The sequence below is a fragment of the Lipophrys pholis genome (genome assembly GCF_963383615.2).
Source record: "Lipophrys pholis genome assembly, chromosome: 20".
Taxonomy (NCBI): domain Eukaryota; kingdom Metazoa; phylum Chordata; class Actinopteri; order Blenniiformes; family Blenniidae; genus Lipophrys; species Lipophrys pholis.
Window position 1 is genome coordinate 18909650 of NC_137648.1, and position 52240 is coordinate 18961889.

The 52240-nt window shown below is 44.2% G+C and overlaps 2 protein-coding genes across 3 annotated transcripts; both read left to right on the plus strand.

Moving 5' to 3' along the window:
• Positions 1 to 470: 470 nt before the first annotated feature.
• Positions 471 to 30180, plus strand: itgb1a (integrin, beta 1a). 2 transcript variants are annotated; one of them, XM_080489404.1, is made up of 17 exons: positions 471 to 744; positions 18877 to 18943; positions 19202 to 19287; positions 19853 to 20072; positions 20150 to 20320; positions 20873 to 21111; positions 21705 to 21860; positions 21951 to 22046; positions 23070 to 23159; positions 23874 to 24014; positions 24093 to 24295; positions 24896 to 25134; positions 25243 to 25465; positions 26573 to 26808; positions 28271 to 28437; positions 29589 to 29666; positions 29992 to 30121. In XM_080489404.1, the coding sequence occupies exons 2-16, from the start codon at positions 18877 to 18879 to the stop codon at positions 29664 to 29666; spliced, it is 2412 nt and encodes an 803-aa protein (XP_080345530.1). In that variant the 5' UTR covers positions 471 to 744; the 3' UTR covers positions 29992 to 30121. The 2 variants fall into 2 exon arrangements, with proteins under 2 accessions (XP_080345530.1, XP_080345531.1); XM_080489405.1 differs by lacking the exon at positions 29589 to 29666 and having other exon boundaries at positions 29992 to 30180.
• A 10889-nt stretch (positions 30181 to 41069) lies between these two features.
• On the plus strand, positions 41070 to 48892 carry rab18a (RAB18A, member RAS oncogene family). The gene is made up of 7 exons (XM_080489678.1): positions 41070 to 41256; positions 43294 to 43349; positions 43529 to 43590; positions 43967 to 44039; positions 45092 to 45210; positions 46014 to 46080; positions 46862 to 48892. Exons 1-7 carry the CDS (start codon positions 41189 to 41191, stop codon positions 47029 to 47031), a joined length of 615 nt encoding a protein of 204 aa, XP_080345804.1. The 5' UTR covers positions 41070 to 41188; the 3' UTR covers positions 47032 to 48892.
• Positions 48893 to 52240: the final 3348 nt, after the last annotated feature.

Here is a 52240-nt window from a genome sequence, read left to right on the forward strand (position 1 = left end):
CACCACTGTGTGTCCACGAGCAAGACCCTTGACCCCCCCCCCCCATCCCCCCATCAGCTCCCGGAGTGCCTCAATGTGGCTCCCCAATGCATGCGAGAACTAGAATGGGTCAATCTGAAATAACTAATTTCCCAAACGGGATAAATGAAGTATGATTGACGATATAAGATATGACGAGCAAAAAAAAAAAGAAACAAAGAAAGAAAGAAAGAAAGAAAGACAATTTGTAGTTTGAGTTACTGTGGTTTTGATTTTAATTACTCATTAATTGTAAACATTGATTTAAAAAGTTTGCATTTTTTTCTGCTCATGTGTTTCAAATCAAAAATATAAAAAAAAAAGTCGCACTCTCTACGAGGAAGCATTTTTATTTTGAAGAGTTTGACCGGAACCGCCGTGCGTCGCCGTGCCCGCGGACGCGCCCCCGCGGCTCGTGCACGAGCCTCGGTCCTCCGCGGGTGTGCGCTCGCAGTCAGTGCGAGGAGAAGAGTCCGCTCGGCCGCTGCAGGAGCACCGCGGTCCCCCTGACCTCCAGCCCCGGTTCTGTTCGCTCTCCGTCACCAGCCGCGGGTTGTTTTCTCCGAGGACGGCGGTTCGAGGGGGGATGAGCAGCGGGACGAAGCTCCGGTGACTCTCTCTGGAGGTGGAAAGTGGCTCCCGGTGTGCCAACGGGGCAGATAGCGAGTGTCCGTCCGCGGGTCGTCGCAGGGAGCCGGGCGAGGAGGACCGCTTCACAACGCCAAGGTAAACGAGAGGAAAAACAAGGTTCCGGGGTTTTATGGTCACTGTTTTATTAATTCACTGTCATGTCGTGTATCTTAAAGTATATTTTAATTGTCTGGGGAAACTGAAAACTGTGATTTTTGTGTGACATTTGTGCGTTTTTGTGTGATTGATTGTTCGTCTCCACTGCGGATGGTGGCGGATGTCATCTCATCACAAAGCAGAGCAACAGGCTGCTGATGGGCTTCTGATTCACTCACATGGAAGAGCGTCAGTCAGTGAGCTCACATGATCTGGTCTAATCACTTCACCCAGATGTGGAGGGAGCTGGGATCAGGTCTGCAGAGAGCCTGGATCACTGGTGTCCTATAGAGTCTGGATGACTGGTGTCCTATAGAGTCTGGATCACTGGTGTCCTATAGAGTCTGGATGACTGGTGTCCTATAGAGCCTGGATCGCTGGTGTCCTATAGAGTCTGGATGACTGGTGTCCTATAGAGCCTGGATCGCTGGTGTCCTATAGAGTCTCGATGACTGGTGTCCTATAGAGCCTGGATCGCTGGTGTCCTATAGAGTCTGGATGACTGGTGTCCTATAGAGTCTGGATCACTGGTGTCCTATAGAGCCTGGATCGCTGGTGTCCTATAGAGTCTGGATGACTGGTGTCCTATAGAGTCTGGATCACTGGTGTCCTATAGAGTCTGGATGACTGGTGTTCTATAGAGTCTGGATGACTGGTGTCCTATAGAGCCTGGATCACTGGTGTCCTATAGAGTCTGGATGACTGGTGTCCTATAGAGCCTGGATCGCTGGTGTCCTATAGAGTCTGGATCACTGGTGTCCTATAGAACCTGGATCACTGGTGTCCTATAGAACCTGGATCACTGGTGTCCTATAGAACCTGGATCACTGGTGTCCTGGACCAATGGATTTCTGCCAGGATGGAATGGGATGGGTTTCCGTGCGTCCCCACTGAAGAAGTTGTAGCTGGTACCAAAGAAAACCCTAACCACCTGTCAGTCGTCTGCTGATTGGTCACTAAGCGATATTTAAGTATTTCATTGGCTGTAAAAACCGTCCCGTTGTTGTTGAGTGATGACGTCACACACCTGCGTCGTCCACAACCCGCCGACATTTCAACCGCCGTCTCTGTGGTGGGGCCAGGCAGGAGATCTGGGTCGAGGTGCGCTAAAGCAGTACCATACCGTCCCGGATTGTCCCATAGACATAAACCGGAATCTGTGCACAGTCCAGTGTCGACGGACAGTTTTCATGTCCCTGAAACACACTGACGGTCGGTATTGATTGGCTTTAGAAGCATAACCTCTTCCAGGGGCACGGAGGCCATTTATATAAATCCAGCTGAGCCCAGGTTTAATCAGGGTAATGGAGGCAGGAAGGAAAGCCGGGACAAAGGGGATAGATGAGATGTCAGATGGAGATATGGAGACGGAGGAAGGAAAGTAAGGAGAGGAGGAAGAGGAGTGGGGGCTAATTGAGGAGGAGGGGAAGCCAGGAGCCACCAGCTGAATGGAAGTGACCCCGAGCCCGCCCCCCCGGGGAGCAGCTGCTGTTTGAAAGGAGCCCGGCTCCCACCTGATTTATGAGCGCCACACCCTCCTCCTCCTCCTCCTCCTCCTGTTTCTCCTGGACAAGTGACGTCTGTCGGGAATGTGTGTGTGTCCGTTTCCTGTCCTGAAAGTGACGTCCACCTTCTGTGTGAGCTCGTCGCCTTGAGACGGAAGTGATGAATGTGCAACTCTTCGATCGTGTGTCCGTGTGTGTGTGTGTGCGTGTGTGTCCCTCCGGGTCTGAAGTGATGAATGTGCGCGTTAGCAGCGTGCGACACATGCTCTGTGCCGGTGGGGAAGAGCTTCGGGTCTCGGAGGTGCAAAGTGGGACAAATAATCGTCTGTTAGAGTCGTTTACCTCCAGCACATGCACGTGAGAGCTACTGTTTGTTACGGTGGCCCACATGGCTCGCTGACCGTCACTAACTGAAGCAGCCTCTCTTTTATTGTGAAGGTTTCCCCCACTGTATACAGCTGTTTTTTACTCTTATCAAGCTGCGTTTGTTCCGCTACTTCCTGATCTCATATTTTGCACACTTTATTTGTTCTGAAAGGTCACAAAAGGTTCAATTATGTTTCCATGCATTTGGGACTTCCTTCCTGCAGTGCAAAGTTCACAATGACTGAAGTTTAAATGTGGAAGAATAATTGCAGCAAAGTTTTAATGAGCCCATAGAACAAGTGGTGTTATGAGAATAACACAGCTTGAAATATTGCGGGTATATATAGTTTTACTGCAGAAATATAACTTGATCATGGGTTCCTTTTATGGCAGTTCATAATTACAATTAAGAACAGTGAACTTTTTAAAAAAGATATATTTTTTTAGCTTTTATGTTTTACCATTTCAGATCTTTTGACCTTTTTGTTTTTCAATCTTAGTGGATTTTCTTTTTTCAATTTCATTTTTTTTTTCAAATTTTAGTGGTTATTTTTCAATTTATATATTTTTTTATTTTAGTAATTTTATTTTTCCATGTTTTTTTAGTTTTTTTCAAATTATTGTGATTTTTTTTTTTTTCAATTTTATTGAGTTTTTTTTTCAATCTTAGATATTAATTTTCAATTTATATTTTGGTGATTTTTTATTTTTTTTATTTTGTGCATTTAACCTCCAAATTAATAATTTTTTAAAATTTTCTTCAATTACAGTGATTTTTTAAATTTAATAAAAATTATCAGTTTTATCAATTTTGGACATTTTCTGCTGTTTTAACTTTTAAAGCTGTTTTAGCTACATGACTTTTTATTTGAGCTGCTTTGAACTAGTTTTAGACCTTTTAGCATATGTTTATTTGTTGTTTCTGTCCACAGATAAAACATATACTTTAATCCGGCTTTATTGGCAGAGACTTTCACTGTTTTGAGACCTCTTTTTTTTTTTCCCCCTAATTATTCATATGTAATCATGGATAGCTTTCTGAGAAATACATTTTAATTATCTGGTGTGCAAAAAAAACAACCCAAAAACATTATTTTGCATCTAGTTGTGTCAAAGCTGCAGGGAGCCACTCCAGACGGGTTAAACGGCCACATTTGTGCAGGTCGCAGACTCATGTTCAGTCTGCTCGTTTCCTCTTCCACGTTGAACTTAAAAACTCTTCTGGGCCTTTTTTGGAGGCGCTCCCTGCTTCTAAAAACAGCCTCCTCTCCACAGGAGAGGAATGGCGTGGTTAAAGCTGACCCCTGCTCGCCGAGGTCCGCCGTGAACCCCCCCCCCCCCCCCCAGAGCTGAACACGTTGTGTCGGTTGTAAATAGTAGCAGCGCTCTCTTGCAGGCTGTAAACTCTGTCAGACTGTGTTTATTATTGTCGCGGTGTCAATGTTTAACTCGGAGCCTCGGGCAGCAGGGAAAGAAATGCGTCTTTATTCAACAACATGAACACTGGCTTGGCTTTCACCAGCGGCGCTGGAATCACAGAAACACATATTATAGTAGAGTGGAAAGCTGGGGCGTGGTGTCAGATCTGAATACTCAGCTGGTACAAGCCGACTGTGTGTGTGTGTATGTGTGTGTGTGTGTGCGTCCGTGCGTGCTTGTGTGTGTGTGGAGGTTGACAGGAAATGAGCAGAGACGACAGGAACGGCATAAAACAAACAGTCTTATAGCTGTAGTGGTTTGATATCTAGGTGAAAAGAAATACCTGGGACAATCCCACTGGGAAAGTATTTGTAGTAAAGTAATCAACTGTATCGGAGGTGAAGTGAAAATGGACAAACGTCCTTCAGCTAAAACTCTAGAAATTGCAAGCAACACAAGATGTACATATTCAGAAAAGTGTACAGTTGAAATTTGTACAAGCGTCATTTCATTTTGTAGGTATTTCTTAGTTATTGGCCTTGTAAGTGGGAATTTCCCACTTCATAAAGTTCCCAGTTCTTAGCTGTGTATATTAATTACCATTTAATCAACCCCAGCAGCCATTAAGGTCCCGTTTGCACGGCAAAGTTTCAAGTGATTACGCATCGTTTTTGCAAATTTCACATTTACCGCACAAAGTTTGACAACGATCTCTGTGTACACGGCAACGGCAGAATTGATGAAAAACAATGCAGTTAGCATGTTGGGCAATGAGTTGACACGGTTGGTCATTTCTGGAATGAAAATAAACACTCTGAGCTATAAACATGGGCATTGGCGAGTACAAAGACATTAGTACGGACAGACGATGAAGTTGGATTGCTAATAAGGGTGACCCTCGGCTTCTACAACTTCCTGTTGTTTTGTACACAAAGTTGAAGCAATTTCAAAAAATTGCATTTTCCCCTTCTCCAAAGAGTCTGCGCATTTTCAAAAAGTTGCGTTTTCAGTGACTCCAAGCACCGTTGTCATGTAAACCGACGCCGAAAAGCCAAAGTTTTCCATTTTAACTAGAAAACGTTATCATGTTGTCAAACGAAACTATTTCTGGGATCATCTGTTGTCAGTCGCACTTGTTTTGGTTTTTCTATGAGAATTTGTGCCAAAGCTATTATAAAACCTAAAAGTAATAACTTCTACAGAAGTGTTGAACTTTGTTCACCCCACCTTTAACTATTTACTGTACAGAAATATGATATAAAGCACAAACGGCGTACAAGTTTCTGTTTTGTCGTGTTCTGCCTCGAATCAGGTTAGTTGTTAGCTGATTACAAAAGCAGGTTTGATTCCTTAAGTCGGTCATCCGGTCTGTAGAGTGTCAGACATTTCGTCCAAACGGTCAGAAACCCAAACATACAGTATCGGAATCAACATTGCAATAGTCTATTTGGTACTAATATATCGGTATGATTCTGTAAAATAGCCTGTTTTTTACTCGAGTGGTTCAGGAACTTTTTGAAGTTTGATTCTTTGGATCATTCATGACTGTCGACCGATAAGCCTGCGTCCAAGCCCCATAAAGGCGGTACAATGTGAACTCTGTTCTCCGACTGCGGCCTGCTAGTCGCTGATGTCTCAGGGGTGTTAAGTGAGTCACCAGCGAGCCTTCAGTTCAGACACAGAAGCGCAGTATAATGCCGCAGCTTCATACATTGAGGCCGTCTTTTTAAAGCAGCTCATTAGCGATGGGGGAATTCCTGATTTGTTATCAGACGTGCTGCTTCTCATTAACGGACGCCTACAAACGTAAAAGGACGACCGGACTAGGAACTCGACGTACAGGATAATTCACTCATTTGTATTCGACAGCAGCTGTGCGGTTCAGAGACATGAAGCTGAACGGCGTAACAAGGCTCCAACTGAAGGTCGGAGCCTGAACGCCGTTTCAGAACACAGTGTTCAGTCAGCGGCTCCAGACGAAACCTGGAGAACGAAACATGGCACATGTTGCTTTGCTGCTCCCGTGAGGGAGAACATGTATCTGCGCAGTGCGCAGCGTTTTAGCGCCACGCTGCTTTTAGCCTCTCATGGCGGCGGAGACGGAGGCCCTCCGGTTCAAGTGTGAAGTCTGGGGCCTAATGGAAGACATCTGAGTGTCATTAACATGCCCCTTTCTCAGCGTTATGACCTCAGCTCAAAGACAACGGAGGCGTCCACGGCCTATCACAGGACCAAAACCCCCCCCCCGACGTATAGCAGAACAGATGAGGGGAGCTCACGCGGCACTTTCAACACCAGTGTTCAACACACGTTCTGCTACCGTTCTTGCAAGAACGTGTTAAGTGTCTGGCTTCTGTCTGACGTCACCTTCTCGTGCCTCGGTGGGTAGCTTCCAGTGAAGTGTTTCAACAGCTACTGGATAGATTCCTCTGAAATTCTTGTCAGACAATTTCCACATCAGGATGTACCGCAACTAATCTGTGACCCCCAGCTAGCGCCATCATCAGGCCACAGGGATGTTACTGGTGACGCTTTCGTAGTGAGCAAATACTTTCAATCAAAACTCCAACAAACTTCACTGGAAGCAGATCGAATAAAATTCATCATCCTGATGTTCTCTGAGCGTGATCACAATGCCTCCGGGTAAATGATGTCAAGTTAGAACCCTGTTTACGCGACAACGTTTCAAGTGAAAACACATTGTTTTTGCATTTTGGTTTCGGAAAAGTTTTGAGGTTTACACAGCAATGTTTTGAAAGCGATGTCCGTTTACATGGGAAAGGCAGAAACCCTGAAAATGTTGTTTTCTTGCCGGGCCACTAGTGGGTGCTTTTGTGCAAAACGCTCTCAAAATTAAATTAACTAGAGCTACACTGGGTAGAGTGCAGACCTTCGCCAACGCCACATTTGTTTGCAGAACCGAGTTCGCATCACTAGCATGATAGCCGTTCGCTCATACCGATTGTAACTAGATAGGTCAGGTAGCTACATCACTGCATGAAGCACTGAGTAGGGAGTGTCTCCATGGCAACAGACGCTAATTGCCTTTTAGCTCCTCCATGAGGTGCCTCTCTCATCCGCTTTGTATGGGACATTTTTATTGGGAAACGGTTAGCCGTTAACGTCCCAAGATGTAATCTGTTGGTCCTTGGATGATGACAAATCATCTCTGAAGAGTTCATGCAGTTGGGGTGAGTCGTTTTTGCGAAAAGCTGGTAAAAAACATAGAAACAGACCAATAAATTCCCGTGACTGTCAACTATAAAACTACCAAGTCCCAAGGAGCATCTGGACTGGGAGTCATGACACTCTGGAGGCAAACATGGTTCTTATTATCCATCTAGTCGTCCATCTTTCCATGCAGGTTATTATTTAAAGTGCTTGAGTTTATTGTGATTGTGCCACTATTTGATTTAACCATGTTTGTGGCGTTGGCCAGTGAGGGGACGAGCTGTGTTTTCTATAAATACATGTAAACTTTGCAGAAACTCTGGCAGCAGTAGCAGCTCTCCATCCTGCAGACAGACTGCTGGAACTATCAGCTCTGGAGAAGCAGTGTTTATTCTCATCTCCTTCCCAACAGACTATTCATTAATCACTTCACAGCTGCAGATATTCGTCAGAGGTTGCGAGCGGCTGCCATGTCGCTCAGTGGCTCCTCCCACCGTTTCAGCAGCACAGGTGTTGTCCTGATTTTTGCAGCCCGTCCCAGACAGTTCATGTGTGTGTCAGACATTTGTCAACGTCCACTCTACGCTGTTGGCTGGGCTGCCGGAGTTGCTTGAAACACTCTCCGTCCTCGTTTAGCTTCTCCCCTGTGCTTATGTTACTGTGAAGGCCTGCTTTGAGTTTAGATCAGACACGCTCGATTCACAAAGACAATATGCTGCCGTTTTGGCAGCTCACGCCGCTTTCAGCTCTTTGTGAGGAGGTGGCGCAGTCTCATCTCCCTTTCTCCTCCATTTATCCACGCTATACTCCAGGCATGTGATCGTGATGGCCTCAGGACAGAGATTTGGCTGGCTGCCAGACATCTTGATACAGACTTCCTGTGTGATCAAGCTGAGCTTCCTGTGTTCCAGCAAAGGAAGGGCAGACTCAGCAAATGCAGGGGAGTTTGGAGAGCTTACAGCATAGCACGTCCCTGCTCCAAAAACTGAGCTCTGGGATCTCGCTGTCGCAGGCGGGCCGCCTCGCGAGATTCAGGAATTAGTTTAACTTGAAGGCCCGTGGTTAGAACGAGATGCTGCTGCCTTCTCCCTTTCAACTTTATAGGATGCCCATGAACGGTGGAGCAGATGGCTCCGTAGAGGTTTACAGATTCCCCTTGCAAAACAAAGAGATACTATCCTAAACCAGTGGCGTCGAACATCACCAGAGAGTAAAAATGTGGCTCTTGTTTGACTCTTTTAATAAAAGTAATGCTGTTTTTAAATAGAGCGTTGGGACAGTGTGAGCCCGAACTGCGTGAACGTCTTGGGTAGCAACAAGCTTTTGCCAACATTAACGTGTTTAGAAATACTGTCGCATCGACAATTTCAGATCTTTCTGCAGATTTGGACAGCCAACAAAGGAGAAATTTATCACACAAATAGAGGACATGGTTCATGGACATTGTGCTGTATCCGTTAAAAAATGGATCATGTTGAAGTTCTTGGAGAAAGATCGGTTTTCTAGCACTTTCTCGCACTTTGCATTACAACAAAGAAGACACATTTGGACCTCTGGTTTATACACTATTCTTACTGATCTGGCCATTTCTGAATCAAATCAGGTTTATTTCCTGCCATAAACATGCATGATTTGATTCTATGTCTCCTGTGACTTCATTTTTTTTTTTGTGATTGCTGAGGGCAGGTGTTGAGGACAAGTCAGAAATAACTTGTTAGTGCCATACTGCTATTTTCAACACAGAGCTGGCAACTCGGGACACAGACTTGGGCGCCTCCCAGAGGTTGCGGTGTTCCGCCTCGATTGTTTCTACTCATCTGCTGTGCGACGTCAAAATGCGAGTTGATGCGAACTCAGTTCAGCTCAAATGAAATCCGGCTGCAGAAAAAAGAAACCAGCTGCCTAAGTGTTATAGATTTTCTGCCTTGGACAGCCAGACAGTCTCTCTCAGGCTGAACCCCCCCCTCCTGCCCCTACAGAAGTGTATCTTTAGCCTCTGTCACACACAAGGGGAATGCTGGCAGGCCTCAGGACAACATATGTGGCTGAGTGTTTTGTGTGAAAAGCAGAGCAGAGATCTCAAGAACAGCAAGCTCTCTGCAGGATTGTGGATAAAGATGGAATGTAGGCCGCCGCTACTGCCGCTGCTACTCCAATAAACTGCATGATTGTGGGTCTCCAGGGAATCGTGCCTGAAACTGCTTCACCATGTCTGAAACAATTTCTATTCTAATGTTTACAATATTAAGTTTAAATGCTCGGTCTGTTTAACGTTCAGGTGATACCGAAGACATTTTTTTTTCTTTCTTTCTTTTAACGTACAATCATGGTGTTTTTTTTTTTTTTTTTCCAAACGGAAACTTTCCATCCACCGAGCCAAGCATGCGCTGATCTGTTTCGTGCCGCTCATCCATTAGCTGCTACTCTTCTCAGCTGGTTTCCACGTGAGGATTCTCTGTCTGGTTCGTCGCCATGATCAGTGTGAGCAAAGCTGAGAGGACCTTCCTCAGGTGCACTGAGGAATGGCATCGGATTATCATGATAAATCAAGGATAAATGCAATATATATATTTTTTTTATTAATTTGTCAAAATGAACACGTTAAAATCCCCAGCCTTAGCTTATATATTTTACAAGCAATCCTTAATACATTTATATTTCCAGTCAGTATACACAGCATATTTGTGGATGTGATTCAAATTCAAAGTTGCATCATTAAAGTGTCCATTAATCGTTTTGATGAAAAAATAAAACCCAACACAGCATCATAATGGTATGCTCAGTCAAATACCTCTTACGGACTTTGTAGTTTCATTTGTCCTATTAGCTTATTACATGCTACACTGTGCAACATGGATCTCATCCACTTGGGAACATGTGGATACTGAACATTGTGGACCTCTGCAGCATACGTCAATACAAGAGAACAACAGTATCATCCATGTACGACGCGAGCCATGAATCTAGTATTTGTCTTGTGGCATCTCTAGGCATGGAAACTCAGAAAAAAGGAAGCAAGGGTAACGGTTGCACCTCAGTGGCAATCTGCAGAGCTATAGCTCCCGTATTGCTGGGTTTCGCTTCTCTGTTGGTTGCCGATTAGCCACAGGTGCTAATGGAAGCTGATGTGGTGTCACAGTGAGTCTAAATTTCTGACAATCAAGAGGATTATCTCAGAAAGTGTTCGGTAACAGCCAGCTGTGAGCCTGTCTCACTGTACGACATCAGACCACAACAAACAATCGGCTTCTTTTTTTTTTTTTTTTTGTCTGGGAAAGCCCTAAATCACAGTTTGTACCTGAAGCTGTGACTTTTGGAAGGTTGTTCTATGACAATGTGAACCATAATAGTATATATAACTGATCATCTCAGCAGGTTAACTTCCCGTATTCTGCCGGGATCCTCACTGTATCAGTACCAGAACATTATTTTGCTCGCTGCGAATTGGAAATTGAAGCCCACGTCGCTGATGCATACCTGTAAATCCTTTGCGACTTAGAAAAAAATGTGGAGCGCAGACTGGATCAAATGTGATGGAAAACTCACTGGCACTACTCACCCTGGCTCACTCCTTCCACTCCCACTCACTTTTCATAGTTTTTCCCATTTCTGTGGACGTCTGGAAGGCCGGTTCGCTCTTGTAATGTGGAAACTATGTTGACATTTCTACTCGTTGGTGTCTTTATCTCAATCCTTCGGAGTACTTCAGCCTCTTGTGTGGAAAATTAGGAGAGTAAGTGGATCGTGTGCTGGTATCGCCGTCCTCAAAGCAAAGTCACACTGAAAGATCAAACGCATGAGCGTCCATCTCATTAGTATTATTGATCACACAGAAGCTCTTTTGGCGATGAGGGGGCGGCGAGTGGGAACACTTTAAGGATCAGACCCGCTGTCAGGCTCTCAGAGGGCAGCCTGATTCATTTCTTTTGTCTGCTACAAGGGTCCTCTGGATGGGTGGTGGGAAGCAGTGGGGGGACGGGGACGTACGGAGACACAGACAGACTCTGTTTGGTATTCTCCTTCAGTTCTGTAGGACGGCTCGAGCTCCAGTGTTCAGACGTGTTGCCCTGCTTCTCGCCGTGAGGAGGGTATGAGGAGTCAGAGGGGCAACTGGTTTGGCTCCACTCATCGGCGTGTGGGGGGGGGGGGTGCTGAAGAGAGTGAATGTGTGGGCGATATGAGGGGGAGGGAAAGAAACAAGGGATAAAAAGAAGGGAGGATGGGAATTTGAAGAAGGAAGGATGGGAATTTGAAGCAACTGCATATTTAGCAAAATCCTCCTTTACTGTATAGAAACTATACAATGCCTAATCCTTGCAGAGCTGTGTGTATTCACTTAACTACCTTTGTGAAATGAATGTTTTGTTTAGAGCAAAAATACTATCCAGATAAAGTCTAGAGGATTAGCGGAGACTAAACGGCGAACTCAGCAGAAGCAACAAGACTCTTTGAGATCCCTTCCCTTGGGCGCGAGGCTGCTGCACCTTTTCCCTCCGAGCTGCGCGCCACCCTTTCCTGTTTTTCCTACTTTTCCATTCCTCCTTTTCATGGACGGGGGAAGAACAACCGTTCTGAGTGAGGGGAGCACGGGCCGACTGCCACAAAAAAAGAAAAGCACCTTGACTCTTAAGCTTCCACCAGCTCTTTTACCACTCGTAGCATACAGACTGTTTACCCCCACCGTCCTTCGTCATTCATGGCAGCCCTTGTGGCGTAAGTGCTTCTCGGCGCTTGCCGCTCTTAAAGGAGTGTAAATCCGGCCCTTCACAAGCTTCGGTTTGTGTGGCTCAATTAAGCTACGCCACATGTTTGCCCGCCGGGGTTCGGAAACCTCAGCAGAGCCACTGAAGGGAGACGGCGCGAGTTTACAAACAAAACTGTTGGTTTGATATCCCATCTCACCCTCTCCAAGTGTCCTTGAGCAAAACCCTGATCTCCAAGTTCGATTTTTTTCAAAACAATTGATGATATTATTATTAGGTAAGTTACAGTTACTACTACTCACATTACATTGGAAGTACTTGAGCTTCATGTGAAAGCATCTCTTGCTCCCCATCCACCTGGTATGGCTCTTGGTGGAAAAAGCATCCAAGCCTATTGTTTCCAGTGAAGAGCCGTCCTGTTACTATTTCATTAAAGTCCTGTTTACCGGAGGAGTGGCGAACCAATCAATCGCCAATCAAATTTAGCTTCCCCGTATAAGATTCAGGCCCCGTTGACATGGCAAAGTTTTCAAGTGAATATGGAAAACCTTTGGAAAACGCAAAACAGTGCACTTACAGTTCAGATCGGTAGATATCGGATCGGGACATCCCTACCCATATATATAAAAGGGGTGTAAATCCTTGTTTTCCCAGAACTGAAGATATTCCATATTTTCTTCCACCTGCTGAAATTTCTTTTAGCCTGCAGCCATCTTCACATATGAGACTCGTGTCAATCAACCAGAAACAGCTTCCGCAAATGAATTGGTGGGCTGACGGATCGGTTTGGTCTCCTTCTAGATTCACCCCAGTGAAGAATACTGAGTCGATCGTAGTTGTTGAAATATTCCGCGTCCCTCCCTCATGGGTGTCACGGCTCACGTTGCCCTCAAAGTGCAGCAGCAGTGTTCCAGGTTACTATCCCGGTCAGGCAGTGTTCAGCCTTTATGGAATGCCGAAGAAGCTCCGCCCGTTTTAGTCATGCACCACAGTGTCTGCCATGCTTCACCTTCTCCTGCCAACCAATAGAGCTCTCTGCAAAGTCCGCGAAGCAGTGCGCCGCCTTTAGTCACAGCTCAGGTGCGCATGCCAAGTGACCGCACTGGTGACTAGCGGAATGCATGTGTGTCGGCGTGAGTGAGAGAAACCGGAAGGACGCTTTATTTTAGAAATATCACCTCAGCCGATCCATCATAGTCATTTTTACCCTGAGCCAGCCTCGGTGGGTGCAACGTTTGTGAGAACGTGGAACTTTTCAAAAATGCTCTGATTGGCGGAACACACGAGTTTTCTGAAACGCTGCTACAGCGCAGGTGGGTCACGGTTGTAGTGTACGGTTCTTCTGCATGTGCACGAGTAAATAACATGACATGGCATGAGACTGAGTCGATCTTCTCCTGGGACTTGTTAGTTTTATTTTGACAGTCGCTGTAATTACAATCCAACTTGGTTGTCTGTCCACTAGACTGTCCGTGTTCTCCCAAGCAACAGCGCCCACTAGTGGCCCTGCGTGGAAACTCCTATCATTTTCAGCATTTACGTCGATTCCACGTAGATGTTCATTGTTATGAAAATGTTACTGCGTAAACGCAAAACCTTTCTAAAACAAAAATGTGAAAATGATGCATTTTCTCTTGAAACGTTGTCATTTAAATGACACCTCAATGATGGTACGACTAACCAGCTAAATGGTTGTTGGCATTCTTTGGCACCAGGAATATTGTGAATAGAACTGTACAAGGTGACGCCTGACTGTCGTGCGACATATTTAAAACTATAATCCTTCCTGCCCAGTCTAAGACAGTAATGCCACTCAGTCTGCTGCTATCATGTATTCGTGGGACAATGTACTAAATTTATACTGCTGTACCAGTCCCAATTAAATTTGTTGCTTCTTTGACAGAAAAAGTCAGTTATAATGATACATGATACACATGATTGGCTGCATAAACAGCAGGCATGGTAAATATTGACCCAGCTCAATGCATCGCATTGAAGCGTGAAACACTGTCGGTAGAAAGACGACCACTGCCCAGACGCAAGGAGATTGTCCTCGACACGCAAACTCTTTGCTCAGCAGGTGGCCTTGTGATTTTAAACAGGGAATAATTGGAAATGAGTCCGATACTTTTCTCCCCCTTGTTTAAAAAAACCCAAACAAAATCAGCTAAAGAGGTCAATTTATGTGTCAGAATTGAAGATCGTCTTCACTCTTCTGCTCTCCTTCCCAAACTCAATTGAGCTTTGTAGTTATTCTGTAAACTTCTCAGTAATAATAGTCGAGCTGCTTTTGCACTTTTTGCCTCGATCTCTGTCCCAACAAGAGTCAAACTGTATCAGAATAGAGTCGTTACTCGACGAGGAGTTAATGTGTTTGTTCAGGAATGGTATGTGGGTACGGTTTCAGACCATTGATGTTGTTGTTGGAACTCGGTTCTCCCAAAGAGGAGGGCAGTTTCAGAGAAGAAGAAGAGTTAGAAATAGGATTTTCTTTTTTCCTCCTCAGTGTAGCAACAATAAGGAAACAAAGTCAGAATGCCGAGCCTGGATTTAGTCTTTCTTCTATTATCGGTCGTATCTGTGCAACTGCATGGTTCCTTTTACTTCTTTCCAAGGTTGATTAAAGTACCTCGGTAACTACTTATATCAGTGAATTTATGCTCTGTCTGGTGTCATAGTGTCAAAATTAGATTCCCATGTCAAAGAAAAACACAATAGGACATTAGATCCGACAGCAGACCTTGAAACGTCCTTGTTATTTTTGTTTTATTTTCAATGTTCTTGCTGTTATGTGATGTCTCCCAGCGTGGCTTTAAATGAGATGTTTTTTCAAATCAGTGAGTGGAAAGACAATCTGCAGTTTTTCTTCAAGGTAAACTTGGGGTGGACAGACCGGATCAGGATCAAATGATCCGTGTTTTTTATTAGTGGCTCCACAAACACATTCTTTGGCTTTTGTGTGACGATGAAACGGTCCGTCAGCATGTTGGATTCCTGGAAGACTAAGCATCTTGTACTCTGCTACCCAGTTCCACAGACTTAAACCATAAGTCACTGTCACTTCTGTCATAGCATTAGGTCTGAGCTAAGAGCTGCAGCAGTGTGTCGGCGGTAAAGGTTAAAATTGTGCAAAAAGAGGTTTTGGCACGGCCCTGGTGTCTGTGTCTAAATTCTGTCTTGTCCTGTGTCTGTGTTTCCCGACGGTTGGATTCAAAGTTCCTGGCGTGCAGCAACGTCTTGTCTGATTGTGTTGTGGTTGTTGGTTCCAGTCATTTCAGGGTAGAGTTTCAACACTTTAACTCTTCAGAGTCAGGGGGTCAATAAGCTTCTTCTTTTCTTTTTTTTTCCAAACTACTTTTACTATTTCAGCAATAACAACTGTTTAACTTGAATGCTTAGTGTCTTTTTTTTTCTTTCTTTTTCAGCACAACCTCACCTGTGTGATTCTTCAATTATTTACTCATTTTGACAGACTGGATGAACTCACTGGACCTAAAACTGCAAAACAAAATACTAAATCCAAGTAGAGAAAAAGTTAACTTTATTATATTGAGAGCCACAAACATGTGTAATGAAACGTTTTTACAACTTTGAAAGCATATCCAATTAGTCTATGTACAAACCAATGCACAAATATATTAAAAAAAGCCACATTTATATGCAACTGTTTACATAAAAATACAATAATTTCCCGGGCGTTTTTGTACAAAATCAAGATGGCACAATACTGTTTTATTTCATATCTATATCTGTATCTCTATATAAGGTATTGAAACGATACCAAACCCATTTCACTGCTTACTAGACTGCAGGGGGCCGGGGACACAGTACCATTGCAGTCTGCCCATTCCCACATAGCAACAGTGACATAATTTCCTGATTGGCTGGTTGGGGTTGACTTTAGACCAAGAGGAAAGGAGAGTTAGGTTTCTATTTTTTTCTCTCTGCCACACATTTATATGCATAGACTCAGCTGTTTTACCGTCAATTCCTCCACAAATCACCACAAAACTCGCACCAACACATCACGTTTGTATTATTATCATAACTCGGGTTAAAAAATGGGTTAAAAGCATAAAATCCAGAGTCTGAGTGTGGCTGCTGCTTCCTGCTATGTCGGTACAAATTGGTCATGTCAATTGACTTTCAGTGGGTTTTGGCTGTCAGTTTACACAACGTTGCCCGGAGCTCCTGAAAACGCAAATGCGCAGTAGCAGCATTAATTAATTAATGATAAATTGTCAAAGAATAAAAAAAGTTGTTTTTTAAAATTCTATTTACATGTCACACCTAATCCCTGTTCCATCGGAGCATAACATCCAGCTCCTTTCTCTGACCTCAGCTCTGTATTTTATCGTTGTTATTTTTAACAAGCATTCCACCGTGGAGCTACTAAACCTCGTAGGACGGAACACAACACGGTTATTTTTCTAACTTGACACCTCGCTGGACTTTTATAGCTGTACTTTGCATGTGAATGATTCGCTGGAACAGTAAAGCAGAACTGACTACCAGATCCCCGGCGAGAATGAAAAGAAAATATGCAAGAGTGTGGTTTTGTTATAAGAGGAATGTGCGGCCGGATTCCTCCACGAAAAGGCAGATTTTCACTGGATACGATTGTTTATGGAGCGCATCAAGTAGACTTAAACAGTTATACCGCGCCACACGCTCACACGATCCAAACCGGTTGTACAGATCTGGAGTGTAACACACATTTCGTGAGACGTGAGAAAGAGGTGATGGTGTGATTTGAGCCAGGTTGGATGGGGTCTTTATCTCTTATGGAAATGCAACACACACACATTAGCACACACTGCCCATGTACAGCAGTGGAGTTTCTGGCCCGCTGATCTAATCTGGGGGGGCTGCAGACAGGCCGTCTGCCTCTCTGTGTCTATATAAATGAACACACGTACACACACACACACACACACACCCACTCTGGAATGCATCAGTCAACACCAACACACACTGAGCATCAGAGCTTACTTTACCATCCAGCAAAGAATCGCAGGCTTTTAATGCAGGCAGCAGCAGCCACTGGCTTGAAACTATTGAAGCATTAAAAAAAAAAAAAACACTTTATAAACGTCTGACTATGATTTGAAACTCCACCGTGGCGGACTAGAGTTTCACGGGAGAATCGCTCAGAAATGACTCCCCACCGCTTTGTGATTTACTCTCTGACAGGATATTGGCTTCAGCATTCCACATGTTAATTAGATTCGACACATGCTGATCCCTCGCTGGCCGGCGTACCTCAACACAACATCAGGCTGCAGATTCAGTGTGTGTGTGTGTGTGGGGGGGGACGTCCCAGCTGTCGCTTATATCGACCCGCCAATGCGAGAACACGGGAATCCCAAAAGCATGTCTCGTAGGACAGTGGCATAAATATAGAGTTTGATGAGGCGTGGCCGACAATCCGCTCCCCTGACATTACAGAGCAGAAATACAGTCTGAGCTTTGTTCTCATGACCATTTAACCTCGGTGAGGTTGTGACCTCGTAGTGGAGGAAGTTCTCCACTCGCATTTCTTTCAAGCCACTTAAACGGTTTGACTCGAGGCCTGACAGTGCTGGTCGCGTGAGAATAGCCTGAAACCGAGGCCCCGTTTACATGACAGAGGTTTGCAAAGAGTAAATGGAAAACTCTCGTTCCATGTGTTCACGTTCACAGCGGCGCTCGGAGTCCCTGGAAAAGCAGCTTTTTTTTTTGGAAACGGCTTCCAAGGTGGAACTGTTCGTAAGCGCTCGGAGTCCGTCTCCCTGGGAACGGGCAAATCACAACTTTTTGAAAACATTCTCACCCTGTCGCCGTGGAAATGAGCGACGGACAACTCGTCCAACAACAACTCGTCCATGGACGGGATTTCAGAATTCTTTTGAGAAAATAAATCCTGTACAATGTACTTTTCCATCTGATTTCTGATTGATATATTATATATTTTTCATATATCTAGTATATGTCATGTATATTTAGTATAGTATCATATAGCTTTGTTTCTCGTGAAGAATGGTCTTCTTTGTGCACATGATACCCCCACCCAACTGCTGTATGCTGCGCATGCACGTTCCAGCTCGCTAATGACTATCAGTCATGTTTTAATCATGTTTATTCAGTAACGTCGCTACTGTATGAGCCCCGCAGCTCGTTAACATGTCGGAAGGCGCTCTTACGTGATGCACCTGAACGCATCACTCAAAACTGTCAGCTTCGAAGCGGCGTTTTCTGACCGTATCTAAGCCGGTGCACAGTGCTCCCCTCTTGAGTTTGCGCTCTGGGCAGCTGCCCACTTCGCCCAGAGCAAAATCAGCCACTGCTTCTGTTTTTGCTTCAAATACGAGTGTTCTTCTTTAGTTTCATGCAGACATGAGTTGTGTCACGGATCAGCCTTTTACTACGGACTGACTCTTCCCTCAAGGCGCCTCACCGTTAGGGAATCATGAGCCCAGTATTGATATCTCGGAGCGAAGGGCCTGCAGCCGGGCAGCAGATCAATGTACACAACGAGAGAAAGGGATGACTCCGGGGAGACGGAGCTATTTACAGTAAAAGGGTGGAGGGGCGTGCGTGCGTGCGTGCGTGCGTGCGTGCGTGCGTGCGTGCGTGCGTGCGTGCGTGCGTGCGTGCGTGCGTGTGAGAGAAAGAAAGTGGTTTGAATTGAATTAGCTGCCTGCTACCCTGTGACCGGCTGAGAATAGCCGTTCCCCCCCGTCACCCACATAATTTATTATCTCCACTTATAGCCGGGCTTTTTACAGATGTCATCTCCCAGAGCCTCGCTCCTATGTAACCCTTTTTGTCCTTGAGTTGAGTTGTCAATTCAGGTTACCTTATATATTTTTTTTCTCATCTTGTGAGCACGATCCCTAAAACAAACTCTCTTCTTTTCTGTGTTTCAGATGGACCTGAAGCTGATCTTAATATCAACCTTGTTGGGAGTCTTTTGTTACTGTGATGCTCAGAGTGGTAAGATTTACTCTTTCGTCTCATTATTCTTTTTTAAGCTGCACAGTGTCATTTCATGTTGGATTTTAGACCACCGAAATGATTTAAAAACTCCCCCTCCTTCCCCGATCACCATGGAGCCGTTCACCGTTCCACATGAACTAATGCTGTAACACACTGGGGGCTTCGGCGGGCCGCCGGCTTTGCAGGGATTCTTTTTTTTTCTTTTTTTTTTGCAGCGCTCTGACTCTGCTCTCGTCTTTTCATTTTTCCATCCAGAGGGGAATGAGTGCATCGTCGCCAACGCCAGATACTGCGGGCAGTGCATCCAGGCCGGAGCCAAATGTGGCTGGTGTAAAGACCCGGTACGTGAGCGGGAGCTGGCGGCCATATTAGCCGCAGAGAAACTGCAAGCTTGTAGTTTTATACGTCACGTAGGATTATTGATTAATCCTTTAGTGGTTTTTAGGGTAATTAATAATTTACATGGCTGAAGAGCTTGACTCTAAACAATGCCATGCCTTCAGAGTCTGTGTAAACCAGCAATAAATCTGTTTTGAGTCGTTCAAACCACAGAGAATTATGTAATCATCTGAAATTACACTATTAAACTGCACTTATAGCAACTATGATGATCTGACAGGCACAGAGAGAGTTAAGTGAATAGTTTGGATGTGCTGAAGATTGTAGGTTTCGTCGGCGTAAAGTGATCAGATGGAGCTGCCAGTCCACAGCAATCTTTTTAGTTTAACATTTTTAAAGAAACTTCAATAAAGATCTCTTCATATCAGATTCCTTTTTAAAAAAAAAAAAGAAGAAGAAAAAATTCAAAGCAGCACAGTCATGCATGTTCTGATAACTACATCGACGTTCCTCCATGAAACTCTCATCCGTGCGGTCAAAACTGACTTTCCCTCTTGCCCGTCTCAGGACTTCCTGAAACAGGGCGAGACCGTGACGACCCGCTGCGACGAGCTGCAGTCGCTGATAAAGAGGGGCTGCGACGAGTCGATGATCGAGAACCCGCACGGAAGCCAGGTCGTCCACCTGAACAAGGCAGTGACCAATCGAAGGAAGGGAGCGGAGAAACTGAAGCCGGAGGACATCACGCAGATCCAGCCCCAGAAGCTCACCCTCACGCTTCGATCCGGTGCGCATCTGTTTTTTTTTTTTCGGGTTCTGTGGATGACGCACGCTTCGCGTCCTAATATAAGCCTCTCTGTGCAGGCGAGCCTCAGTCCTTCAACTTGAAGTTCAAGCGCGCTGAAGATTACCCCATCGACCTCTACTACCTGATGGACCTGTCCTACTCCATGAAGGACGACCTGGAGAACGTCAAGAACCTGGGAACCAGTCTGATGTTGGAGATGTCAAAGATCACGTCTGACTTCCAGATAGGTGAGGAATATTAATAGCACACGCTCACTGGAGATTCCAGTTTTCAGCAGCCCACATTGTGATTCCACATCTAATTTGCCAAAGCCTCAAAGTGAAGCCGAATGCTGGCAACCGACAAACAAGAGCCTTCGAAATAGAAGTGATTTTCTAGATAATCTAATTTCGCCAGCCTCGGGCAAAGCGGACAAACCAACAGTTATTGAAGAATAAATAACATTTTGCACGCGAATCAATGGAGGCATTTATTTGTAAGTTTAACTGAAAGTAATCAGTGTTCATGCTCACTGGGAATCACGATGGCCTGCAGCTCGCGGCAACAATCACTTAGAGGCTGGAAGGTTTACTTCTAGTGAGAAAAAAACCACAACTGAGTGGATGGCGGTCATCAAATATGCAGATGGTGTAGTCACTGCCTCTGGAGACTTTCAGAGTCTGATATCGGCATTTTATGAGCAGCAAGAAGAAACCAATGAAACTTCTGTTTCATTTGTCCTCAACAACACTCCGCAAAGTCGTTTAAACTGACGTTCTGCGTCCCTCTGCTGTCCGAAGGCTTCGGCTCCTTCGTGGAGAAGACCGTCATGCCGTACATCAGCACCACGCCGGCCAAGCTGCTCAACCCGTGCACGGGCGACCAGAACTGCACCAGCCCGTTCAGCTACAAGAACGTGCTGAAGCTCACCGACAACGGCAAGAGGTTCAACACGCTGGTGGGCCAGCAGCACATCTCCGGCAACCTGGACTCCCCCGAGGGCGGCTTCGACGCCATCATGCAAGTGGCCGTGTGCGGGGTGAGTGGGAGAAAACGAAGCGCCGCTGCTCCACCGTGAGACGTACACAATGTGATGCAGGGTTTTGTTTTGGGTTTTCTTTTCCCCCTCAACAATACTCTCTGGAACGAGATGTTGAGCCAGTAAAAGATTTTACGAGGTGATGCGTGAAAACCTGCTTTTACGAGTGTTTTAGCGTTTACAAGAAGATTTTTTTTTTCTTTTTTTGATGCAGCGATAATGAAAAGGTCATGCACTACTTTTTTTTTGTTTTTTTTACATCACATTTATTATTTTTAACAAACGAGGAGCAATGAACATGAAGTCTTGTGTACATATATATATACAGATAGAGGAAAAAACACATATATATTTATATGAAAAATAAGTAAATCAATAAATTACTAAATAAATATAAATAAATAAATAAAATAAAACTACAAAGCAGTTCCCCCACCAGTCAAATCAACCTCTATACAAGTTGTTCTTATCAAATGACCTTATTACGAGTCCTCGTTCCATATATCAGGTTGGATAACATGCGCTACTTTAGCTTCATTTGAACATCTCTGATGGCGGCTTCTAGTTGTGTAATTGCTCCATCTGTCCACCAGGACCTCATCGGCTGGAGGAACGTGACCCGCCTGCTGGTTTTCTCCACCGACGCCGGGTTCCACTTCGCCGGAGACGGCAAACTGGGCGGCATCGTTCTGCCAAACGACGGGAAGTGTCACCTGGAGAACGGCGTCTACACGATGAGCCACTACTACGTAAGATCGTCTTCCTCCTCCTCCTCCTCGCCGTTTGGCGCTCGTATCGCCCATATTGAAACCCGACTCCTCCTCCTCCCCCTCTTTCAGGACTATCCCTCCATCGCTCACCTGGTGCAGAAGCTGAGCGACAACAACATTCAGACCATCTTCGCAGTCACCGAGGAGTTTCAGCCTGTTTACCAAGTCAGTTGTCTCTTTTATTTTAATGATAGTTTATTTGTTTTTGGTTAGTTTTTCTTTTTTTCTTTTTTTCAAACATGCACAAACTCAAATAATCAGTTCACACCAATCAACCAAAAGATCTTTCACCAGACAGTGAATAAATAACAAATATAACTAAGTATAATTAGAAGTATCCCCCCTCCCATAAATGACAAAACAGGATTTCTAATCATACATACACGCTTTAAAACATGTACAAGCAACATGTGTCGGAGAAAGATCAAAATCATTTTTCAGCCGATTGTATGATGCAAATTGTCCATCTCAAATAAAAACAAATATGAATTGTCTGGAGCTGCAAAACATTTGAATTATCTGAAATTAAGAAAATATAAATGCATTTGCTATACGTACAAAAAGTGACATTGCATACATGCAATGTCACTTTAGATATGTTTTATTACATTTTTGTCCACATTTTATTGATTTTTCCCTTTTTGTTTTTATGGATTTTCCCACTTTAGCCATTTATCTGTGGTCTTCCAATTGCTACAGCAGTTTGAGCTGTACTAGCAATTTGTTTTGCCTTTTTTTCTTTCTTGGGAATAAAAGCTGCACTATTAATTTTAATAATTTCAGTTTGACGGTTCTTCCTGATTTTCTTTTCTTTTTTTTGTAAATCTGCCTTTTTTTTTTTTTTTTTGAGTTTTTTTTTAGCAAATCTATCTCGTCTGGCTGTTTTGCCTTATTTACCCTGCAGATGAGACCAGCTTTGAAAGTCAGTGTTGAATGCGAATAAAACAAAAATGGAAACAACGTTCGGTGCATAAAAAAAAAACACCCAGCCGAGTTCAGGACCCCTGGAAAGTTCTGATTATTTCCTTCTGTCGAGCTGTTGTTTTGCCTCTGCAGTGGAACAGTCCGACTAGTCTGGTTTTATGAGGCTTCTGTGTATTTCACCTGAGACAACAGCCTATAAAAAGTCACTGAGATGTATTTTGGAACACAGATTTCTCTGAAACGTTGCTCTGCATCTCTCCTCAGGAGCTGAAGAATCTGATTCCAAAGTCGGCCGTGGGCACTCTGTCTGCCAACTCCAGCAACGTAATCAACCTCATTATAGACGCTTACAATGTAAGTACACTGCTGCCTTTGGCAGGCTCTTCTCACTCATCATTTATTTACACTGAGCCACATCAAAGCTCCCAGCAGCCAAAACACCGAAAGCTTCGCTCAGACATGCGTCCTAACTTCGAGGTCTCGGTGAAAAAGGACCCCAACCCAGGTTGAATCCAGGAAGGCAGGTTCCATCCTGAACTGATCACAAAGTCCAACACAAAGAAAGGGACCCAAACCTGCTGCAAGGAAAGAGTGCTAACCAAACAACTACTATCAAAAATGGCTTCACTCCCCGCATAGAGTGCCTGGAAAACGTCACGCAGTTACAACAGCTGCTGGTTTGGGGGCGCTCTAGCCTGAAACAAACACTGACCGGAGAGGACGGGAAGAAGAAACACGACTCATTGATTGGTCCAGACCGAAAGTGGAAGTCCCGCCGCTTTAGCCCGTGGTAGCTAGGCTAATTAGCTCGTGGCTAATGGGTAGACACAAACAACCACGATATAAAGTCTTCAGATCAGATATCAATGAGAGTCTTCCTCACTACTTTTTCCTCACGACTCCTTCCTCACTACCTATTTTAGATATTGGATCTAATGAAATAAACCAGTTACATGTTTTGTTTGGCACAAATCAAAAGACAAGTATCGCATATATAGGGTATTGTTTTAATTCTATAGCCTTTAGTTGGGTTAACACGGAGGGGTGTTGCACGTCTTGTTTCGTCAGTCTCTCTCCTCGGAGGTGATCTTGGAGAACAGTAAGCTTCCAGAAGTGGTGACCATAGCGTACTCCGCCCGCTGTAAGAACGGGATCGTCGGCGAGGGCGAAAATGGACGGAAGTGCTCCAATATCTCCATCGGAGACGAGGTGAGAATGCTTTAACCCGTGTTTTGTTTCGAAGCGGGTTGGTCGGTTGCGGTCAGAGTAAGATCCGTTCGTCCTCAGGTCACGTTCACCATCAGCGTGACATCCAAGGGGTGTCCCAAGAAAGTCGAGCCCGAGATCATCAAGATCAAACCCCTGGGCTTCACTGAAGAGGTGGAGATCACCCTCAACTTCATCTGCGAGTGCGACTGCCACAAAGACGGGATCAAGAACAGTGACCTCTGCCACTTCGGCAACGGGACGTACGAATGTGGAGCCTGCAAGTGAGTCTTTCTTCTCTCAGGCCCTCTTTAACGCAACGTTTCTAGAGAAAGTGCATCGGGTTTTTTTGCAATATGTAGGTGGTGGATATGGCAGAAATGCTGAAAACAATGTAGTTTCCGTGTAGGGCCACCTGTGGGCGCTGTTTTTAATGCGATAAAACCACCTTTGTGTGCACAAAGACGAATAGTACGGCGTAAACATCAAAGCTCCTTTAAACTGTTTTACTTTGTTGTTTCACAGCGTGTTCATTGTTTTGAGTACAATTATTTACCATGACCGTGTTGGGCATGTGTCGTAGGAAACCTGTCCATCAAAGAATTCGAAGAGTTTCCACAGAAAGAAAGTCAGCGTTTTCTCGTTTTCTAAGGAAATCATGTCGGAGCATTTTCCGAAAAGTTGCATTTTCAAGCGGACTTCGAGCGTTTTCGAAAAGTTGAGTTGCTTTTTAAGTGGCTGCGAGCGCCGTTGTCGTGCGAACGGGACGCGCGAAACGCACCACAATTATTCCCGTTACTTGTAAACATTGCCGCGTAAACGTTGCCTCAGATCTCTGCCGACGTCACACTTCAGTACGTGACGGGCGAATCCGTGCGCCTCAGGTGCAACGATGGCCGCGTGGGCCGAAGGTGCGAGTGCAGCAGCAACGACGTGGCGACGGAGGACATGGACCGGAATTGCCGCAAGGACAACGGCACCGACATCTGCAGCAACAACGGCGACTGCGTGTGCGGCAACTGCGAGTGCAAGAAGAGGGACAACCCCGAGGAGCGGTACAGCGGCCAGTACTGCGAGTGCGACAACTTCAACTGCGACCGCTCCGGGAACAAACTGTGTGGAGGTGAGGAGGCCGGGCGCTCTGGAAGCTTAACGCGGAATACGTCCGCACGAAGTCTCATTGTCGTCGGTGTCTTCTTGTTTCTGTGTGCCCCGCCCCCTCCCCCGCCAGGCCACGGCTACTGCAAATGCAGAGCGTGCGTCTGCGACCCCATGTGGACCGGAAGCGCCTGCGACTGCTCTCAGGACAACAGCACGTGCATGGCCAGCAACAAGCAGCTGTGTAACGGCCGCGGGACGTGCGACTGCGGCGTCTGCAAGTGCACCGACCTCAAATTCCAGGGGCCCACGTGTGAAACCTGCCCCACCTGCCCCGGGGTCTGCGCTCAACACAAGTAAGCGGCTTATTTTTGGTGCTAAATGGCCGAGAAGATTATGTTTTTGTCTGCATTGTCATCTGTTTATTTATTGGTTTGTATGTTTGGATATATTTTGTCAACGTTTCGCAAAAACTCCCAAAATCTGTCGCCGTAACGTCTTAAATCGAATATCAAAGAGTCTGAATTGGCCCGTTTGAGTACAAACTCACAGCACGAAACTCCCCCTGTTGTTTTCCTGGATGGAGTTTCCTTCCCGTGTCCTCCTATCAGAGGGGCGTTTCCTGCTCAGACGCAACACGAGGCGGGTCAAGAGTGTCAAACACATTTTAGTTGAGGGGCCAAAAGCAGACCAACTTCATCTCCAGCGGGTCGGACCGGTAAAATAGTTCCATAATAACCTTTAAATGTGACATTTCTTTCTTTTTATTCATCGTATAATCAATGTCACATTTAACTGAAATATTATGGCTCCTATGATCTCATTCTTGCCCATTTGAATTGTCTTTAAAACTGCTTTTTGTGAAGTGATAATTTCTTGTTGAGCAAAACTCAAGTCAATTTTTGTCAATAGTCGTGCTGATTTTTGAGAAAGTGAGGCGCCCGCCCCTGCTGTAGACATTGTGCCAACACTACATGAGGTGGAGGAAGACAGTTTTTTCAAACAAATCTCCACACAATTCAAACTTTGACCTAACATGTTTATTTTTATATATTTTTTTATTTAACCAAGAAGAAACTATTGCAATTGAAAAAACATTATTATCGATATTTATCGAAGCAAGTTAAAGTTAAAGGAAGCAAAGTTAATTAGAAAATACTTTCTAAAAGTTTATTACAAAATGTGGCTAATTATTACGAAATGTGGCGTTTATTACATAATGACTTGAATATTTCTTCCATTATTCATACATATTGCACCATCATTACATAATGCGGCGCTACAAGCCAGTACTACATTAAGAAAAACAAAACAGGCACATAAAATATGAAAGAAAAATAATCAAGGAAAGACATTGTTCGATATGCAAATTTGCTTTAAAAAAAAAAAAAAAAAGCCCATAATTGAAATGGAATGACATTTGAAGTGGCTCACCTCGCTGCCCCCCCCCCCCCCCCCTGCAGGGACTGCGTGCAGTGCCGGGCATTCGGCACCGGCGAGAAGAAGGACACGTGCGAGCGAGACTGCAGCGACTTCAACCTGATCAAGGTGAAGGCGAGGGACAAGCTGCCGCAGCCCAACGACGCCTCCTTCCCCGTCATGCACTGCAAGGAGCGCGACGCCAACGACTGCTGGTTCTACTACACCTACGCCGTCAACAACAACACGGAGGCGGAGGTGCACGTGGTCGACGTTCTGGGTAAGCCGGTGGGGCGTGGACGGAGCAGATTACAGAGGGGGGAGTTACAGAAATAGAGCTTTTGTTTATTCATATACGGCCGTGTAATGGTACGGTTCTACCACACTTTTTCACCGAGCTGCCGGAGCGTCGGGGTCAAATTCCGGACTAGGAAAATACACTCAGAATAAGTTTTAAAGTTAAGTTGTTTTTTTTTTGTAACTCAGAGTATAAGTCATGAAAATGTCCAAAACCAAATAATTACCACTGAAAGTGTCGACAATCTCAACATGATGCCAATTTTAATGAAACCTTCGGTTGCAAAATACAGTGAAATATCAAAAAAAAAAAAAATTTAAATTTATACTTATATATTATAATTTATAAAAATTGTTCACTATAATGTCACTATTCCATATTTTTGTAGGTATTTATATTTATTTATTAAATGTTTTTAAGAGGACCACAGTGGAAATAAGTCTAAATTATGACTTATATTTGTGCCATGCTCGTGTTTTTATTCCATGTCATCAAAATGATTAATAGATATATTTGTATGTTTTATTTTGTATGTAGAAAATCCAAATACATAAAAAAAAATAAAAAATGTAGCCTTTTATGTAATAATGGTGCAATATGTCATCTAATACATTTTCAACTCGTCATATAAAAATGTCACATTTTGTAATAACTTGTTACATATTGCAACAGTTATAACAAAATGTAAATATTCCACTGTTTTTATTTTTTTAAGAAAATGGAACAATCTGGTGCATTATGAAATAAATGTTACCCTTTACCCGTAGACATGTTTCGATGTTTAATAATGAGAAAAAAATGAAGATTCAGTTGGACTAGAATTCTTTGTCACTCTGTTTTTGCCAACAGAGCAATGGTAGAATGAAGGGCTCTCAATCAGGTTGAACTTTTTAGATCAGCTGCCGTTGTGGCTGGTAGATTTTTAAACTTACGATCCGATCAGTATTTCCACCGGCCATTTTTATTTTTTGAAGAAATAAAAGCAGATTGTCAGCGCGACTGAGTGCATTTATTCATTTGACCTGCATTTTGTAATAACTGCTGCGATATGTAATGAGTTATTACACAATGCGTCCAAGGATTTTATTACAAAGTGCGGCATTATTCCATAAGGAATTGAACATGTATTACATTATTACATAATGCGGCGCTACAGGCCCAGTTTACACAACCTTTTATGTGAACATGCATCATTTTCTCAGGTCTGGTTTCAGAAACGTTGAGCGTTTTTTGGGGGAAAACGATGTCCTTTTTACACAGAAACGGCAGAAACACTGAAAATGATGGAGTTTTCATGGAGGGCAACATGTGAAAACTACATAATTTTCAGTGTTTCTGCTGTTTGTACGGCGATGGAGTTCCGCCCTGGGAGCCGTTTTTCACAAAGTGACGTCGTGTGAACGGACACCCAAATCGAAAACGAAAGTTTTGTGCGCTCTTTCAGATTGCCCCTCCGGTCCTGACATCATCCCCATCGTGGCGGGCGTGGTCGCCGGCATTGTGCTGATCGGACTGGCCCTCCTGCTCATCTGGAAGCTGCTGATGATCATCCACGACAGGCGGGAGTTCGCCAAGTTCGAGAAGGAGAAGATGAACGCCAAGTGGGACACGGTGAGTTTCCAGGAGCGGCGGCGAGCGCTGAGCGTCTTGATGTGGAAAACAGGTGTGACGGGGCGGCTCGGATCACGCCGGCCAGCCGGGGAGCAACAAGCTCTGTGTTGTTTTTCAGGAGCAAATGAGATTTTCAGACTCGCTGATGTCACAGCGAGGCGATTCTTCCTCTGCAGACAGACGGAATCCGTGAGGGAACAATGTGGGAGGCTGCGTGGACTTTTTTGGGAATGTTATGCAAAGCTGGGTTTCTTTTTTTGAAAAGGAATCGGCCACAGATCCTCCCCTCGCCACTTCCTCGCCAGCCAACATCAATAGGGCAGAATAACAGCGTTCATGTGCTGTCGCCTTCTGCCACCTAGTGGTGGGAGTTGCAAACAACCACAGGATCCAGATCTCTTCGAGTGTCTGAGTAAATGGCTCAAGTTGTCAGAACATAAGCAGTTTTCATGATTTAAAATGAGATTTCCATGACAATGTTTAGTTTTTATCAGATAATGTGCAGTTTTCTTTGGAAATAATCGAAAAATAGATGTATTCATCACACACCACATTTATACATAGTATAATGTGCAGTGAAATGCTTTAATGTTCTGCACCAAAACAACAGTTTTAGTAGGATATAGAACACACAATAATGAAAATAGCACACTATATGACAGTATTAATAATAAAGAAAATTGAGACACACAAAGATAAATATATACATTTTTATATCTATTTTATTTTTTAAGTAAAAAGCTGTTTTCATGACACAGAAAAGTGTACATTACATAAAACACATTTTCATGGCACAAAACACAGTTTCATGATATAAAAAACAGTTTTACATCATGACTCAGTTTCAACTTTCACCAAACTCGACAGATGCGTGGATTCGAACTCGCGGTCCCTCCCAATCTGAAGGGCAAGAATTAACCTGATGTGGTGATATTTTATTGTTTTAAAACTGACTCAATTTAGTTACTGTTAAGTATAGAGAACTCATATTAAACTGTATTCCCACATTTATTTTTTTAATCATGATCCAACATGAAGATTCATGCTTTTCACCTCTTTCCGCTGCCTTATTTATTTATTTATTTATTTTCTCCACCTCTTCTCTCGTTTGTGTCCCTGCTGAACTTCCTGTCCTCCGTCTCCACCCGTAGCAAGAAAACCCCATTTACAAGAGTCCAATCAATCAGTTCCAGAACCCAAACTATGGACGCAAAGCCACTTCTCTTTAAGTTTGTATTCCCTCTCCTTTCCACTTTGCTTTTGTTCCCTGCACGCGTGTGTCCCGACTCCACTTTATTTTCCTCTTGACTTCGCCTGTGGAACAGACTGCATGACACAGGGGGAATAAACCTGGAAGCCGCTCTGAGGTTTGACGTGTTGTCGCGAGGCATGGCCGCTTGCAGTGATCCAGAGAACGTCCAGATAGCCGCCATGCTGGATTTTGACTGTAACCTGTTTTGGGTTTTGGTTTTTTTCTCGTGTGTGCGACTCGCTAACAAAGAGTGTTTTATGAAAACTTCCAGAGCTTCACTTTTGATCTCCGTTGCCTTCCAGGGCGAAAATCCCATCTACAAGAGTGCCGTCACAACCGTGGTCAACCCCAAGTACGAGGGCAAATGACGGGGGCCACGTCCCATGAACTCTCCACCGTATGAAGTCACTGTAGGAGCACGCCACTCGCTTTCTCATCGCAACGCCCGGCCACTGCGTCACTTGTTTTTACTAACACTTTTCAATTTATACGCATTTCTTGTATTTTAGATGTACAGCGTACGGTATGTGTATATACTATGATGAAATGATGGCGTGCGTTTCTTTTTCTTATTTTTTTTTCCCCCCTGCCACTGGACTGACATGCGCAGAGGAATTACTTTTTTTTTTTTTAAGCTACACTATGTGGACACTATGGATATACTATATATATACACACACACACACACTCTTTGGCTTCTGTCCTCATCTCTCTCTGTGCACTGACTCCATGAGGTGGTGAACTGTCGACACGTTATTTCTGCGTGGCTCCGGAAAGTGTTCAGGGCCCCTTATGATTTCCACTTTTTGTTATATTGCAATCATTTTCTAATATTTATGTTTTGGGTTTTTTCCTCATTGACGTACATGCAGCACCATATATTGACAGAAAAACAAATTTTTTGGAATGATTTTCACCAATGGCTGCACTTTAACGAGAGTCACAAATTTAAGGGGGTCTGAATACTTTCCGTACCCACTGTGTGGGTGTCTGTCTGTGTATGCGCATGTATTCATACAAAACATAACTGCTCTAAGAGGAATATTGAAGGATTTAATGGTGCATTCATGTAGCTGGTAACTCGGAAAGCTCTTTTATATGAAAGTGTACTTAATTTACATTAATAATTAAGCCTGATGAAACGAAGGTTTAATGATTTTTGCACACTGTTTGAGAAAAACAATTGTTTTCATCACACAAAAGTTAGTTTTCATGACATAAAAAGCAGTTTTCATTATGTATAAACCAGTTTTCAGGACATAAATTTATATATATATATATATATATATATATATTTTAAATTTAAGCAATTTTCTGGACTCAAAAGTCAGTTTTCATGACATAAAAAGCAATTTTTAGGATGTAAAATTCAGTTTCCATGACATAAAAGTAGTTTTCATGACACACAATGCAGTTTTCAGGACATAATTTAGTTTGATGACATAAAAATCTGTTTCCTGTAGTAAAAAGTCACAAGACAATCAACTTCTCAATGACATCTACATTATTGACACGCTCCTGTACCAAATATCAGAGTGAAAGAGGAATAAACCATTGTTTAAAAAGTAGCTTTCCCACTTTCCAGTTACTGATGAAAGCTGTATTTGATCAAGCAGTGGTTGTAAATGTAGTTTTGAACTGTACTCGTACCGAGTGCCGTTCATCTTTCTTGAAGGAAACTATTGCGAGTTTGATACGCCATCATTGAAATGGATCGTATGCCACGGGTTAAAACTGAATAGATGGGAATGTGTTGATCTGATGCAAAGTTACGACGGACTTTAAAAGCCTTTTTGCTCGTTCTCAGGTTCTCTCCTGTGTTAAATACACCCCAAAAAAAAAGAGTAATCTTTCTGTCAGCCTCTCATGAACTGTTTGAGGCCGCTGTGCTGCTTTTAATGTTTCTCTAGCCCTAAAATAAGTGCGCTTGTTGAGACGCCACGCCGACGTCTGGACGGTTTGATTTGTCCTCACCTGAATGCCTGTCAAGTTCCACGCTGCAGCTTTTTACGGTATTGTTTGCAAAGTGCCTTTCAGTTCAATACTGTGTTCTCTCCCAATGCTGTGTCAAGAGTTATTTATTTTATAAAGAACAAAAACTTTCCTCTGTGCTACTGACATATCACTCACTGTGGTCTGAGTAAATTTCAAGTGGAAACTTTTGTTGTGTCCTCTGAAAACGCAACTTTTTTGGGGGGGGGGGAATGGCTCCTAAGGTAGAACTTTAGGAAAATGGGGGCAAAACACTACACTTGGAGAATGCTCCGACTCCGTCTTCATGTAGACTGCACAAACACTGCTGCGGCACATGCGGCCATAAGACATTGTTCTTCTGCACATGCTCAGTAGGGCCAATCAGAACAATATTTTCCTCCGTGGTGTCATGACTCCCAGTCCATATTCTCCTGGGACTTGGTACTTTAATTTTGATAGTCACAGTAATAACAATCCAACTTCTGTCCATACAAAAGTCTGTGTACTCCCATTGTTATTGTTTATATCGTTTTGTTTTCTGCTGCATGTGTGTGTGGTTTCATTACAAAAACAACCAACAGCACCAACGAGTGGCCCAACATGAAAATATATTATGCTTTCTATTCACGAGCTGTTTAAAAGTACAATAACTTTCATCACTGGGGGGCCTCTCTCAATCTAAAAAAATGCAAGATTGTTGTAATGTGGTTTATAAACACACTTTATTTAAATAAAGTTAACTTTGGCTCAAACTAAGAAATTTACTACCAGCCGCCACTGGTAATTAATAAAATGAAAGGGTAATCTTCGCGCCTTGCCACTAGACACAAGAATAAAAGACGTTCACTCAAAAATTTGATCACGGGTTGTCATGGCAACATCAAAGCTAATTGAAAATTCTAGTGACTCGTGAAAATATGATGAAAGCTGTGATGTCATCATTAAAGCATGATGTCATCACTCACTTGAAAGTATGATGAAAGCTGGGTTGTCATCAAAGTGATGAAACCTTTGATGTTGTTATTAAAGCATGGGAAAACTGAGTGAGCCCAAAGTCTGCTTGTAGTTTTCAGTTGTTGATACTCGAGTCAACACACTATACGGACGCACCTGACCTAAAACCTTGATCTTTATTTTTTACACAAACCTCTGTGACTAAGTCTCCCTGGACAGTTATTTAGGTTTTTGGGAGTTTTTTGCTCTGTAGAACACATTATGGAAAAAAAGCCAGAGACAATGTCTGCCGATGCTCCTCCATCGGCCCCCGATGTTGCAGTGCTCCAGAGGCAGCTCAAAAGAGCCCAGTGTAATGAGAGGAGGATATTGCATGAATACAATGAACTGAAACAAGTGGTTGAAGCCTCGAGGAAATGGGAGCAGGCCGCAAAAACAGAGAAGGCTGAGGCTGCCCGCATTGCGACGCAGCTCAAAAACACAGAGAGGGACATCTTGAAAGTCAAGGATGAGAATAATTCCTTAAGGATTAGAGTCGAAGAGCTAGATAGACAGCTGGGTGAATCCAAAAACAAGTTGGATACGGAAACGGCAACTCTGACATTAAAATTGATGAAAATGACCCAACAAAGTGAAACGCTGAAGACCATCAACCATCAGAGAGAAAACAACTTGAAACATATCAATTTGGAGTATAGCAAGTTAAAAAAAGTGATGTTGGAGATGGAACAATCAGCACATCAACTGGGTGGAATTGATGGGCAACAAATGAAATATCTTGAGGAGCTGGAGAAGAAACTGTGTGAGGAAAGCTCCTCCCATGAGAATACCAAAGCAGAGCTGGACAGCACCAAAGCAAAGCTGAGCACGCAGTTGGAGTGCATTTCAGAACTCAGGACAAAACTGCTAGAGGAGCAGAAGGTCGAGCTTCAGTTGAACACTGTTATGTTGCAATATCGGATGGTTAAGGATCAACTGGCAAAATGCCAGAAACAAGCTGAGACACTGACGACGACCAACAACACAGTGACGGCAGATAGAAATGAGCAGTATGAGAAGGTCATCAAGATGGAGTTGGAGTGTGAAGAGCTGACCAACAAACTGGAAGTCGCAACAAAGGAACTGGAAGTGCATGAACGCAGAGCTGGAGGGCCCAGTAGCTCCTTTAGTGCGGAGGACGTGGTCTGCCTGCGGGCCCAGATCAAGGACATAGAGATCAAGGAAAGGGGCCTCACTCTGGAGAAGGCCTCTATGGAACGGCACCAAAAACACACTGAGGAAGACTTGCGTAAAGCTCAGGTTGCTATTGATGAGCTGACGCTACGAAACAACAGTCTGCTCGATGATATCAAGGGAATGGAATTATCGCTAGGCAAGGTCACGGCAAATTACCAGTCGGTCAAGATCGAGGCGAAGGAGTACAGTGATCTGCTAAAACGGGGTGAGCTGGAGAAGACCTGTATGTATGACCATTTGACGAACTATAAGGCCAAGGCGGTGCAGCGTGAGGAGGAACTGAAGGCAGATCTCACGGAATGCAACGATCAAGTGGCGGACCTTAAGGAGTCGCTCAAACACCAGGAGTCCCTGACGGTGGTGGTTGAGAACGCTCTCATGGAAAAAGAAGAGCAGATCAAGTCTCACGTCACACTGGTACAATGTGCACAAGAGGAACTTAACTGGTTCAAAAAGAAATGCAATCGCCTGACCACACCCGGCGGTGCGAAGAATCATCTCACCATCGGGAAGAAGCGCACTCTCCACAAGAGGTTGCTGCAGAAATGCGCCACGTTGGCCAAGGTGACGGACCAGCTCCAGAAGCAAAATGACCTCATTGCAAATCTGCAGCAGAAGCTCGGCCATGAGCCAGAGGACCTCATGATGGAACTGCAGATGTCTAAGTGGACCATAAGAGCTCTCAGGAAGAAGTTACAAGGCAAAGAGGCGCTCAACCAAGCTTTCTTCGAGAAGCTCAAGAAAATGGAGGAAGAGAACACAGTCCTGACAAATGAGGCCAGGAAGCTCAGGCTGGAGTCAAAATCCAGCCACTTCCGGCAGAACAGGCTCCCTCTGCTGAAGCGAGAAAAAGAAAAACCCAACTGTCTTTTTACTCCCCCTGTTCAGGGGAAGAGCGTCACCTTATTTCCTCCCATATATTAATGGATCTCACTCCACAGGGCTTCTCCAGAGAGGACGGCTCACATTCCACACACTCACCCTGATGCTTGAATGACAAGAAATCAAACCCTAGCAGGGGTGCTCAAATACAAATATTAAAGTACCCCTATATAGCAGGGGTGCTCAAATACAAATATTAAAGTACCCCTATATAGCAGGGGTGCTCAAATACAAATATTAAAGTACCCCTATATAGCAGGGGCGCTCAAATACAAATATTTAAGTACCCCCACATAGCAGGGGTACTAAAATACAAATATTAAAGTACCCCTATATAGCAGGGGTGCTCAAATACAAATATTAAAGTACCCCTACATAGCAGGAGTACTAAAATACAAACCTTAAAGGGCCACAAAGATTTTTTTTTCAATGACTCCAAGGTCCATTTATTGAGGTTGGTCAGTCTACACATAATAATACCATAATATTCAAAACTACAAACTAAGTAAGAAAGGCAATTTATAATTTAAGGGGGGTGTTAATGTTTGAAACCTGTAATGTAAAAACAAATGTTAAACATAGATGTGTGTCAGTTTTGGGAGTGAGGTTATGGAATGGACTTAATGATGAGCTGAAAAGGTGTAATTCTCTGTGTTCAAAAAGAGTTTACGACGTAAAATAGTTCACAGTTCAATTCAATTCAATTTTATTTGTAAAGCGCTAAATCACATCAACAAAACATCTCAAAGCGCTCTTACAATGATAGAGTACAACAGGACCCAACTAAACCCTTCCAAAGTAAGCAGGTGTAACAAGCAACAGTGGCCAGGAAAAACTCCCTCGCATGGAGAGAAGTTCAGAAGAACTCCCTCTTCAGGAAGAAACCGTGGGGCGGACCCTAGACTCTGGAAGGACGGCCATCCGCCTTGACCGGTTGGGGGGGAGAAGTACATGGGATAGGACAGGGAGACAGAGGAAAAGAAGAGGGAGAGAGAGAGTGGCAGACAGGCCAGATAAGTACAAATACTAAGAAAAGTCTATGATGAGCGTTGGTCTGATGATGAACCAATCTCAGTCTGGAGTTTAAGGGCCGTGCCGTTGGGGTGGGGTCCCGGTGCTGTGGTGGGGTCGGGTAGTAGGACCGTCGTAACTCCACTCTGTGAGTCTTGGGTCTGATCCCCTGGATCCTGCTCTCCTCCTGTCAGGGAGAAAAAAGATGGCGGCAGTATCTGGTGGCTACAGTAATGTTGTTACACAGAGAGAAAGAAAGAAAGAAAGACAAGAAACAGAACCTCCAAATGTAGAGTTACTCCCTTTAACGGGAGAGAGAAAATCCCCTCAGCAGTCTAGGCCTATAGCAGCTCAACTTAGTGGTCCTATTTTATTCCTATTTTATTCCTAAGGATAAGCTTTATCAAAGAGAAAGGTTTTTAGTCTACTCTTAAATAAACTAATGGTGTCGGCCTTTCGGACCGAGGCTGGTAGTTGATTCCAGAGTAAAGGAGCCATATGGCTGAAGCTCCTGCCTCCTGTTTTACTTTTATGGACTTTAGGGATTACCAACAGTCCTGCATCCTCAGAGCGAAGGGCTCGTGGAGGGTGATAAACTTCGAGAAGTTTCTCGATATAGGACGGAGCCTTCTGATGAAGAGTTTTATATGTGATCAGAAGGATCTTGAATTCTATTCTAGATTTAATTGGAAGCCAGTGTAAGGATGCTAAGACTGGGGAGATGTGCTCTCTTCTTCCAGTTCTGGTTAGTAAACGTGCAGCAGCGTTCTGCACTAGCTGTAAGGTCCTAACAGAGGAGTTTGGACATCCTGACATTAGGGAGTTACAATAATCTAATCTTGAAGTCACAAAGGCATGAATAATTTTTTCTGCATCTTTGAAGGACAAGAAGTTTCTAATTTTTGCAATATTCCTTAGATGGAAGAAGGCTGTCCTGGAGACATGTTTAACATGGGAAATAAAGGACAGATCCTGATCAAAAATAACACCCAGGTTCCTAATATCACTGTTAGAGGTTAAGGTAATCTAGAGGTTAAGGTAATATTATCTAACCTAATCAGACTGTCTGAAAAGTAATCCCTGAGCTTTTTAGGACCTAGGATTAGAACCTCAGTCTTGGATGTGTTGAGCATTAAGAAGTTGATAGACATCCAGGACTTAACGTCCCTGAGGCAGGACTCTAGTTTAACAAGTTGGTCGGCCTGATTGGCTTTAATTGATAAATATAGCTGAGTATCATCTGCATAACAATGAAAGTTAATGTTGTGTTTCCTAATAATATTTCCGAGTGGTAACATATAGAGATTAAACAATATCGGTCCGAGGACGGAGCCTTGTGGTACTCCACACCGGACCCGTTCATGCATTGAAGATTTGTTATTTACATGAACAAATTGAAACCGGTCAGATAAATATGATTTAAACCAGTTTAAGGCTAAGTTTTTAATGCCGACGGCATCTTCTAATCTCCTTAAAAGTATGTTATGATCGACAGTATCAAATGCGGCACTAAGGTCCAGAAGAACTAAAACAGATAGAAGACCTCTATCTGAGGCCATTAGAAGGTCATTAGTAACTTTTAGCAGTGCATTTACAGTTATGCTGTGAATTTTTGATTTGATATTTAGTTATTATTCGACAAGTGATTCCCAACTGAAACTGTCATTTTGTTCTGTATTTGATTGATTTTTCTTTGTAATCCTTTTGTTAGCGTTAGAGATAGGGTTATGTTCTTATCATCAGGTTCCTCCCCTCGTTCATCGTGGAGATTGCAGATCCACAACGGTAGGTTGAACCAAACATCGTCGGAATGTGAAGCGCCTCATCTTCTTCGGCGGAGGGGAAATTAGCTGCAGTAACTGTCTTGGTCCAGGAGGTGATGGCGTCACACTGACTCAGTGTGACGACATTCAGTCCAATGTTTTCTTGCAGGTCAATTAGCTCACCGTTGCAGTCGTAGCTGTGGCCCATGGGAAGATTTGTTGTGCTTCTGAAGTGAACACACTGACATTTCTGACCAGGAATGGATTGCCGATGCACAGAAGGACTTGTTTTCCCAACATGAAGTCATTAAAGCGTGTTTTGAAAGTTTTCATATTTGCTGCCTGTGGTGTTTTCTAACTAAACCATGTGAATTACAGACATGTAAAACTCATCTTGGCCCAAAAAGAGAAGATATAATTCTCTGCAACTCCGAATCATGTCTCCCCTCTCTACGATAAATGAATGAGCTTGGAGCATATTCTTCAAATTTCCAGTGTTACATAGTGAATTTCTGCTCCTTTCACTTTATTACTGGATGTGTCTGAATCAAATGTTTCAACATCAGGAGGAATGGAGGTGTAGAATGACAGAACACAGCTCTACAGGCGTTTCCAATAGCAACCTATGTAAACACATGCTGATTGACAATGAAAGTTCTCTTTCGCATGAAGCGTCATTAAAAGGCTAATTTTATTACAGTAGTATGTAGTTTGTTTAGTAGTTACTGATGAACCAAAAGTCTGGCTTCATTATAAAGAAGTTCTGTGGGTAGAAAATAGTGGGGCGCCTCAGAGCGGAGCGCCCCCTGCAGCCTGTGGTCATAACGCGATAAAAGACCTGGAAGTGAAGTGAGTTACAATGATATTAGGATGAAAAGCGTGAAATAAACCACCACAGATGCAGCTGACCTTATGTAACCGTTTTCTTCTGTCTGTTCCAACTCTTTGTGGAAATGGAGCAATTGCTCCTACGGTTAAAAATGAAAAAGGAATTAGTGGCCTCCGTTTTTTTTTTTTTAAGGGCATGAAGTTTTGAAAATATAAATAAAGAGCTCCACTTTCCTCTGGAAGGCCTGCACTGCCCACATCAGTTTACACACTGTGTCGTTCTCCCCTTCAAGCTTCACATTGACGTCATTTAGATGAGACGTTATGTCAGTCAGAAAGGCCACAGCTTCCAGCTTTTTACTGGATTTTGCAGGAAATCCATGAACAGTTTGGCTTTTGCGCCCTTTAGCTCGGATAGATTCACTTATAGTTCATTCCTAATGGCCCCAAAAAAATCGCCCATTATCGCTGGCGCTCCATCAATTGACACAACTTTCTTCACATCTATTCCTTTTCCGTTGAGCAGCTCCAGTATTGCGTTGTAAATGTCTTCACCCCCTTGTCTGTCCACAGAGGTTTGCCATGCCCAACACATCTCTAACAAACTCCCTTGTCGACTCGTTATAACTTCTCTGATAACATTCCATCGCACAGCTGCTTCACCAGATCACCAGCCAGGACTTCAGTGCGTCTGGCTGCTGTGGAATCTGAGAAGGGGAATTTTGTTTAATTTTAGCTGTCATTACCTCTTTTTGTTTGCCTTTAAACAATGTGTCCATCCCTTCAGTCATGCATTTATTTTATTTTTTTTAATTACTTCTGCATCTGTGAATGGCTTCTTGTGCAAACCCATAATCCACGCCACTCTCAGTGAGCCCTCTGCTGCTTTCTGTTGTGTCATAGATGTCACAAAAATCCTGCTTGCAGCTTGATGTGACGATTTCAGTGCATTTATTTTTGTTGATCTTAACTCTGAATTTTGAGGAAATGTCTTCAAAATGTCCATGCGTCGTCTCATAATGGAAATCACAGCTATGCTCTCCAGGCACATTAAGCACATGGCTCTTGTGCTGGTTGCAGGGAGAATGTCTATTCTTCTTTGAAATTTCATGTTCCACTTCTCTTTTCTCATTGTGGTTTTAGGCAGGGGGCCGTCCAGCCGTCATTTGGACGGTCAAGTTTCGGAAAAGACGAATGAAAAAATAGCGGACGTGTTGCTCAAAGCCTCTAAAATATGTGTATGATGACCATCACTACTTGTCACCGTATAATTTTGCCTGAATTCCTATTTTTTTGCCAAAATATAGAGAATAATCGGCTCGTGGAAACAACTTGCAACTGTCCAGTAATGAGCAACGTGATTGGTCAATTTGATACCATGTGGTATACATATATATATATTTTGAAAGGCGGCCTCTGATTGGTTCGTAATTCTCTGACTCATTCTGATGCGTTCAAATGCTGGGACAAAAGGGAGGAATTTGGAAGAATTTTCTTTCAAAATGCTGAAGAATTATTTATCTGCAGAATCCACACAGGTGGTATTAATTACATGGACCTCTGATGATCTGATTTTCCATTTCAAAATGTTGACACAAGTTTGGATAACTGCACATCATTCATGCTTTTCATTGAAGAATAAAATATTCTTTGCTGTGAAAATGCTGATTTTGTATTTAAGTATTGACGATCATGCTTATTCCATCACCAATTTATGTGTGACTGTGACATCCTAAGGCATTGAGACCGAGCTATTGGAGGCCTGCAGAGAACAAATGACATTGAATATTCAAAAACTAATAAGAGGAGAATATAAACTATTTCACAGTTCAGAGTCTACAGGTGCTCAGTTTAGGGTGCAGATAGAAGCAATGTGCCAAATACAAGGGACATAAACAAGTACATGTAGTGAAGTTTGGAGTGAGGTGAGTCAGGTACAAGTGAAAACCATCATCAATGAAAAGAAGCTATTATCTTAAAGGGAAAAAGACAAGCTTATAACAAAGCAAGAAAGTATACTGGATGCATCAGCAAAAATATCCAGGAGAAAAGGAAATATATCACTGTTAAGGAGCAAAATCTACAAGTCACAATGTTGTATTTAGTAGTCCAGGATGCATTAGAATGCACCATTTATGGTCTGTCTCTATCAATTGTTTTCTCTCTCTCTCTTATCAGCAGCTTTTTCATCCCTCATTACTGTTTCCCTTCTTTTTCTTCACATCAATTCATGGCAGTTGCCATCTGTGAAGTCACACTACCGCCATCTGCTGGTTCCAGCTAGTCCATACCATTCTCACCACTCAAAAAAAGAGAAAGAAATAAAGAAAGAAACATCATCCCATGTACCTCTCCCATCTGCTTTGTATGAAACATTTTACCACAGTTTTTTGGGGGGATTCCTTTGGAAAAGATCCGAATCGTTAACAAAAATTGAAGCAACCCAATCCAGACATTTCTGCAGGTTTTCATGTGCTTTCTGTGTCCGTGCTCCCAACGGGACGGGACTAATTGAAAAACGGCAGAATAATAATAATAATAATAATAATAATAATAATAATAATAATAATAATAATAATAATAATAATGAAATTAAACTAGGATAGTAATCTTTGCGCCTGGCCACTAAAAGGCAGTCACAAGAATAATCTTCCAATATGTTGGCGGAGTGGGACGTCATCACGCAGGCGCCGACGTGAGGTCACAGGAGACGTGATCGGAGTGAGACGTCCACTGTCAACAATCTGTGCCGTCGCTGTAAACAGGAGCGCCTTTCGGCGCCCCTTTTCGCTTCGGACGGTCAGTTTTCAGCCTCTTATCAACACTAACAGCGCTCATCGAAAAGGGAAACATGGACGACGACACACTCACGACGCTGAAGATACTAATAATAGGAGAAAGTGGCGTTGGGAAGTCCAGGTGAGCCCCAGCTGCACGAATGCTAACGGCAGTTAGCTGATGTGTTAGCCTCGATCCGGGACAAAATAACGGGATCAGAAACGTGATGCGGCTTTTTAAAGACACTATCATATCGCTTTTAGTTGTAAAATCCCGCATCACAACGTATGAGAGCAATTGTGAGTCAAATAAACAACGTATAGCCTGAAGCTTGCCAGTTGTCTCAGCGAGCTTCGTGTGACATCGTTTGAAGAAATCTGATTCTCTCTGAAAAAGACAGAATATTCTCACGATCTGACATTAAAAACACATTTTAAACTTAACGAGTGGCACGGGTCACTGTTTAGCTTTAATGTCCCTTTCTGCAGTTTCCATCCCCGAATCTCCCCCATCATTAGTACCTAATAAACATCCACTGGTAACAGGCTGATTTATTTAACCTTCAAATGCCTTTAATTTGTAGTAAACTATACAGTTGCTCCAGTCGGCAAGTGGCAATTAGAGGCAATTGTTGATTGCCTCCAATTAGAGTAATAATAGTCATTGAGTATAATGTTTTTCTCTTGACTTGTAAGGTTGGCAGCTTGCCGTGTAACTGAGGTCCAGACTGCATGAAAAGAGTCCGTAGAAGAACAAAGTATGGTCAGAGCGCAGGGCAAGGCAAGGCTTCCACATAGACATGCAATGAGAAGACATCTTTTCTCGAAAGCCTGCTGACCGGATCTTCCACCCAATCGATCCCCGATAACGATGGCCGAGGGATCAACCCCACATGTATGTCTTTGGACTCGTGAGGGAAACCGGAGGAAAGACACACACACACACACACACACACACACACACACACACACACACACACACACACACACACACACACACACGCGCGCGGTTTACACGGAATAACGACAGTATTTGCCTCTGTGGTGTCATGACTCCCACTCCATATTCTCCCGGGAATTGGGAGTTTTATTTTGACAGTCACCAAAAATAACCATCCAACTTGGTCTTCCTTCCACTAGAATATCCTCGTTCTCTTATTGTTAATGTTTATAGCTTGTTGTTCTCCGTGGGTATGTGCGTGAGGTTTCATTACAAAAAAAACCCAAACAAACAACAGCACCGATTTGTGGCCTGGCATGCAAACTACATCGTTTTCCACTCGAAAACATTGTCGTGGAAACGACACCTCGGCCTGTCTCCTCTGTTGAAAAAGTGTCATATTTGTCCCAGCTTGTAATTTCCAGCTTTATTTTTTTCAGAACTTTCCTCCATAACAAAAGTGGAAAACTTGTGTTTCTAGGTAACTGGAACTCGCTCGTCACCCAGAGCAATGACTGGCTGGTGAAATATGACACCGACAAGAGATCTTTTTTATTTTTTATTATTATTATTTTGTGAAGTTGTCTTTTCCAGGTCAGGGAAACAAAATTATATTGTAGGATCAAGGTTTAAAATCTCTCCTTTTCCCTCTGGTGGTGCGTTTAGCCTGCTTTATATGAATGCAGGTCGTCCCAGGCGCCTCCCCGACTTGATGCCACAACACACTCGTGTGTTTGCTTATGTTTCCAGACAAACAGAGGAGTGCGAGGCCAGCCGCTTTGTTTCCACCGAGCAATTCCCGATTATTGTTATACAGGCTTTTTGCCTGATCCAATAAACCAGACTGTGATTAGGTTCCAAATGGCTTTCCGGTCCAGAGGCAGCTTCAGCAGCATGCAGCCGGTGCAGTGGGGAGTTTTAAGCAGCATCTCCTCAAATCATCAGGGAACAAAGAACCTGATCGCAAGACGTTCTTAACCTGGACGGAAAAAAAATAAGAGATTATGCCTGGGTCAAAGGAAAGGAAGGAGCTTGTGATTGTGCTTGATTAGTCACAGTTCCAGCCGATCCAGGGGTGATATCATCTGCCGCTTGGTATTTTTAGTGCCAGCAAGAGACGGAGCGGGGGCGACGGTGAGGTAGAAATCCTGAATTAGACGAGTTCGCTGCGGCAGGAATAAGCATGAGAGCCGTCACGGTGAGGCCTCATCTTCTTCTCTCCCCTCTTCTTATCAACAGCCTCCTCTTGAGATTCACAGATGACACATTCGACCCGGAACAAACGGCCACGATAGGTGAGTACCAGGAGCGGGAGGATTGAAGTGGTTCCAGCTGCAGGATCAGAACCCAGATTAATGAGGGGAGGGGGGGGGGGGGGGGGGGGTGAGCAGGTTGTAAGACTTCATCAGCGGTAGTGACAGGCTGAGGGGGGAACACAGGAAGTGACTGACCCCGCCCTCTTCTCTCTGTCGAGGCGTCGACTTCAAGGTGAAAACCATCTCTGTGGATGGAAACAAGGCAAAACTGGCGATATGGGTAAGTCCACACACACACACACACACACACACACACACACACACACACACACACACACACACACACACACACACACCATTTTTCTGTCTTTTAAAGTCAACATGTTCTAATCTGCAGTCCTAACAAGTGGCCACAAGATGGCACACTATGTTCATATATGTGCTCTAGTTTTGTGAGTCCAATGTGTGTGTGTGTGTGTGTGTGTGTGTGTGTGTGTGTGTGTGTGTGTGTGTGTGTGTGTGTGTGTGTGTGTGTGTGTGTGTGTGTGTGTGTGTGTGTGTGTGTGTGTGTGTGTGTGTGTGTGTGTGTGTGTGTGTGTGTGTGTGTGTGTGTGTGTGTGTGTGTGTGTGTGTGTGTGTGTGTGTGTGTGTTTTAGGACACTGCAGGACAGGAGCGCTTTCGAACCCTGACGCCCAGTTACTACCGTGGTGCACAGGGAGTCATCCTCGGTAAGCAAAGCTGGTGGGGTGTGCGTCTGTGCGTGCGTGTGTGTTTGTGTGTGCGTGTGCGTGTGTAAGGTCACAGGATGAAAAGCCATCAGTCCCTTTACAACAGGGGCCTGACTGTAAAGAGAGCACACACAGTCTTGCCTCTCTGGAAGTCAGTTTATACTTTTAAGTTGAACTCCTCGTACAGACAGGCATGCTTGTCCAGCATGTGTGTACACACACACACACACACACGGAGGAAGTGAGTTAAACCAGAATAGCAGACTTCCTCTGCACCTCATGGTTTTTGACCGCACTAATGATGCAGAAGCAGAAGGCGCCTCCTTGCTGCATCTGTGGGATTTTGAATCTCAGTTCAATCTGATATCAGACATGTGTTTTAGTCGATAGTATATCAGTCAATAATCTAATCTCCATTTGGTCTGTTTTTTTTCTTTCTTTTTTTCCTTTGATATTATGTAGCATATTGAGTTTACTGTGGGGAAAAATGATATTTTTAATAACTAATGCAGCTAATTACTTGTTGACTCACCTAAAACTAGTACGTAGTATTTTACACTTCCGTCTTTCCTAGTGGGAATTTCCCAAGTGGACAGAGAACAGGTGTGTTTTCTGTCTTTGCAGCTCGTATGTGCTTTAACTGAACATATAAATGGTGGGAATCAATAACAATAAATATAAACTAAGCACCAGAAGTGAAGAGAGTTTTGTTGGAGTTCCTTAGTGAAGGTGTGTGTGTGTGTGTGTGTGTGTGTGTGTGTGTGTGTGTGTGTGTGTGTGTGTGTGTGTGTGTGTGTGTGTGTGTGTGTGTGTGTGTGTGTGTGTGTGTGTGTGTGTGTGTGTGTGTGTGTGTGTGTGTGTGTGTGTGTGTGTGTGTGTGTGTGTGTGTGTGTGTGTGTGTGCGTGCGTGCGTGCGTGCGTGCGTGCGTGCGTGCGTGCGTGCGTGCGTGCGTGCGTGCGTGCGTGCGTGCGTGCGTGCGTGCGTGCGTGCGTGCGTGCGTGCGTGCGTGCGTGCGTGTGTTGATCCTGAGGGTGTGTGTGTGTGTCCTCAGTGTACGACGTGACTCGTAGGGAGACCTTCACCAAGCTGGACAACTGGCTGCAGGAGTTGGAGACGTTCTGTACGAGGACCGACCTGGTCAAGATGCTGGTGGGGAACAAGATGGACCGGGTGAGCAGCTCGGGGACAAAGTGTCTCCTGTCAGCTCCACGAGGACGTTTGACCTTTTGATGTTTAAATGAAAAAGTGGCGAGAAGGTGGAGGAACGTCTGAAATGACGAGGAGCTCGTTAACATAAAGCAGCCGCGGCTTTTCTTCGTCGAGTGACGCTGCTGAGGACCTGAGACGTTTATTACGTCCTGGTCTTCGTCTGCTGAAGTCACTTTCACCCTCGTCTTCCTCATCCTCTTCCTTTTCTTCATCCACCCTTCTCGTCATCTTCTTTTTCCTCCTGTTCCTCCTCTTCATCCACCCTCCTCCTCGTCCTAACCTCTTCTTCCTCTTGCTTCTTCTCCTCTTCTTATCTTCTTCTTCCCTCAACCTCTTCATCCTCTTCCTCCTCCTTTTGTACTTCCTCTTTGTCCTTCTCTTTGTCTTCTTCCTCCTCTTCTCTTCTACCTTCCTCCTTCTCCCTCTTCCTCCTTTTCTACTTCCTCATCATCCCCTTCGGCCTCCTCTTTCTTTTCTTTCTCCTGTTTCTTCTCTTCCGCCCTCCTCTTCTTCATCCTCCTCCTTTTCTACGTGCTCCCTCTTTGTCTTCCTCCTCCTCTTCTTCTCTTCTACCTTCCTCCTTCTCCCTCTTCCTCCTTTTCTACTTCTTCATCGTCTCCTTCGTCCTCCTCTTTCTTCTCTTCCTCCCTCCTCGTCTTCATCCTCCTCCTCCTCCTCTTCTACTTTCTCCCTCTTCGTCCTCCTCCTCGTCCTCCACAGTAGCAGGCTGCTCAAACTCACCATCACCCCTCCTCATGTTTCAGGAGAACCACGAGCTCGACCGGGCCGAAGGGCTGAAGTTTGCCAGAAAACATTCCATGCTTTTTATAGGTAAGTACAGAGGAACCCCCCCACCACCCCCACCCCCACCACCACCACCACCACCTCTCCACCCTCCCACCCCTCCTACAGCTTTTCAAGCGTAGATCTCTTTATAACCAGCTCCCTTTATCGTTTCCTCCTGACTCGTTTCCCCATCTATGTTTTCTTCCTCCCGTTTAATGAGAAATAAAGCAGGATGTCACAATACGACAGGGTAGTTACGTGTTTAGTAGGTTTAATATGGGTGGTTATTTACTGTTATTGTTTATTCTAGTTGTTATTTATATAAAGAAGTATGTAAAATGTTTTTTTTCTTTTTTACATTTTTACACATTAGTTTAAAGCAATTATGTGAAAAAAATGCTTTAAAATATTTGAAAAATACTGTGTATTTTTGTTTTGCAGGACTTAGGAGTTAAAACGATGAAAAAATTATCAAACTTATTACAGTTTGAAAAATTCTAAAGGAAGGGGAGGAAATAACCATCACTGTTTTTGTTATTTGGGTGTAGGATAGAGCAACATTGACGTACATTAAGGAAAACTTTTAAAAATCTTTTGTGTGATTTGCGACGATAAAGATGTAAAGGGGGAGGATTAAAAAGGTTACACGACTTCCTCCTTCCCTTTTCGAACATGTGACGCATAAATTATAAAATTGGAATTCTGTTTGTTTCTCTTGTTTAGTTTTTTACATATTCGTAAATCAATAAACAACAAATGCATAAATACTATTTAAGTAGGCTTCCATGCGATTCCCACGTCTCCTCCTCTCCCTCCGCCCTCTCAGAGGCGAGCGCCAAGACGAAGGACGGCGTGCAGTGCGCCTTCGAGGAGCTGGTGGAGAAGATCATCCAGACGCCCGGCCTGTGGCAGAGCGAGAACCACGGGCGGGCGGTGCAGCTCACCGACGAGGACGCTGGCGCCGCGTCCTGCGGCGGCTACTGCTCCCTGGTTTAGATGACACACACACACACACACACACACACACACACACACACACACACACACACACACACACACACTCTTTTTGCACACTTTCTAATAACGACGCTGCGCTATGAAAATGCAAAATCCAGGCCGGCCTTCCTCGTACTGGAATCAGAGGAGCGACTCCTCCTCTTTTCTTACCTTGTCTGCAGTTTGTTTGGTTTTTTTTGTTTGTTTTTTTGATTTTAGATTTTTCGAGACCTCGATCAAAAATATCAGCCGCTCAATGCTCGCATGATTCAGCCATGACGGAGTCCAGAAGAGAAAGCCAAAGTTAGTCAGACACATGGCCGGGTCTCTGAAGTATGATGATGAGAATGGAAAAACCTGTGTTTGACCAAGGTTTCTGTTTGTCTCCAGCATGCTTTTTCTTTTTTTCTTTTTTTTCGGGTCCACGGAGCACTTTTGCCTTAGGAAGCACATCTGTATCAATGCAGGGCCGACGTTTTTCTCCAGTGTTTGTCTTTCCTCTGTCCTGTGCTTCGTCCCCCTCCGCTCCTCTTCCTCTCCCCAACACAGACTGTGGATATTGCTGCACTACTGGAGAAGCTTCCAACGGTCTTGGCTCACGCGTCCCGTCTCTGTCTAAAAGCAGTATTTAATCCCCTCCCCGCTGCAGATCTTTGCGAGAGACTGGCATCACAAAGGGTTCGTCCTGACATTGCACGCCTTTTTTTTTTTTTTTATTCTTTTTTTTTTTATTATTATTTAAATATGAGGTGCTTTAATGGAGTGCGACATACTGGCACTCACCCACTCCGACAGATAATACCAGAAATATCACTACTGCAGTATTTTCACACAGATCTCCTCTTTTGACAAAGGAAAAGTGTTCAGTATGAAACGGGGGTTGGTGAGTCATCAGGGTGGGGGTCAAAAGACGGAGCCGTGCTTCCTGCTAATGGATTCCACAGCGTGCTCCCGTCCTCGTGTAAATTTCTGAGTAACGGTTTGAAGTTACCCCCCCACATACTGTTTGTAAGTATCCTAGTGCTGGTGTGTGTTCCTAGAGATGTAGCGCTGAGCCGAGGCTCCCATCCTGACTTGACATGGACTGCGAGCGCGTGACGTTAAAGCCCCGGTTACACAACTACGTTTTCAACGCACAGCGTTTTGAGTGTCTGTTTACGCGACAACGGAGCTTGGTCTCCATGGAAACGGGGGGGGGGTGACACTTTTGTGAAATGCTGCTACTGCACATGCGCACCATGGTCACAGTAAGTAGTTTTTCTGCACATGCTCAGTAGATGGGTTTTGAGTTTCCATGTGGGCGTACTCGCCTCTGTTGATGTTTATGGCGAATTCTTCTCCGCTGTGGTTTCATGACAAAAACCACCAACTCGTGGCCCAATGTGTGCTAACGTCGTCGTTTTCACTGCACTTTTTGAAAACGTTGCCGTGTAAACCTGAAACGCTAAAACGTTGTCGTGTTTCCCGGGCCTTCCAATTTTTCTTTTCTCAGTTTTTTTTGTTTTTTTTAAACTGCATGGGAAATGTGCGTGCCAATTTTTGTTTGTTTGTTTGTCGGGTGAATGACCTTCAGAGGCTATTTACCATAAATACTTTAACTTATATTTAGCTGAAACACAAGCGAACCATTTTGGGAAAAATGGATCTTAATACAAAACGGAAGTAGGCTTTTTAAAACGTATAGCTGTTTTTTATTATTTTTTTTATTATTTTGTTCTGAGGAATATGATGAAAACCTTGTACATTGTGTGTATTTGAGGGATTTGATGGGATAATTCCTGTACGAATTGTAAAGCTGAATGTATACATATTTCACGATGAACCGCCCGATGTGTTGAACTAAAATAAAACTTTTTATTTTAAGTGATTGGTGTTTGATGAGACCGGAGCCTGTGGCTGTGATGTCCGTGTGTTCAGCGTTTGACCAATGGCTGCGCCGTCATCGCCGCCGTGTTAGAAATGTCACCGTCGGGCGAGTTTTTTTTTTTTTTTTTTTTTTTTTTTTCTTCCACATTCCTCTGCCCGCAGAATAAAAGGCTGGTGTTTAAACAGTGTCCGAGGAACCCTCGGACCCCTAGACGTGTGAGCCGTCTAAATCATCTCCCTGGCCAACCTCTCGGGAAACGCCACCGCGGGCCATAACTCACTCGGATCAGCGCTTCAGTCGGGATGTGCACAATTCCTGGGCGATTATGAAAAAGAAAGAAAAAGGTGGGGGGGGGCGGTGATTCGCTTGGAGCTCTGTGGAAATATGTCTCAGTCAAACAACAACGGAGGCAAACGTGGAAACGATGCCTTCATGTGGTCCGACCATGTGCCGCGCTGCAGCGCCGCCGTTTCCTCCGCCAGCCTACGCTGGAAAAACATCAAGCGGAGCCTCTCAAAGGCGCTCGAGCTCCTCGTGTCTGTGAGAGCGGCAGAGTCGGATCCACTCTTTTCTTTATTGCCTTGTTTGTGAAAGCGTAGTTTTAGTGGGGAAATGGCTTTACTCAAATCCCCCCGTTCGCCATGAAACAATGCCCCTGATTTCCAAGGGTCAGAATTTTAATTCAAATTTAATTAAAAATTCTGCGCCGTTGTCGGTATTACTTCTTTTAGGCTTTGAAGACGAGAGCGGGGAGGAAAGATAAAAAGGTCGGATTGTCGTCTGGTGTGCATTTTTACATCAAACCAAAAGTTGTGGACGGGATATTGAATCCCTTCCTTTGTTGTTAAATATGCCCCGAAACTTTCCTCACTTCCACAACAATGTTGTTTGCTGCGCTAAATGTACTCATGAGATGATTGTTGGCCTATTTTTACCAGCTGAAGGATCACCAAGCGCCTCTGAAATGTAGGGGAAGGTTTCTAACGGCTTCATGCACCAATGGCGACTTGCTGGATTCAGACAGGTTTACCTTCTATACCCAATTTATTTATACTAGGGTTAATCAATTAACGTAACAAGGATTTCTTTGGATGCTGGGATCAACTTACCTTCCCATTCTGTGGCCATCTTGCATTCGGCTTTAGCATAAAGAGCATCTCGGTAAGACGTTGTATACTTTCGTTATGCCACCAATACTAGTCCTGAATCGGTACCAATTTGTGGAATTTACCACGAATCCCAATTAGCAACCTTTAATCCCATCGCTTTAGACAAGAAATAAATACTTTCACGCATCATCCCAATGGGAATTCTTTAAGCAAACCATCCAGGTCAAAGTTCATCAGAGCAGACTTCATTTTAGCTTACGTAACCGTGTGATCGTACTAAAGTGAGAAATACGGTCAGGATTAATGTGAAAGTGGGATATTTAGGGCAACTGACAGAAGTGTGTCGCTTGAACGTGTCTGATTTGACAAAGGGCAAAGAGCAGCGCGGTTCCTGGACAGATCAAAATGGTTCATATGATTGATAAACTGATCCCATATCTGGATCGAATATCGGCCCGATAACAAAAAAGATGATTACCAGAGGTAATCCTTTCCCTTTCAGTCTTTTGATACACGAGCTACGTCATACGTACGTCATGGAGCGAAGGGCGGACTCTGCGGCGTGAAAGTTTTTCACACTGAACACTCCAACTAGTCCGACGGCAAGTCTGCAAAGTGAATGTTTCTTAGGGGTGGTGGCGGTGGTACCGCTACATGTAAAGGTATATAGCTTTTTAGGCCGACTCCGTATCAGATCAGTATCGGCTAATAGTTCAAGCCAGAGCATCGGGATCAGTGTATCTCTAGTACACCATTTGGCATTACTGAGGGAACGCTGGAGTACTGTAGCCCTGAAGGGCCAAAAGCGCAACGCAACAGCGAAAAGACACAACAACAACATGATGATTGTGATCAATGTCATTATGGGTCTTGTTGGTCACCTTGAGGAAATTATAACGCTGTGTTTGTGCTCTGCCGTCCATCGGTTGGTTCCGTCAGATAAATAGTGTCCCCGGAAACAAAGCCTGTTTGTTCTCTGACACTTTCGTGACTTTCTGTTGTTGAGTTGTGACTGCAGAAAGATCTCATCAGCCAAGGCCAAACTGTTTATGTGACACTTATCTTCTTTGTCAGTTCACCAAAGTTTTTTTTTTTCATAAAGACAACATTTCATAAATCAATCCAAACTTTCAAGTCTGCAGTGGATGTGCTGGTCTGGAGCAAAATGGCAGCTCTATTTTTAGGAGTCACTGACACACAAAGACATGCCTTCGTGCCCTCGAACTTATTGGAAAAGCACAGAAAGCCGAAATTGAAGAGACGACTGAACGCTCCTCGTCTTCCCCCGACGTGTATGAACTCCCCACTAATCCCAGAACCCCCGAGTCCCGCCCCGCCCCGTTGCCTGGGAGCGTCTCTGCAGGCGCAGCTTGATGGACTGCTCGCCGTCCCGCCGTCTGTGTCTGAGCATGCGGCCAGCTGTTAAGCTAACAGAGCAGATCTGGCTCTCATTAGCACGGTCTTGTCTCCTCGCTCCTCCTTTGCCCTCGGCAGCAGGAGGAGCGGCGGCGGCGGTGGAGACCTTCTGGGTTCAGACGAGACCCTCGGGGGAGCAGTCCCCCGCTGTCGTGTACAAAAAGAAATGTTACGGAGCGTTGTTTCATAAGGTGTCGGGTTCCCGGACGTCACTCACCTTGACGTGCTCGTTGCCATCAGGTGATTGGAAAGATTGTGAAGACCGTGCCGTGATGATGAGAACTCAACAGAGTTCAAAGCCTTTTTCTCCTCCCGGGCCAATCGAACCTGTAAGTCTGCACGTTGTTCCACTGTTTACGTACAGAGGTGAAGTAGAGGAAAATGCCCCCTTTGCTCCGGCTCCTTCCTTCCTCCGACATCGGCCTCTCTTAGGTTTCCCTCTTGAGGACCAGAGGACCGTGAGGTAATGACCTGTGTGACCAGAACTGATGTCTCTTGTCACTGCAGGTGGAAACGCTTTGATTACGCGGAGCCTCGTGTTTACGTTGTTGCACCCGTTTACATTTAGACCCTTTGACAGTTCATCAGGCGATCGGTCGCGTCCCCGTTTCAGGCCCGGTCTGTTTTGAGCTCGCTGACCTCCCGTGTCCTTCGGGTTACAAAGAAGTCAGTCAACTCCCCCCGAATTCTCCCGCGGACTCACCGCGACAATCCCCCAAACCTTCTTGTGTGGCCCTCGGTGTCATGGACTTTCTGTTAAATAATACCTGAGCTCAGGAGCCTCCTTGAATGGGCACAGTGTTGAAAGATCTTTTTC

What these genes read in the sequence shown, in the direction of transcription:
- itgb1a (XM_080489404.1), top strand. Translation starts at nt 18,877, where the DNA reads ATGGACCTGAAGCTGATCTTAATATCAACCTTGTTGGGAGTCTTTTGT. An exon ending in GTGGCTGGTGTAAAGACCCG is followed by an intron (nt 19,288 to 19,852) that starts GTACGTGAGCGG and finishes TGCCCGTCTCAG; the next exon opens with GACTTCCTGAAACAGGGCGA. An exon ending in CGGGAACAAACTGTGTGGAG is followed by an intron (nt 25,135 to 25,242) that starts GTGAGGAGGCCG and finishes CTCCCCCGCCAG; the next exon opens with GCCACGGCTACTGCAAATGC.
- rab18a (XM_080489678.1), top strand. Translation starts at nt 41,189, where the DNA reads ATGGACGACGACACACTCACGACGCTGAAGATACTAATAATAGGAGAA. An exon ending in TGGGGAACAAGATGGACCGG is followed by an intron (nt 45,211 to 46,013) that starts GTGAGCAGCTCG and finishes CTCATGTTTCAG; the next exon opens with GAGAACCACGAGCTCGACCG. An exon ending in ACATTCCATGCTTTTTATAG is followed by an intron (nt 46,081 to 46,861) that starts GTAAGTACAGAG and finishes CCGCCCTCTCAG; the next exon opens with AGGCGAGCGCCAAGACGAAG.